Consider the following 72,089-nt stretch of genomic DNA (forward strand, 5'->3'; position numbering starts at 1 on the left):
TCATTTGACTGCTCATCTTCCCTCATCTCTGTCGCTCTCAGCCGTTGCTTTAATGTCTTCAGATGGTTCCAACCTTCACCAGATGTTTCGATCCTGTACCATTACATCCTCTGGTTGGTGGGTCAGTAGAGGTGGCCAAACCTCTACTCATCAGCACTCGGCTTCCAGCTCAGATCATCTCGGCGATGCCATATCCAGCAAGATGAACGTTCTGTTGCTTCCCCTAGCTTTCTTACTGCTGTCTTCCTTGCCTTTCCAACTATTCTCATTGACTGTATCATTCTCCATACTGACTGTGTAGGAAGTCCTCTGCAGCCTACTTCTACTGGGAACAGCCACGCTTTCCAACCTCTCTCTCTTCACGTTGTCATTAGCTCTGTATACTTCTCCTTCTTCCGCTGGTATGCCTCTTCACATCTCTCTTCCAAGGTAACTTTTAGTTTTACTGCTACTATCATCCTTGATTTTTGTGACCAAACTACAATGTCTGGTTGTCTGTACACATTCAGGAAATACAAGCTTCTTGCCATATTTGCCTAATCTTAATTCATTAAAGTGTACATTTCACTAATCTTCCTTTTTGTTTATATGAAGATCAGTGATTTATTGAACTACTCTCTTTACAGAGTTTTAAGAAGGAGCTTTTATATCCAGTAAATGTTGTTTTATCCACAACATACTGTAATTACAGAAGCAATATTGTTTACCGATACTTGACGGGGTTGCCTCCTTGAAAACAATTCTATACATTACGATAACTCTTGATAACTTTCATTTCAATTTCTGCTTGCATATTAGACTTTTTTCTAAAGTATAATTATCTTTATATTGCATAATGAAAATAAGAACATATTGTTAGTGTATTGAATGTAAAGTAGTGATTAAGATATGGCATTTCAGACAATATCTTCACAGACATTATCATTTTAACCGCTAACATTTCTCTGTAGGATTCAATTATGCTAAACTATTTTTATTTTCATCATATTCTAATTTGGATAAGTTTTTTCAATAATGGATAAAGGGGGAAACAAACAATCCAATAATAAGAGCTTTCAGAACATTATATTACTAAAAAACTCATTGTTACAACTTACGAGGACTATGCTCAGTCATGTACATGTATATTTAAGAATTACTCCCCTTGCATACGAAATATCAATTTTTATATGACTGTAACTCACATACGGTATTTCATTAAACCGATGCTATAAAAAGTTATATATTATTTGATTTTATACGTACGTATGTAATATACCACATGTGGAGAAGGATCTTCTTACCTCTCCAGGGCACCACATATCACCCCCGGTTTTTTTGTGTGGATCATGTTGCTCAGTCTTTAGATTTCTATGTTGTGTTTTGTATACTGATGTTTGTCTTTTGGTCGTTTTTTTGGCCATGACATTGTCAGTTCGTTTTCGACTTATGATTTTGCTTTCTCTTTTAATTCCAATGATTTCTTGGGTATATCAACCGTTTTATGAATCCTTGATCTGCCAGGAAGTAATTTAAAGGATGTTGTTTGATAGATTTATGATTTTAGAATTCAAAGGATCAAAAATATAGCTTTACCATCTACTTCTCATTTGGGACATTTGTTTTGTGTGAGTCATAAGGTAGTGTTGTAGTGAGTAATATTACCACGGTGTTGTTTTTATTATTATTTCTGGGATATTAATACCGCTTCCTCTTATGTATCTAGATATTCTTATACAGGTCCTTCCCTTTGTCCAGGGGAAGTGAATAAACATTTTCGGGGTCAGCAATAATACCAAAGAGAATATTTTTAATTACTTCTTGTGCCTTAGTACATATGATTTCTGCGAAGAAGTCTTTAGTAGCAAACACATTGAAAAAGTAAACTATATAAGATACAAAATTCAATCACCTCTCCTTTCAAAGGAGAACTAACACACTCGGCATAATACATGCTCACGCCAGTATTTACATTTTGACTTGTTCTGGGCAGTTTCTGCTGCTTGACCCCTTCATTTTACCTTTATCTAAATAATAGACAAACTGAAGGTTTATTTATTTTGTTTATTTCTACGAACGAGATATAATACCTCGTGTACAAAATACAATAAGAATCCACAAGTGTTAGATGTAGATCTGGAAAAGAATTGACATTTTATATAACACAATTTTGCTGTTTAGAATTTTCTTAAATCACACTTTTTTTTCTTGCACGCTAGCTAAAAATCTGAAACTCCCTTTTAACTTCTATGTCGTTGAGTAGCACTAGATAAGAACATTAGAACGCTATGGAGCTTACATATCAGTATCCAATGCTTCAAACTGTAGCGGCAAATACGTGTTCACAACGCCCTCTACTGAACCGTATCACTTAGAACCGATATCCTAACTAAGGCGCTTCCCGTTTCCTAATGTGGTATGTCGCACAATATATAAATAGCAGCACGGTCTAAATTGACGTTCACTTCGTATCTTACTTCCTCGTATGGTATACTGAACTGACCAGTGGTATCACATTGGTCAATAATTAAAAACAATAAAAACAAAAATACGTCACTGAATTTTGTTTTCTACACTGACATTACGTATTATTGATTTTATTCGTTGTGTGGTGTCTAGTGAACACGTTTTTTTAATATGATTGAAATTTATTCTGTTTCACTATTCAAGCAACTGATATATAAACCATGTGCGGTAGGGATAGACTATCGTTAATTCAGACTTGAAATTAACATACAACAGACACTTATAATTTAAGATAATACAATTTCCTAAATAATTGAAATAAGTTTTAAATGACTGAAACAACAAACCCGAACAAACAATTGCACTCTTTGATCGTACACAGCATATTGTTTATATAAAATTGAGAATGGAAACGGGGGAATGTGTCAAAGAAACAACAACCCGACCAAAGAACAGAAAACAGCCCAAGGCCACCAAAGGGTCTTCAACACAGCAAGTTTTGATAGCAATTGTACAATAACAATGCATTTGGTTTCAAATTGTGAGTTGCAAGGTTAATTTACTTATCTTGTATTCACTGACTCCAAGGTCATGCACTGACTCCAAGGTCATGCATGATATATAAATTTCTCTAATTCTAAGCCTGTTTATCCTTTTCCTGACCTGTTGATTATTTTATTTGCTTTTCCTGACCTGTTGATTATTTTATTTACTTTTCCTGACCTGTTGATTATTTTATTTACTTTTCCTGACCTGTTGATTATTTTATTTACTTTTCCTGACCTGTTGATTATTTTATTTAATCAACGTGTGGTTCGTTTGATCTCATTTCTTCATTGGGCAATTATGACGTCAAATTTTCATGCTTTCCTGTGAATTTCCTAGTGTGACGTCACGAAAAAAGGCGATCATGCCTGATAACATATATATAACACATCATTTGCAGATCTGTATATAAGTTTGTCTACATACCGTCTAAACATTGTTAGAGAAACAGATTCAACCACCGAATCCAGTGCAAGCCTCGTGTATTAAATTTGAAAAAAATTGAACTGTCTCGAGGGGAGAAATATCGTATCCTACTTGATGCTGTGGTAGAATCTATATACATATATATATATAAATTTGGTAAATGTTCATGTCATAAGATTTGGATCCCCTCTATTAAAAAAAAACCAAACAAACAACAAAACAAAACCTTGAATTTCAGCCACTTTAGTCGAAGCTGATGTAATTTAAAAGACAACTTTCGCTCTATACTTCCCGACCCCTCCTTAATATATTTAAGCATTTTTTGCTAACCTAGCTAAATTGGAGTGATCCATAATAGCACTTCTAACTCAGAAATATATGTTACATTTTGATTTACTCTTCTAACTTCTTCTATTATTTGCTGATTTCTGCTATTATAGGCTGAGTGAATAGAACAGTTGAAGTACGTCTTTTAGACCAGATCGTATCATGTTATTTCATTATAATGCCAGGAAAGTAATGGACAACTCAAATCACGATGGACATACAAACCTGTTAGCTATACCGACTTTAACACATTAAAGTCTTGTCTGTTAAAATGTTATTTACCCGAATTGAATTAATTCATCGCCAGTATTACATAAAACGTAGAGTCAATCTTGTTACTGGGAGATATAAGAAAATTATGGAATCCATTATTCCAGATAATAAAGACATGATACTGATATGAGAGTAGCATGCAAGGTGATCCTATTAGTTATCATATTTCTTTCATTATTCTGACAATAAGGAGTAAATCAGCGTTAAGGTGGTAATTATACAGTCATTCCAGGCTACAAATTAAACAGATAAGTGGCTTATTTTCTTTAATGACCATATAAAAAGAATTGATTTTCATAGACATGTAGAATTTTTGGAATTAATTATGAAATATAGATGCTGTATAGTCATGGACAAGATCGTTAATACGCTTAAATTAAAAAAAAGTCTTTCGTAGGAGGAGAATCGATGTTAAGATTTATTTCAAAATGATAAACAACCTTTCCAGGTCTATTTCTAGTGCATACGTAGTCGCTTTCATATTTAAAATTTATAACATATAGACTTTGCGGACTCTCTGGTACATTAGCTAATAATATAAAGCTTTTTAATACGTTTAAAGATTCCTTAAGGAGTGTTATTCACTTTAAATATATAACGAAAAGAATAATGGTCAAGATCAGAAATTAGATTAAAAGATTTACAAGAAATATATCTTCTACATAATTTTATGTATATTGTGGTTAACATTTTCATGATACTCCTTACAAATAGAAAAAGATACAATAAGTTTTTTTTTAGCATGCCGAATCATATAAATATAACGGAACAAATACAGTTAATAATTTACATCGACGCACCTTCATGAATAATTTTTCGAGATTTAATTCCAAGGCCAAAAACAAAATAAATTTCAGTGCTCACGGCACGTGAATTAACTTGATCAGATATTCCCTTTGATCGTGGCCAATAGTTTGGAATATGTTATTTAGGACTTTTAAGGGCAATTAAGTAGCGATTGTCCTCAAAATTTAACATAAGGTCCATTTGAAAATGAACTTTTCAAATATACAATAAGTACACCTTTATGACTTACTTTTTGAGATATTTAATTCCAAATTTTGCAAATAAAAAAAAGGATTTCATTTTCTATTCTTTTATGTCTCGTGGAAAATTACACATATTTTATTTAAAAAGGAATGAGATGAATTCTTATTCCTCTCTCTTTCTAAGTGTGCAAAATTTCTTAACTTTACAAGACTTTTAATGCAATTTAATGGCCCTTCCATAAAGACCCAAAGTTGAAACAAAACCCCAAGTCATAGATGTTTTCAACAATGCCTATAAAACAAAATACCGAGTTCAGTGTAAATATTTACACGGTGATATAAGGGGCTCAAGTAGGGTACGCCCCTAAGGTTACAAGGTCACGTCTAAAATTATTTCAGGCCACCAGGTCACTGTAAACTAACTATTCAGTTCTAAACTGATTTGAATCACGGTTTTGAACATTTTTAAAGTTCAAAGGCCCTTATAAATGAAACTTCCGGTTGCAAGGTCACTTGCCAAACCATAAAGGTCGCAATTCGGATTTGAACATATATATTCTCTAAATTTTTATAAATATACAGTACATCAAACCAAACTTACTATTTCTTAATTCAACGAAAATAATCATTTTGAAACTGCAAGGTCAATAAGAATCAAACTTGGCCGCAAACATTCTTAGGATATGAATATACCTGCCAACAAACACAACTACAAACGCCAAAATACAACATATGGGTAAGATACGAGTAATCGATAATAGCTTATTAAAACCCGTTATAGAGACATGGACAATCCGACAGAGCAAATACATGTATGTCACAATGTCAAGATCTACCGATTGTCCATTGACCAAGATCTACCAATTGTCCAGTGACCAAAATCTACCGATTGTCCATTGACCAAGATCTACCAATTGTCCATTGACCAAGATCTACCGATTGTCCATTGACCAAGATCTACCAATTGTCCATTGACCAAAATCTACCGATTGTCCATTGACCAAGATCTACGGATTGTCCATTGACCAAGATCTACCGATTGTCCATTGACCAAGATCTACCAATTGTCCATTGACCAAAGTTGTGAGACGACTCTTTATAGTAATTATTGACGAATACTACAATTTGAGGGAGTTTTTGTCTTTCATCTTGAAAACTATTATAATGATAGAAAATAAACCCACTTTAAACTTCAAAAAATGATCTGCATCACATCTAAAATAAGTCAATAGAACAAGTGTTGACGCATACTTGCCAACCTCTAAGGGGGAGATTTTGCGCAATCGATATTTTCAAGCCAAATGTATGGCCTGTACACTATATACATCTACTAAACACCAATAAGAGTTAATAATATACTTTATTTCTTCAATTCATTGTTATAATCTATACAAGCTGTTTTGACCTTTACTTGCTTTTTACTTGCTCATGCCTGTTGAAATAGCTCAATAGGTCAGGCCAGTGATGAAGTGTCCTGGGCATAGTATTTTGCAGAGACAACCATCTGGTAGATACATGTTTCAGTATTTTGATTGGTTCTACATCACAAAAGTCTAAGAATGTCTTGTAAATCTCTTTCCGCTTAGCACTGAAAAATAAATAATAGAACTATTCAGTCTATTGATATAAGAAACATCATTTATAACTAATTGAAAATTGGCAAATTTTGATGGAATTTTACTGTTAGGAAAAAATTAGAACACAACTTAGTTAATGACCAGCAACAACAAATGGCAAGTTGTGTTCTGCCACAAAATTACTAAATAAAGTTGCAGCCATGATAAGTTGACATATACAACTAAAGCAGCCATCACGTGACTTTGATGACGTATCGATTTGCCAAGTCAATGTGTTTGCAAAAATGTGTTTGCAAAATAAACTAATTAGTCCTACAAACATTTTGGTGTTGGTGCTTTCTACATAATTCTTATATTGTTATTTACGGTAAGATTGAGAAAATACTCGTTTAAACATGACAAATTAAGCAGTTAAACTTTATTAGGGAAAAATTTTGGTGCTATATGCATGTTCCTGAATATTTCAACTTTCTAAATATAATTAAATATTTCATAAGTTTAATTTTAGATCATACCCTTCCAAATTGATTTGAAAATGAGCTATTTTTCAGAAATCTTTAAAAAAAATTAAGATGGCGGATACAACGATGACACGATTGGGATGTGCTTTTCTTTGTTTATTCACTTCAACGCATTATCAAAAAACATGTATGTGCCTTAATAATTCTTATGATAAGACTTGTTTCATTCACACGTTGAAGATTTGTTTAGGAAGCAGTCTTAAGTATCGATCGTGCATTGTTTCCATTATCCAATTTTGGTTCTGGAAGAAACATCCCATCTATTTGTTTTTTTAGCCTCCAATACTTTATCGTGCATCTCACACTTAGCATGCTTTTGTGAAAGTCATATAGACCACCAGAAGCAATAGAAAAGTTAAACGGAAAAAAAATGTGCAAATTGAAGATTCATTGCCGAGTGAACTTACGCATAAAAATTAAAAATTTTTCATCCAATCTGCTTGAAATTTACAGTTATAGTTCTTCTTTTTTATACTGCCGCTTGGTCCAGAAAAATAACACTTTCTTGTTGGAGTTGACATTACAGAAATTCATTTGATAAATCCCTTTCACTTGATAAATCGAATTCGGATGTTTTTCGATTATTTATAAATCAAACATAAAAACTACTCTCTAAAATTTTCAAATGACCACTTAGATGGACAGAATATCCTACATGACAACCAACATGGTTTCCGTGCAAAGAGATCATGTGAAACGAGATTCTAGTAACAATAGACGATATAGCAAAATATCTAAACGGATATGGGGATATTAGACTTTTCGAAAACGTTTGATAAATTTCCTCACACAAGATTGTCAAACAAACTCATTCATTACGGAATCCAGGGTATTACATGTATATGGAAAGACAGTTTCCCGAAAGACCGACAACAAGAAGCTGAAGTAGACAACGCAACATCCTACACAGCATCAGTGACTCCAGACGTACCACAGGGGACTGTGCTTGGACCAACACTTTTCTTGATTTACTTCAACGACATTCCTGATGGTGTAACATCAATTATCAGACTGTTCGCGGATGACTGTGTCATCTATAGACCCATAGTGTCCAATGGTGAATATATATAGTACTTCAAAAAGACCTGGACACTAGTACAATGGCGCAAAACATTACAAATGCATGCAGTTTATATTATCAACTAAGTTTAGACTGTACCTGTACACCATGAAAGATGGGCCATTAGAAATTGTACACCACCATCCGTACCTAGGCGTTGTTCTCAGTGACACGCTAAAGTATCATCTGCACATTGACAACATCTGCAAGAAAGCTTCCGGTATATTGGAGTGTTTGAAGCGTAACCTAAGACATTGCCAACCAAAGGTAAAAGAAAGAGCAAACCAAAGTGTAGTCCGGGCGAAAGTTGAGAATGCAACATTTATTTGGATTCCACAACAAAAAACCCAGACCAAACAGATAAAGCAGGAACAGTGGAATGCTGCCAGATTTGTAATGAACCGACCATACAACCCACAGAAGCCAATCATTATAACATCAATGGTTCAAAACCTCAACTGGAACACACTGGAACAAAGAAGAACCATAGCAGATGTTACCTTCATGTACAAAGTAGTCCACCAACTAAAAGCTACATGTATACCAGTACTCTACATTCCAATACCAGCTGCTGTAATAAGTATTAGAAAGAGCCACAGTTTGAGATTCTTGCCATACTACTGCAGAATCAACATATACTAACATCCATTTTCCCCTAGAATAGTTACCGTCTAGAACACTCTATCAGAATCGGTTGTGCTCGCACCATCACTGGAGGCATTCAAATCATCCCTCCTGGGGCACCAACCAAGGAGAACCAACATCAACTAATGAGCTTGAACTTTTGTATAGTGTACATACTTGTTATATTTTAATCACCGTAGTTACATTTTTATTGAATTGTATGCGCACATTACACTGCGCACATACACACAAGTCCTCGTTATTTGACGAGTAATGAAGTTGCAGTTCAAGTTGAATTGTTTGTTTATTTCTATTGACAGTAATGATAAACATCGAGAAATAAATCGCGGGTCATTCCGGGTTAAAATATCCAAATTTGTTACCCTTTAATGACAAACAAGTCAACAAGACTAAATTGTCAATTAACTCCTTATAGAGAAATTGCCCTTTAAATACGATTTTGTATTCGTTTTGGCATTTTTATCAGAAACTATAGTGGGAAACGGAGAAACTGTTTCAGTCCGACTTGTAACATTAGTTAATGCGAATGACGTTAAACGATCCTTACTAACTAAAGTAAGCAGCAAAATAAGATTGAGAATGAATCCAATAACAGATATTATCAGTCGAAACCTTGTAAGAGTTATTGAGAAACATATGCGTTGCGCTGTATTATTTTATGACAGGTGAGCGATACATGCTCCTTATAGCCTCTAGTTATTGTATGTTCACGAAATGTAATTTTTCTGAACTTATTTCTAAATTGTGGTCTTATACGTTCAAATGTACCTTTCGCTATATATATATATCCTCTTGATTGATATAAAAAGAGAGGTTAAAGCTACTAAAAAACTAATCTAATCCTAGAACGTCTTTAGTTTTTTTTTTGTTGGTAGATTGCAGTCAATTTGAAGCATGACCCAATATCCTTTACTAGTATGGATCTGTCGTTCTTTATTTAAGCGCTTCATACAAAATTTGCTTCGGTCAACACTTTTACACCCCAATAAAATTACAAAAAGAAGCATTCATTTCTTATAATTACATTTTTATGCTAATAAGAACTTGAACAAAAAGTTTTATCAAGTTTTTCTTTTATTTACCTGACAGTGTGCACTCTTTGTGGAAGCACGTGTCATCACGAATGTAACATTTCATTTTGAAATGAAGGTTAATTTTTGAATGACGCGCGATTGTTGATAGCCAACCAAACTAACGGATTCTCGTGAAACATACATGTAATGTAATTATTGATTATTGATTATTGAATGCTTTTTTCATAATTTCATTGGAATGTAAAAGCGATGACCGAAACACATTTTGTATGAAGCGCATACTATTATATAAGTATTTATATGCTCACACACGATTTGGTGGGAAAATTCATCTTTTAAATCAGTTTGATTTAAAAAAAAATTGTATTGAATAATCCTATTGTTATGAAAAAATAATGTCAAACAGTATTGGAAAGGAATTTTTTTTTCAATTACAATGATCAAACACGCACAGTGTTAAATATAACATGAAATGGCACAGCAAATTTAGTTATAATGATTACAATGTGTGATTAAATTATCAACTTACACACAAGTCAATTCTTGAGATGATATTTAACAACATTTGCTGGAAGTGCTCTCGGAAATTAGAATAATAAACCATTTCATCCGATGAACCACATGGACTTTCGTCGTATTTAGAAATCTAAATTATCTACCTTTCAAATATTTCGAAACATCGATGCTGAAATTTCACTTTTTCAAATTTTGTTCTGTTGATTTCTCTAGTTTATAACATGGCGAAAACACAAGTTAAAGAGTTAATATTTCATTTGAGTATTATCTAGAGATACGAGCAATTGTATGTCTTTTGAAATATTTAATTTGTAAGCTACTTTAACATCCATGTTGTATATAGTTTTGGAAAGTTCAAGCAAAATTGTTACTTTTAATCCAGAAATATGTCATCAAGGAGTAACTTGCAATATTTTACAAATCGACGGTGTTACTATGTTACAAATGTCTAATTCTGTGTGGCGAGGATGGTATGAGGGAGGGGGGATTAACCAAATTACCCAATCGCATTAATAAATAAGTATACCAATCTAAAAACTAGTGTACTTTTTTACCCAACCTAAAGATGTAACTTCATAGTATAAAAATTTAAAGCATCGACCAAACATTTTACGGTTAAAAAAATCGGCAATTAGGTTCAATATACCACACATACAGGATATTTTTGATAAATCAACAGAATTTGAAATAAATAGCTTTTCCTTTCTTGGGTGTTTAGAGTGGGGATTTCAATGTGTCTGTTTATGAATACCCACCGATTTTGATGTAATTTGAATAATAAATGCATTTAAGCGCAATGTAATTTTTTTTGTAAAATCGGCAAGGATATTGTCCTCTTTTTTGTATTAGCATTTAGTGCCTGCTATAAAAAGAAATATCAATCATAAAAGGGAAGAAATTAAGTTGCCTGTAGCCTTGACTTGTATAGACATGACCAGAATTCTTACCTTACCTAAAAACATAATATAAAGTGCCACACGCGTTTATAGAGGTTCTAAATCATATATTGTACAAAAGAAATCATCTATGTGGAAACAGGAAAAAGAAACCAAGGCGTCAATCTAATCATTAGTCGAAAACTTTGAACAACATGACCACATGGAAAAAATGAAAAACCACAGTTAACTTAGTTTTGGCATTGATTTCAGGTCGTCGGTGAATTTTCATAACTTGTCGAGACCGCGAGTAAATTATATTTTGTCATAGACGTCTTACCCACATCATTTGTTTAAAAAAAAAAGATACGGCAACTTTTACATGCATATTCAGGAAACAATTTGATAATTTCTTAAAGTTGGTCGACCGCTATGAAAGACAGACAATTTTGACTGCCACTGTATGTTGGATATGGGAAAGGTATTTTGGTATAGAACCACTAATTCAGGCCCGGTCGGAAAGAACATACAAGAAAGTAGTACATATTTTAAACAAAATAGTTCCTACGCATAGCTGTATCTTTGTCAATAGTGGGGATATTTGGGTAGTTTTAGTATCAAATGAAAGCTTGGGGACTTGGGATCACTGTAGAACCCTTGTTGAAAGTTTTATTTGAATAATAAAGAAGTATATGAAATTTTATAGGAGGGCTCATTTGGCCTGTTGTTCAGATCAGAAGTTCCTGTTTTTGTACTATCAAACTTCCGGGAACCAGTACACTCTAATATGCAATTAAAGGTATGTTGATTTTTTCAGCACAAGTCAGCATAAGGTACAGTTTTGACATGAAATAACTGCCACTTTATTTGAACTTAAGACAAAGTAGCCATTTATGCTTGAAATTGCAGAATTTAACATAGAAAGCAATGGGGCTATGAATTAGTGGTTTTATACCTATTACTGACAGGCATGTGAAATTCTATTTTTAGAAATCATACCCTTTACAGTGAAAATTGGTCACATTTGTTGTCAGAAATCATGTTACATTATTTTTTTTATTTAACAATTATGTTAGTGTCAAATTACAGCCCTCAAATTGCTACAATAAGGTAGTTTAGCCTTTTTTGGTCATTTAGCATGCACACAGTTAAGATTTTACCTGAAATTTAAATTTTTGGATTATCTAACACTGAAACCAATGAAACTTGTATATTATGACTAGTTTATAGTATAAATATTGTTTTTGGTCAAATTATCTAGTGAGTGTTCAAGTTTTATTGTGTTTCTTGGTGAATTATTTATTTCAAGGAAAATTGGTGTATACTTATATAGGAATTCCAAAATCTCTCTTGAAATGCATTTTATAACCATTTTAGCAAGTTGTCTAGCTTAGAAATACATAAATTGCTCTTGTTGATCCATGTTTATACATAAAAGTATGTTTTTTTTACCAAATCACTCTCCTTTTCCAACATGTAGAAAAAAGGGGGGACAAAATTATCAATTATATTTTATGTTTGGACCACTGTATTTATATTCAAGGAAGAATCTCTGATAAAAATAAGACATATAGGTAAAAACACTGTTATTTGAGTAGATATTAACAAATCAGAACTGGTAAAAATTGAAAAAGTGTCATATCTGTCACTATTGGTATCCATATGTAGTTTTCTTTGTTTAACGCATACGTTACTACCAGTCCAATTTGAGCTTGAATTCAGTGATATAGTGTTTTGACAAAGCTTTATGTGTTTTTCTATGCTAGAAATAGATCATAGAAGGAAATTAAGTCAAGCAGAAGTCAATATAACAAGTTTGGTGCTGTTATAGGTATAGAACCACTAATTCAGGCCCGGTCGGAAAGAACATACAAGAAAGTAGTACATATTTTAAACAAAATAGTTCCTACGCATAGCTGTATCTTTGTCAATAGTGGGGATATTTGGGTAGTTTTAGTATCAAATGAAAGCTTGGGGACTTGGGATCACTGTAGAACCCTTGTTGAAAGTTTTATTTGAATAATAAAGAAGTATATGAAATTTTATAGGAGGGCTCATTTGGCCTGTTGTTCAGATCAGAAGTTCCTGTTTTTGTACTATCAAACTTCCGGGAACCAGTACACTCTAATATGCAATTAAAGGTATGTTGATTTTTTCAGCACAAGTCAGCATAAGGTACAGTTTTGACATGAAATAACTGCCACTTTATTTGAACTTAAGACAAAGTAGCCATTTATGCTTGAAATTGCAGAATTTAACATAGAAAGCAATGGGGCTATGAATTAGTGGTTTTATACCTTTTGTCTTGCAAATAGATCACCTACAGAAACCTACAAATGTTATCGCTAGGGTTCTTTTATGTTCTTTACGGTGTCAATCTGCAAAATCTAGGTGTCGGATTTAACATCTCATTCTGAATGGATGTGAATGCGTATTTATTCATCCTGTACAGCTATCAGCGCATATCTATCTCGACTAGATACAAGAAGTCGAAGTGACCATATAAGCCTTACATTTGATGTCACAGTATTGAAAGTCTTCTTTATAACGTTGAAATACATTTGTATACAAATCTAACCTAAACTTTTCGTGAGATTGACTATGCATGTTATACTTCAACTTAAAAAACTTATCAGTGATTTGTCTGAGATAAATGATAACACTGTCTCTGTTGGGTTCTCAGTTTATACATAATAAATACTCGTCTTCAATTTCTACAGATGCGTAATTGGTTCAATCAATCAAAGTTATGTCAGCTTTCGTAATCGTTCTTTTCAATCTATACTATTGCAGTATTTGTTCATAACGTAAACCGACTCCACCGGTATTACACACAACAAATGATGGATGTTCACTCGGAACATTTCATTCCTATCATTCAGTTTCAAAACTATTAATTAACACGACTAATATTTTTCTTTACAGCGATAATTCTTGCAATGGAGCATACTGGCATTGAATTAATTCTCCCAGAAATCAATAAATGGACAGAGAAAGAAAAACATTCCTTTTTTATCGTGTCACGTGATCCCTATAAGAGCATTGATTACATAATTTCTACGTTCATCAATTTGCCAAACGTCTCCAGAGTGCTAGAGAGCTGTTTTGTGATATTACCGATTGTGCCAAACATTTTCTTCGAGCAGACATTCACCAACTATAAAGAATCTTTTAGCGACATTTCGTCAATAATCGCACAAGGTTACAAGAAATCACTCCAATTGGGGAGCACAGGGTTTGACAGTGCCAGTATAACATATCACTCAAAAACAAGCACATTTCTAAACGAGAATCGAACGTTGAAATTCATGCCATTGGAAGGTGAAAGATATTTGGACTTTGGGTTGTTTGACTATGATCCAGTCACAAATACTTTCAAATTAGCACGATATTTGACGGTTAATAATGAGGGATCTTGGGAGCATATTTCCATAAAGGAAATATTGTGGCCAGGGAACAACGTTCTACAACCTGACAAATGTTTCCATGACGATTCTTGCTCCAGTGATTCTGGTAATATTCTTTTACTATCAGTATTTTCAATGAAAGTTACAAAAAAGGCTATTAAAATGTCAACATGGATACTAAAGGTAAGATGATGGAACTCTTTGAAGAACTCGTAGAATGCTGCGTCATATTAAGTGACTATAATCATTTCTTGTTCATAATGTGGCATTCCTTCAATGAAAAGTGAAAGTAAGAACAAGCAATCAATAATAGAATATGCAGTAGGCATTACATAGCCGAAACATTCAAACTAGGAAATATAAAGTAACAATACCAAACAAAAACTTCGAAAAACATTATCCCATAAACACTGAGTTATATCTTGCTATGATTAATTGTTGTTTTCTTAATGTCAAGTGGCAAATATTTCATGCATCTTCAGGACGATGACAAATTAACAATAAATGGGATAGGTGGGTCCTGTAATAGAGGGCGTCCGGGATGGAGGTTGGGGAAATTTGGACTACCATTGGAAAATGAGGGTATATTAGATAGGGACATAAATTACTACGGACTCCTCAAAGATTTGATTTGATTTGATTTTTTGTGTTTTTAATGCCACTTTTAAGCACCGCTTTTGGGCTATTTCGTGGCGGCCAGTTTTTATTGGTGGAAGAAGCCGGAGTGCCCGGAGAAAACCACCGACCTACGATAGGAAAACTGACAATCCTAGTCAATTAAGATTAGAGTCGAGTGCACCCGCACGAGCGGGGTTCGAACTCACAACCTCAGTGTTGACTGGCTAGTGATTACAGTAGTAACTACCTAGACCACTCGACCACCGAGGCCCCGACTCCTCAAAGAGTTGTTACACGGGTTCTTAATGTACAAAGAGTATGCACTCTCTTTACAAGAGTCATCGGATTTAACGTCCTCATTCTGGTCGGACATGGCTGCGTACTTGTACATCCCGCACAGCCAAACAGTTACTGTTCGGTTCAATTCACCCCAAAACAGCAAACATGAAAACAGTGATGTTTAAGAGTTACTGTTATGACCTTGTTTTGTGTTTAATTAACCTCTTCACAACAGACATGAAAATAGTGATATTTAAGTTGTGGAAATCGGCCCCTAGTTTTGTGTTTAATTCACCATTTAACTGTTATCTCACGACAGCAAATATGAATACAGTGGTATTTAATTGTTGCACCCAACCTCCCTACTCATTGTTTTAGGTCAACCATTGACATCGCAGTGAATGTCACATTGAATATTTCCTCTCGTTACAGTCATATCATTGATACAAGTCTTTGTACTTCATATAACAACCTGACGGAGACGCGGAAAATGGAACTTATTTAATATTGAAAAAAAAATCTGATCTTTTATACTTGGTATTAAGACCTCTTTTGGTACAATGCCAACAAATAGTAAGATATAAAAATGAGACATACGTGGTTGGTTTTGTTGTACCCAGTGGGTTAGATAGAGTTGCACAACTAAAAATAAAAAATCGACAATTTGTGTTTCTTCAGACTATAATAAACTTTTATGAAAGTATGTTCAGTTACGTACCGGAATGTACCCTTAATGTAGTGGTTGTCGTTGGTTGTTGTATGACCCTTGCTTGTTTTTCGGTTATTATTTTTAGCATAAATCAGGCCATTTATTTTCTCTTTTGTATTTTTTCACACTTTGTCATATTAGTACCTTTAATAGCTTACTATGCGGTATGGATTTTGCTCATTGTTGAAGGTTAAACTGTAACCTATAGTTATTTACATCCTTGTCGTTTGTAACATATACATGTAGTTAGTGTAGGGTACCGACACAACATGTAGTTAGTGTAGGGTACCGACACAACATGTAGTTAGTGTAGGGTACCGGCACAACATGTAGTTAGTGTAGGGTACCGGCACAACATGTAGTTAGTGTAGGGTACCGGCACAACATGTAGTTAGTGTAGGGTACCGGCACAACATGTAGTTAGTGTAGGGTACCGGCACAACATGTAGATAGTGTAGGGTACCGGCACAACATGTAGTTAGTGTAGGGTACCGACACAACATGTAGTTAGTGTAGGGTACCGGCACAAAATGTAGTGGGCTTCAAACTATTTTAAGTGTGCACAAACATTCCATTAACTTTTGTAGACCATTATTCGTTAGAAATAACACACAAAAAACCTACATATTCAAGCTTCCAGCAGGGTGACCACTAACTTCAAAAAGGATATACATTTGTAAATGATTGATTGGTTGATTGGTGATTGCTTTACGCTGCATCAGCACAAAAAGACTATATCGCGGCAAGATATATATGAAGGTATATAATTAGGAAACCAGGGTCATATATAGTTAAGATATATGTATATATAACCAAGTATGTTGAATACTACCACTCGGGAAAACAAATGAATATTGATAATAATAATCACATTTATTGTAAGCGAATACTGACAACATGTTTAGGTACCAATTAATTTTGTGGTTGTTCTATCATCAAATGTAATGATATTTTCGCAATTATTTCAAATAATTGTAGATTTTATTTGCTTATTCACTTTTCGTAGAACACGTTTGTTTTGGTAATTGTCAAACACATATTATTAAGCATAATATGAACCTAACTGCTTTAAGTCGGAGAAATTCAGAGCTTGCCTAATGACAATTGTCCTTGTTCAAGGCTAACAAAAATAATCTAAAAGGAGATACAACAAATATAAGACGGCAACTTAACAGAAGAACGAAAAATAACGTTCTTTTGTGAAAGCCAATTATACAAACAAAATACCCCAATTGTAGACAAGTCACAGTTTTATAATAGTGTTGGTTGATTGTCTTCCTTTCACCTTTACGTTCGCTGTCAAACAGCTTTATTTTTTGTAGGAATAAACTTGGTTTTAGCGGTTGCATCTCCACTAGGGGCTGTGGCTCTTGCAGTTATAATTGGACTAATCCTAGTCTACATATGGTAATATATTAATGTATATTTTCATCAATATATAACATACCAAACAACAATTTAGTAATTATAGTGAAGGCGGAATTATAGGTAATTACCGCTATTTTGTGTATTTTTCCTTTGATCTTTTTTTATGATAATTTTTTCATATCATGCTACTCGAATGAGATCTATAGGTTTCATAACGAGTGAGAATTGGATATCGCTTGATATCATATCGAGTTATTTGATTTCAATATAATAACAAACGAGCCTTATCGAGTTTATTATTATATTGAAATTAGTTAACTCGAGTTGATATCAAGCGATAGATCTATCCTATTCTCACGAGTTGTTAAACCTATTTCTCTTATGGTCAACACTCTCATTGAGTTAAATGAAAAATTCCGTGAATTCCAGTATGACGTCATATGTCCCGTTCCGGCGTCAAACTTTAACATCAGACATTTTAAAACTTTTTGTATGCCTTAGCATGTAATAAAATTTTACAAAAAAAAAAAGATTTTTAGGTGAAAAGTGTGAATGCTTTGTGTATTATTGAAAAAATCACATATGTTCGTTGCCATGGACGAAATGTACATCGTCTTAACCTTTGAATATCATCACTGACCTAACGAATAGCCAATAGAATTGTCGTAATATCGTCTCATGATGCTGGATAAGCCAATCAAATTAACGCAGTTTTCGTATCACACTTTATGCAGTGTGATACGAGAAATATTTCTTCATGCAAGAAATAGATAACAGGCCAACACCATAAGAATAGGTTTTAGCGATAATTTCTTTCATGCCGTTGTCAATGTAAATACCAACAATGTTATAGGCAAACTAGTGATAAACAGATTATCAATGGTCTTTCAAACTCAAGGATGTTTCTCGGCCACGTCTCATGTAGCAGAGAAACATCCTCTCGTTTAAAAGACCATCGATAGTCCATAAGTATACGGATAAGGCATATGAGTAGTAATATAGTAGTACATTGATAACAAATTCGTTGATTGTACATATACTTGTACAAAAAAGAGGCGGAAGATATACAAAGGGGACATTCAAAACTAAAATGTCTAAAGAGACTGATGACGCCATGGCTAAAAAATAAACCAAAAAACGACGAAAAGACGAACAAGTTCACAAAAGACTACATATAAAACTAAAGACTGATGTAACACGAGTCACTATTTTATTACCTATATGGTAAGAACAGGTCTAGTCGTTGAGGACGTCAGGGGTTATTTACTGATTTTCACTGCATGAAAGGCATATTTAAAATCGATTTAGAAGATTCAAATTAAGGTAACAAAAGGAATTTGAGGGAATCACATAAACCCCAAAAAAAGGAGCGAGGTCGGGTGTTTCACTGGTCTAGGGTAACACTGTCCAAACATTTACTTAACAATTCCTGAAAGATTTCTAGAGAGGTTAGAACTGATCCTAACTGTATGTATTATTGAGGTACTAGTAGAAAGTATGTGGTCAATAACGATGTGGAAGCGGAACATATCTTTATGTATTAGTGAGGTAACAGTAGAAAGTATGTGTGAAGAGGAACATATCTGTATGTTTTATTTAGGTAACAGTAGAAAGTATGTGGTCAATAACGATGTGGAAGCGGAACATATCTTTATGTATTATTGAGGTAACAGTAGAAAGTATGTGTGAAGAGGAACATATCTGTATGTTTTATTAAGGTAACAGTAGAAAGTATGTGTGAAGTGGAACATATCTGTATGTATTATTGAGATAACAATAGAAAGTATGTGTGAAGAGGGTCATATCTGTATGTATTATTGAGGTAACAGTAGAAAGTATGTGTGAAGAGGAACATATCTGTATGTATTATTGAGGTAACAGTAGAAAGTATGTGTGAAGAGGAACATATCTGTATGTATTATTGAGGTAACAGTAGAAAGTATGTGTTTAATAACGATGTGTGAAGAGGAACATTTCTGTATGTATTATTGAGGTAACAGTAGAAAGTATGTGTGAAGAGGAACATATCTGTATGTATTATTGAGGTAACAGTAGAAAGTATGTGTGAAGAGGAACATATCTGTATGTATTATTGAGGTAACAGTAGAAAGTATGTGTGAAGTGGAACATATCTGTATGTATTATTGAGATAACAGTAGAAAGTATGTGTGAAGAGGAACATATCTGTATGTATTATTGAGGAAACAGTAGAAAGTATGTGGTCAGTAACGATGTGAAAGAGGAACATATATATATGTATGTATTATTGAGATAACAGTAGAAAGTACGTGGTCAATAACGATGTGGAAGAGGAACATATCTGTATGTATTATTGAGGTAACAGTAGAAAGTATGTGTGAAGAGGAACATATCTGTATGTACTATTTAGGTAACAGTAGAAAGTATGTGGTCAATAACGATGTGGAAGAGGAACATATCTGTATGTATTATTGAGGTAACAGTAGAAAGTATGTGTGAAGAGGAACATATATGTATGTTTTATTGAGGTAACAGTAGAAAGTACGTAGTCAATAACGATGTAGAAGAGGAACATATCTGTATGTATTATTGAGATAACAGTAGAAAGTATGTGTGAAGAGGAACATATCTGTATGTATTATTGAGGTAACAGTAGAAAGTATGTGTGAAGAGGAACATATCTGTATGTATTATTGAGGTTACAGTAGAAAGTATGTGTGAAGAGGAACATATCTGTATGTATTATTGAGGTAACAGTAGAAAGTATGTGTGAAGAGGAACATATCTGTATGTATTATTGAGATAACAGCAGAAAGTATGTGTGAAGAGGAACATATCTGTATGTATTATTGAGATAACAGTAGAAAGTATGTGTGAAGAGGAACATATCTGTATGTATTATTGAGGAAACAGTAGAAAGTATGTGGTCAGTAACGATGTCAAAGAGGAACATATATGTATGTATTATTGAGATAACAGTAGAAAGTATGTGTGAAGAGGAACATATCTGTATGTATTATTGAGGTAACAGTAGAAAGTATGTGTGAAGAGGAACATATCTGTATGTATTATTGAGATAACAGTAGAAAGTATGTGTGAAGAGGAACATATCTGTATGTATTATTGAGGTAACAGTAGAAAGTATGTGTGAAGAGGAACATATCTGTATGTGTTATTGAGATAACAGTAGAAAGTACGTGGTCAATAACGATGTGGAAGAGGAACATATCTGTATGTATTATTGAGGTAACAGTAGAAAGTATGTGTGAAGAGGAACATATCTGTATGTATTATTGAGGTAACAGTAGAAAGTATGTGTGAAGAGGAACATATCTGTATGTATTATTGAGGTAACAGTAGAAAGTATGTGTGAAGAGGAACATATCTGTATGTATTATTGAGGTAACAGTAGAAAGTATGTGTTTAATAACGATGTGTGAAGAGGAACATATCTGTATGTATTATTGAGGTAACAGTAGAAAGTATGTGTGAAGAGGAACATATCTGTATGTATTATTGAGGTAACAGTAGAAAGTATGTGTGAAGAGGAACATATCTGTATGTATTATTGAGGTAACAGTAGAAAGTATGTGTGAAGAGGAACATATCTGTATGTATTATTGAGATAACAGTAGAAAGTATGTGTGAAGAGGAACATATCTGTATGTATTATTGAGGTAACAGTAGAAAGTATGTGGTCAGTAACGATGTGAAAGAGGAACATATATGTATGTATTATTGAGATAACAGTAGAAAGTAGGTGGTCAATAACGATGTGGAAGAGGAACATATCTGTATGTATTATTTAGGTAACAGTAGAAAGTATGTGTGAAGAGGAACATATCTGTATGTACTATTTAGGTAACAGTAGAAAGTATGTGGTCAATAACGATGTGGAAGAGGAACATATCTGTATGTATTATTGAGGTAACAGTAGAAAGTATGTGTGAAGAGGAACATATATGTATGTTTTATTGAGGTAACAGTAGAAAGTACGTAGTCAATAACGATGTAGAAGAGGAACATATCTGTATGTATTATTGAGATAACAGTAGAAAGTATGTGTGAAGAGGAACATATCTGTATGTATTATTGAGGTAACAGTAGAAAGTATGTGTGAAGAGGAACATATCTGTATGTATTATTGAGGTTACAGTAGAAAGTATGTGTGAAGAGGAACATATCTGTATGTATTATTGAGGTAACAGTAGAAAGTATGTGTGAAGAGGAACATATCTGTATGTATTATTGAGATAACAGCAGAAAGTATGTGTGAAGAGGAACATATCTGTATGTATTATTGAGATAACAGTAGAAAGTATGTGTGAAGAGGAACATATCTGTATGTATTATTGAGGAAACAGTAGAAAGTATGTGGTCAGTAACGATGTCAAAGAGGAACATATATGTATGTATTATTGAGATAACAGTAGAAAGTATGTGTGAAGAGGAACATATCTGTATGTATTATTGAGGTAACAGTAGAAAGTATGTGTGAAGAGGAACATATCTGTATGTATTATTGAGATAACAGTAGAAAGTATGTGTGAAGAGGAACATATCTGTATGTATTATTGAGGTAACAGTAGAAAGTATGTGTGAAGAGGAACATATCTGTATGTTTTATTGAGATAACAGTAGAAAGTACGTGGTCAATAACGATGTGGAAGAGGAACATATCTGTATGTATTATTGAGGTAACAGTAGAAAGTATGTGTGAAGAGGAACATATCTGTATGTATTATTGAGGTAACAGTAGAAAGTATGTGTGAAGAGGAACATATCTGTATGTATTATTGAGGTAACAGTAGAAAGTATATGGTCAATTACGATGTTGGAGAGGAACATATTTGTATGTATTATTGAGGTAACAGTAGAAAGTATGTGTTTAATAACGATGTGTGAAGAGGAACATATCTGTATGTATTATTGAGGTAACAGTAGAAAGTATGTGGTCAATAACGATGTAGAAGAGGAACATATCTTTATGTAGTAGCTCTTTGGTGAGTGTTTCTTTTTCAAATAATTTGAATTTGATTGATCATCTTCATTTCCAGGGAACCGTGAGTTCTAGATATTTATTTTTTAGGAGGAAGCATGCAGACAGATTGATGACAAAAGGTCCGAATAAAATTATTTTCCAGCTTTCAGATTTGACATTTTTACATAGAAAAAACATAAAATCAGCAAAACTTGATAATTTGGTAAGTCCCTTCTTATATTCTGTAGGTTTCCTTACTTAACATCAGTCAAGTATGTCTTATAAATTCTCTACAAATACAAAAATGGAAACAATGCACAACACTCATGTACCAAGAGAACACATTGTCATACATTCTTATTTAGTTTGTCACTTGGTATATCAAAAATTAAATCCTCAGGAAAACCGTCACCCATTTCTTCAGGTTCAAGAAAAGCTAATCCGAAAAAAAAAGATGAAACCATTTACATATGTCAGTTCTATTGTCAATAGTAACATAAAATCAATTGATATATTACACAAGAATCTTCTCAAGGCATCAACTATTTTATTCTCTAGGGAAAGGGAAAGCTTATGGTTAATATTGATTGTGATTTTTCGGGCAATCGGAAAAAGATTTTCTAGCAGCGTTCTGTGTGGTTTTTTTTTAAAACGATCATGATAAAACAAAATTTCCTTTGTTTTTGAACAGGAATCTATTTTCTTTCTAAATCCACTCTCATCTCATTACGGTTTAATTTTGCATTAGAATTTCAAAATAACAACGTTTAATCAATGGTTATCATGTTATTGATTTAGCACCGTATTACAATGAACGGAAGGATATAAGAAGCTCAATAACTTATTTTTGTTTGTTCATTCAGTAACATTTAAATAAGTGACCAGCTATTTGTTTTTGTTCATTGATAACAGTTTTGTAAGTGACTAGCTGTTTGTTTATGTTCATTGGTAACAGTTTATAAGTAGCTATAGCTGTTTTTTTTTAAAGTTGTATACTAGTAAGTGACTGTCTGTTGTTTTTGTTCATTGACGAACAGTTAGATAAATAACTAGTTGTTTTTGCTTTATGTTGTGAAATTTGGCTGTATCATAAAATGTATTGTTCTTATCATCTATATTGACTCCAACTGTCAATAATGGTATTGCATACTATAACTATACAAAACAAGTGTATACTATAACTATACAAAACAAGTGTATACTATAACTATACAAAACAAGTGCATACTATAACTATACAAAACAAGTGCATACTATAACTATACAAAACAAGTGCATACTATAACTATACAAAACAAGTGCATACTATAACTATACAAAACAAGTGCATACTATAACTATACAAAACAAGTGCATACTATAACTATACAAAACAAGTGTATACTATAACTATACAAAACAAGTGCATACTATAACTATACAAAACAAGTGTATACTATAACTATACAAAACAAGTGTATACTATAACTATACAAAACAAGTGTATACTATAACTATACAAAACAAGTGTATACTATAACTATACAAAACAAGTGCATACTATAACTATACAAAACAAGTGTATACTATAACTATACAAAACAAGTGTATACTATAACTATACAAAACAAGTGCATACTATAACTATACAAAACAAGTGTATACTATAACTATACAAAACAAGTCCTTGTGTATAGTATACAGCACTTCTAAATATGAATGAATACAATGAGAGCGTATAGATCAATTATTATATATGATGAATAAAAAGAGTTGCATCTTAAAATTATGTTTGAAAATAAAGTCTGAATTGTTTAATGAAGTGTTAATGTTTTTAAGACTAAAGGTCGCTCTAACATGATTTCATATGTGGAGACCTTTAATAGCAAAAACAAATTTGAAAAGTTTTATTCGCTAAGGAAGTGATATTCTTTTTTTTTTCTGAAATATTAATAAGAAATCATTTTAGTACTGATCACTGAACTGTCATTTCATTTTTAAAGAACTGTATACCTGTTCTCTTAGCTACGTATACTAAAGTTCAAAAACGTTCAGCTATTGTGCTTTCTTGAGACTCAATTTGACCATGTTTTCGTAAAATCATGTCTTTAATGAATAACTGAGTATGGATAAATACTATAATCCTTCACATATGACCAAAATTTGTTAGAAAAATTACTGATCGATCTCTGGATCCTTCATTTTGATAAATTGCTGGATGTTATGACAAAGAAAGGATCAATTTACAGCAATTTATGTGATAATGGAAAAAGTAACCACTACATATGTACAAATCCCATGATAAATAATCGTTACAGAGTCAGAGAGGAGGAGTATTCAGTGATAAGCCAGACATTGTTAAAGGTTCAGAGAAAGCCAACAACCGGTCAATGGTGTCTTTACATGAGTTATCAGAATTCTCAGAGATCGCCAGATATAAGGTAAATATGGACAATCACGGCTAACCATATAGAAGTATAAACATGTGCTTAGGGTATACATAAATAGTACGACAAGAGAACAATATAAAAACACTTGAAAGACATATTGACATTAGATAAATATAAATAAAAATAAACGATTATAGTTATTTCAGAACAAGCTTAGGTTGTAGATGGAATATAGGATCGGTTTGTTCATCCGCTATAAAGCTCTTGAAAGTACCATGTATAGAAGATAATCAAATCTTTATAAATCATATATCCAGCCTAGTGAAGTGTTTTTAAGTTCCTTCAAATTAAAAGTTCCAAGTGGAAGAAATATTCTGCAATATTATTTCCAATATAACAATATTTGTTCCTTACGGAATAAAGAGTATAGAATATTTAATCCAATAGGAACAGATATTATGGCATTGTTTGTAACAAAGTTATCATGGGAACTTCTGTTAGGTGGAACAAATATACGTTGACAACGCGTGTGATCCTATCGTCTGTTAGATCGACCATTCGCCCGTCGTTTGTCCGTTATATACTCGTAAAAGGGAAGGTTCGGGATGTTAAGTTATATTCTTTCTTCCGGTCTTCCGTCCGTTCATCTTCTCGTAACCATTGATTTGAGTTCAGAAAATCTTCAGTTCCAAAAGAAATTGTGCACTTTTTATTTCATAGTTTCAGCGTAATAAGTATAACCATGTGGAGATGCGGTATGATTCCCAATGAGATAACTACATGTATCCTTATAGACCAAAGGAAATATATGAACAATTGCAGGTCACGGTACAGCCTTCAACAAGAGAATAAACCATGCCGTAAAGCTGTAAAAAGCACCGCCATACACAAATGTAAAACAATTCAAAGATAAAACCTGAGTTATACTTCAACACTTACATTAACAGAACCAATTTCAATGCACAATATGGGCACTGTGACAATAATTATCCCATCAGTAATGCTAAATGCAAAAAATAAAATTAATTAAAAAGAGACCAAAAGTAAAGCCAAGCTCGGACAAGGAATCAGAACAAGAGGGATATACATTCCTCAATTTAGAATGATTTCCAAAATTTTATAGCAGCAAATTTCCATAAGAATATTCGTATTTCAACAATTACCGAAAACGGTTATAGGAGAGAGCAATTCAAATTGTTTAAACTTCAAATGTGCATTTAAACGAAAGACAAAAGACAAAATCTATACAAATCCTTTCCAAGTCAGCAATCATAAACAAGCACTGGATTACATGCTCCTCCTGACTTAGGACAGGCGCATACAGAATGTGACAGGGTCAAGCGTATTTGTAAGTGTTCAATCCCCTAACCTTGGACGGAGGTGTAACAATATATAACATAAGAATAAGCTGTAAACCAGTTGGAAAGGGTAGGACTCATCAGATCCGGTACCAAGCATAAATAAATAAAAAAAACTAACAAACAGACACGATTTTTAAAAACTTGAGAACAGCAGAACATGGAGTTTTGCCATACCTACAAAAAGAGTGAGACATCTGTATACGCTAACTGGTCATAAAGGTGGAATGGGTATAATCTAAAAAATGACAGATTTATTCATATTTTGCCCAAATGTTATTTATTTCGTGCTATTTTCATCAATATAATAAAATGATTGGTCATCAATAGAAAATAATGAGATGTGGTATGATTTCCAATAAGACAACAGAACAAGCTTGTCTTGTTTAAAGCTATATATTGTGAACAATTGACACATTTTGTAAGGATTTTACAGGGAAAAAGCAGCATAATTATTTGAAGAAGTTGCAAAACTTTGAATTATAGTAGGGGGAGATAGCTCTCATAGCTTTTTTTGTGTGTAAAAAAAAGGGAGAGGGGGTTAAAGTTAAAGAAAAAATGGAGTCACCGTACTTTGTGTCAAGCTCAAAAGACCGGAGTTATACATGTATCCCCTTGTGAGGCTAATTTCAATCAAAACATGTTCTGTTTTTGAAAAATAAAAAGTCATACACATGATATAGACCAAATGTTTTTCTGCTACATTTTGTATTTGACGATCCAAATGGACTGAAAACCTACGTTTGAAGACCCGTATACTACCTGTATGAGCCTTTTGCAGTATCTTTATCATATCCTTCTGTTGTTTAGTTTTATGGAGTCGTCTATCAATGACGTTACAACATGTTTTACGATATTATTATGTGAATATTTATGTATTGGACTTGTTATTGTTTCGAGGCTTGCTGTATTGGCCTGAGGCATAATTTTTGGTGTATAAATGAAACACGTCTTCCAAACGGCAGTTTATATTAAGTTTATATTCATCATAACTTTGGATCTAAAATCCATAAACATCCTGAAACCCTGTATCTCAGACGAGACAAATCAAATTGGCCGAGTTGACAAAGAGAGGTATCATAATATTAAGTCTAATAACAGAGATGTTAATAAATAATTCTAATTATGTGACGTTTGAGCACCACAAAAAATTGACCATAATATGAGCAACCCACGGTCAGATAAGAAATAATATTTACCCGTAACTCTGCTCGAGACCGTGCATAGTATTTCCTAACTGAATAAGGGTCTGAATGTGGTTTACAGAATAGAGAATAATGGCTAAAAAAATTAATGAATAGAGAAAAATGAGAAAAAAATAAAGAATAGAGAATAATAGGGTGCAGCAGAAAAAAAGAATAACTGAAAAATAAAAGAATTAGGTAATGAAATATTGATTACAGAAATGGACCATGTACAGAATAAAGAAATCATGTAATAACAAATAAATCTAATTGTAAAATGATGTTCATGCGACATGAAAATTTTACAGAATAAGCATTACTATTAAAGATAAAGAAAAATGCCCCTCAAAAATTAAAGAATACAAAAACGAAGGACCCTCCATCCAGACCCTCCTGAATTGTAATAGTGACATTTAGCAAATTAATCTCTACTTTCATGTTTGAAAATAATAATTATCTATAACTTATGAGCTTATTCAATTCTTAATTGTCGTCGGGAAGTTGTGTCTGTTCTAGAAGCACATTGATTTAATGTTAACTTGTTTCCCCGGAAATAATATTACGTAATGATTTGTTTACCTAATTCACTATTTGGTTTGCCTTGAATTATGTTTGTTCAAACTTGACAACTTGTGTTAGACACTTAGTATGACTAATCATGGACTTGTTAAAAAATATTGGCTATAGTAAATATAAAATTCATGATTAGTTTGCTTTGCAAATGTCAAATCTGAGTAAATATTAGCATTCCTGATATCCGGAATTGTTGATGAGATTTCAGTCGTTGTCAAGTACTAGTATTGTATTCAATGTCTTGTCGTATAACAACATAGGAGGGGGGCAATAGAATCGAGACCAAGAGCAAGTCATTCAAAATCACATAAAAAATCTTACAAGACAGACTTAATGTTTTGAATTCGCGATGAAAAAAACCAAAACATAACTTATATGTATGTGATTAACTTGCTGCAATGGTCATGTACACATTAACCCATATAGTTTGCTCTAGACTCATCCTTGTACCTTTATATAAATAAGGAATATTGTGTTTTTGTTGTTGTGGGATGTATAAATACCCTGCCACGCCCGGTCTGTGTTTTTGTTACTTCTTTTGCTTTGTATCGATCTGATGAGTTAAGCCCATTTCAACTTATTTTTATAGTTTGTTCATATGTTGTGCTGTTACACCACTGTCCAAAGTTAGGGGAGGGTTGAGCGCCCGCAAACATGTTTAATCCCGCCACATTCTATATGTGCCTGTCCGAAGTCAGGAGTCTTTAATTGAGCTGTTGTTGTTTATTACTGTTTCTCATATTTGTTTTTCGTTTATTGTTTTGTATAGTTTGTTCTTGTGTTGTGCTGTTGCACCATTGTCCCAGGTTAGGCGAGGGTTGGGGCCTTCAAATATGTTTCACCCAACAACATTCTGTATGTGCCTGTCCCAAGTCAGGAGCCTGTAATTCAGTAGTTGTCGTTTGTTGCTGTATATCATATATGTTTTTCGTTCATTGTTTTGTACATAAATCAGGCCGTTAGTTTTCTCGTTTGAATTGTTTTATATTTGTCATTTCGGGGCTTTTTATAGCTGACTTTGCGGTATGGGTTTTGCGCATTGTTAAAGGCCATACGGTGACCTATAGTTGTTAAGTTCTATGTCATTTGGTCTCTGGTGGAGTGCTGTCTCATTGGCAATTATACCACATCTTCTTATTTTTTATTCTGATGCACTCGGGCATTTCATTTATTCCATTTCATTTTTTTTTTCAATAAATCAATTTTCTATAAATATCCATTCATCAAAAGAATTATGTCCTCCAAAACACTGTTACAATAATACTTCAGTTTGTCAAATCTAGATTTTGTACTGGTTTTTTTTGCACTCTACAGTGTGATTGTCGGGCTAAATTATGACAGTAAATGTTTGATTTCGTTGCCAGATTTATTTTATTGATATTACTTCATGGCTTTGTACTTCAATTCACAGTTTTGGCGTGATCGTCAGTTTTCAAAGAATTCCATACACACTCTTGCTAGGGGCCGTCTTAAAATTGCAGTGAGGTGAGAGTTTGATTGCTCCGTGCTGCAGGCTTCACTGTGACTTTGAGATGAAGAACAGCAATAAAAGCACAGTTCCTTTGCTTTTTGTGTTTTTTTGCTGTGTATATACTGATTTTGTGTCATGGATCGATACCCCGTATCCTTTCTTTTCTATAATATTTATTATACATATACAGGTGTACTGCGTATACTACAAATATGTTTTCAAGTTGCAGCCAAATCAACAACAAAGTTGTAATTCTTCTTGAAATATTCAAACTAGTTCTAACAAAATATATGGTAAGATATATATATCGTTCTGAGGCACATCATTGAGTCACAATTTCGTCTGTAAAATGCCTTTCATCAAAGTACCATAACACCCTCAATGATAAATAATCTCAAGGGTTGACGTTCCCATCCAACATGCTAAAGGGAGTCGTCCGTTTGGCTGTTGGTGGATGTATAAATACACTGCCACGTCCGGTCGGAGTGCGTTTGGTTGTGAGGGATGTATAAATACGTAGCCACATCCGTTCGGAATGCGTTTGTCTTTAAAGGAACTCCAAACTGGAAAACTGTTATTTCTAAGGATTCAGTATGAACCTTGTCACCTTTTGGTTTCATAATTTTTTTGGATCGTATGCTGCAGCCAATGTTTTCATCAAGCTTACAGGTAAAACAAAAAGGCACAAAATCATCGTTTTTGACAACATCTCCAACTTCTTATTTTTATATTCGGAGGTTATATGGATAGTTACTTAGATGGCGTCTAGACTAAATACACACGAAATGCTGATACATATTAAAAATGTTTAATGTTTTCTAACTTTAGGGAGATATTGTATACGTCAAAGAAATATCTACAAAAGGGTTTGAAGTTTCAGGGAAGATGTTGGCGCAATTTAGAACTGTAAGTAGATACAGTGTGAAGAGAAGAATAACAGACTGTTTTCTTGGATAAGATTTACATTATGTATTTGTTAAATTTTGAAGTATGAGCCGTGTGGAGTCATTTATTATAATACAAGTATTTGGTCATCAATTTAATAAAAGCTTTGTGTAGCAACATAGGTTGCATCAAATGCTTTTAATTTCCATTCTGTAAAGTTGTTAAGTATTCAGTAGAAAAATATCTGAAACCATAAAGAAATCTCTTTTTTAAAGACAACAGCTAATGATAAAAATCATACATGTGTAATGAAATATAAAATGACATGCTTCAGTAAATTACGATTTATATTTACGATATGTTGCTTATGAAACAAAATGTGTGTTCATGATTTAATTAACAAGCCAATATATGTTATGTATTTATTTGTTAACGAAGCCTCCGTCCCAAACTCGCGTTTTCCAAAAAAATCAAATATTCACCGAGAATTTATTCCAATTACCGTTGATTACAAGTAAGTTTGTACTTTTTGGTTTAGTCTATAAAAAAGGCCTTTTAGATTACAATTTACAATAAAAAATAAGAAGATGTGGTATGACTGCCAATGAGACAACTCTCCACCAGAGACCAAATGACATAAAAGTAAGTCTAATTGAAATATATGATTGAAACATACAATGTTTGCATACAATTCTTGCAGAGGAAATTGAACTTAGTACATGTTATTTTAAATAATGTTTTTCAGCTTCGTGAAATAAGACACGAAAATGTGAATCCGATGTATGGCATTCTTATTGATCCAACATGTTATGCTGTTGTTTCAGAATATTGTAATAGGGGAAGCTTACAGGTACAGTTAGATCAAACTTCAAGATTTTATTAAAGAATAAGAAATACGCAGTTGCTTATTGCTAATTGAAAAAAGTTTATGACATTAATTTCCTGTACCAAGTCAGGAATATGACAGTTTCATTCGTTAGATATGTTTGAGCTTTTGATTTTGCCATTTGATAAGGGACTTTACGTTTTAGATTTTCCTTGGAGTTTGGTATTTTTGTTATTTTACATTTTCCTTTTTACTGCACACAAGTCGATTGTATTCTTTGAACAAGACTTAAAAAAATAATGAAATAAAAATTTTAAAAGACATATGATTATATATCTACTGCATCCGTCTCTAGTATATATACATATTTATGTTTCTTTCGATTGTTTGAATGGATAACTAACTTAAGTCACGTTTAAACAGGAATTATGTACTAAGATTCAGATTTATAAAAAAGCAACAACATACTTGTTAATCAAAATAATGAGTTCTTTTTATTTTTGTCATGAGAATGTTGGCAATTGTATTCAGATTTTAAATTAAACCATTTAATATATTGAATTAAAAAAATATCATTTAGATTATAAAATCTAAATGATATTTTTTTTTACAAAATACTCTTCAGCGATCTGGCATTATCGTAACATGACATCATTATTCGATTCCCACCAACAACGATAGCTGAAATTGAACTTAAACGAAGTAGCCATTACTCTTAGAAAGCAAGTTATAAAACTTACAGTTTTAAAGTCACCCAACTGAGTTATCGTATCAACGTTTATTTCCTGTAGAAATAAAGAAGCGTGCTGTGTGGACAAAAAAGTAGTGAAGTTATATCTTTGTTTAAACACTTCACTAAATACCTTTGAAAAGATTGTTTATTTATGCATTTCATATTTAGCAAAAAGCACGTCTTTGGTGGTATAATTTCAATCAGTAATTCTATTATTTATCATATAAACCAGCAGTCGTTATTCATTGCAAGTTTTTTTTTTACTTATAGGATGTGATCAAAAGTGCGAACATCAAACTGGACTGGGATTTTAAAGTGTCCTTATTAACAGACCTAGTAAGGGTAAGACTGGTTTAATTAATCCATAATAAGTAAGACAAATTCAATAATTGATACTATTTTTGTCCATATTGATTAACCCATTGATGTATAATCTCCAAGTCTAGATAAGTTACACAACACTACGTTCTCTGTCACATAACATTGCATATTCTCGATACTAGATTCTCAATGGCATGAAAATTCTCTATTAAGTAACTCATTCTCTACACTATTTCATGACACTGCATTTCCTTTAAATGACACTACATTCTCTATGACACGAAGATCCTCTATCACATAACACTACATTCTCCATAACATTTTTATCAATAGTTTCTCTATTAAATGACCCTGTATTATTACTTAATGCTACATTTATATCAATCGACACTACATTCTCTATCAATCGACGCTACATTCAAATGCACATGACATTACAGTGTGTACTAAACAACACTGCATTCTTTATGACATGACGCTGAATTCTCTGAAACATGATACCATATTTTCTGTTATATGACACTTAATTCTATATAAAATGACAATGCATTCTTTATTAAACGACACTGCATTAACTATGACATGATGCTGAATTTTCTAAAACATCACACTGTATTCTCTGTTATTTGACACTTAATTCTCTACTACATGAAATTGCATTCTCAATAACATGACCCTGCATTCACAATAATTTGACACTCATTCTCAATAATATGACCCTGCGTTCTTTATTATATAACAGGGTATTTTCTATGACATGACTGTACATTCTGTTTTACATGAATCTGCACTCTCTATTATATAACACTGCATTTTCTATTATATAACACTGCATTCACAATAATTTGACACTCATTCTCAATAATATGATCCTACATTCTTTATAATATTACAGTGCATTCTATATGAAATGTCACTGCATTCTGTTTTACATGAAACTGCAATCTCTATTTGATAACACTGCATTCTCTATGACTGCATTCTCTCTTATATAACACTGCAATGTCTATAATATAACACTGTATTCTCTATAAAACGACACTGCATTCTCTATTATATAACACTACATTCTCTATGACATGACACTGTATTCTCGGATATATAACACTGCCTTTTCTAAGACATGACACTGCACTCTCTTTTATATAACACTGCATTCTCTATGATATGACACTGCAGTCTCTTTCATAAGACACTGCATTCTATATTATATAACACTACATTCTCTATGACATGACACTGTATTCTCGATTATATAACACTGCCTTTTCTAAGACATGACACTGCACTCTCTTTTATATAACACTGCATTCTCTATGAAATGACACTGCAGTCTCTTTCATAAGACACTGCATTCTCTATTATGAGGGTTTCTTATCGTCGAGTTGCAAGTGTGAGTTGAAAAGGCCGAGGTGCGAGTTACAAAAGTCGAGTTGCAAGTTAAGAAAGTCGAGTTGGTAGTTACGAAAGTCGAGTTGCGAGTTACGAAAGTCGAGTTGCGAGTTACGAAGGTCGAGTTGCGAGGTACGAAGGTCGAGTTGCAATTTACGAAGGTTGAGTTGCAAGTTACAAAAATATTATGTTTCTCTAAATTCTTAAGAATTATATATATATAAACGGTCGTATATATAAACGGTCGTGTCGTCTGATTTTTTAAACAGAATTTTCAGGTTTACTTCGCATTTAATAAACAAAGCATAAATGTATCCGAACTTAGTTATACACTGCATGAGGAAGGGTCCCGGTATTTTGATTGCAGAATTTGAAAGAGTTACTAGTATGTGATACTTAATCATAAGAGTCTATATGTTGCAAAGTCACGCACGCTTAAATTATTTCTTTCATAAGAGCGACATTGTTCATTTTCTAAAATAAAACAGGATATACTGAAGATATAAGACAACATGTATACCGTACTGAACAAATCAAGCATAAGAAAATAAATCATATAGACAAATGAAATATACTTGCAAATTATCGACATCTCACAGAATATGGCACTGTGTTAGGCCTAAAGTAAATACTTATCAAAGGTACCAGGCTTATAATATTTTCTACGCCAGACGCGCGTTTCGTCTATACAAACTCATCAGTGACATTTGAATAAAGGACATTCATTAGCATACCAAGTGCTAACTCTTCGTATTTCGCAAAGGTTTAGGGTGATATAGGCACAATTGCACATTTAACTTAGGAAAATATCTCATGAATTAGTCAGAAATATGACATGCTATGTGTTTTTTGTGATTAATTAAATAGTTTTGAACTGTGTTAACTTTGTGATTCAACCCCAAGCGGAGGGTGCATATATATACCAAATAGTTAATGAATACTACAACGCAAAATATGCATGCTATAGATGTATTTCTATCGCATTATGGTAACTTCCTGGCATAGGAGATCATAATATGGATTTTTTTAATATGGAAAGACGTTATTCTACAATAAGCTATGCCGCTGTTACACAAAATAAAGGAACAGTTTAAAGGAATGTTATGGCGTGTTTTTTTACGGTATGAGCACGGAAGCCTTGTCTGTCACAAGTTTACTTTTTTACCTGCATGCAGCCTTGATACAAATGTTGTAGTTTCAGATATCAGCTGGGTATTGTACATTTTTCTAAAAACAAATGTGCTTCCTTTTCATTTTAATATCATGCATAGCCTATCACGGGAGCACCTGAAAAAAGGTTTACCTGGGTAAGTATGGCATCAAGTTGTACTTTTCAAATAACTACTGCACTTTTTTTCATATTGATGTAAAAATGTTTTGACGTTTTATACAGACAATTTAAACTTTATTTAATCAATTTCCCACCTACTGCACAATGAGTTTCGTGTCAAAAAAAGGTAAAAGAGTTATATTTGTCAGCATGTTATTCCTAAATTAACTTGATTGATTTTGGTATGATTAACCCGTTTTTTAGAAAGAAGTTACATATTCCAAAACTGCGTCTTTTGTCTCTTTTACAAAAGTATCTTTGACAGCTACATGTATAGAATAAAGAATGGAAACGGGGAATGTGTCAAAGAGACAAAAACCCAACCAAAATATACAAGTCAACCCAAGGCCACCAATGGGTCTTCAACACAGCGAGAAATCCCACACCCAGAGGCAGCCCCGAGCAGGCCCGACACACAGTGTACACTAGATGAAGAAAATGGACGCCATTCTATGCTCCGAAACATATAGATGAACCAAAATTAAAAAATATACAACATAACACTGCATTCTCTATTATATACCACTGCATTATCTATTATATAACACTTAATTCTCTATTATATAACACTGCATTCTCTATAATATGACACCACATTCTCTTTGACATGACAATGCATTCTGATTTACATGACACTGACTTCTCTATCATATGACACTGCTTTCTCTTTTGTATAACACTGCCTTTTCTATGATATGACACTGCATTTTCTCTTATATAACACTGTGTTCTCTTTGACATTACACTGCATTCTCTATGACATTACAATGTATTCTGTTTTACATGACACTGTATTTTCTCTTATATAACACTGTATTCTCTATGACATTACACTGCATTCTCTATGACATTACACTGCATTCTCTTTGACATGACAACGCATTCTGTTTTACATGACACTGTATTTTCTATTATAAACACTGCATTCTCTATGACATGACACTGCATTCTCTTTGACATGAAAACGCATTCTGTTTTGCATGACACTGCATTTTCTCTTATATAACTGCATTCTCTAAGACGTAACACTGCATTTTCTATTATGACACTGTATTTTGTATTATAATACTACATTTTCTATTATGACACTGCATTTTCTATTATGTCACTACATTTTCTGTGTCATTTTCTATTATGTCACTACATTTTCTATGTCATGACACTGCATTTTCCATGACATGACACTGCAATATTTATTAAATAATACTGCATTTTGTCTATGACATGACACTGCATTCTCTATTATATAACACTGCATATTCTACGACATGACACTGCATACTCTATTATATAACACTGTCTTTTCTATGACATGACACTGCATTCTGTTTTATATAACACTGCATTCTCTATGACAAGACACTGCATTCTCTATTATATAACACAGTCTTTTCTATGACATGACACTGCATTCTGTATTATATAACACTGCATTCTCTATGAAATGACACTGCATTCTCTTTCATATGATACTGCATTCTCTATTATATAACACTGCATTCTCTATGACATGACACTGCATTCTCTATTATATAACACTGCATTCTTTATAATATAACACCACATTCTCTTTGACATGACAATGCATTCTGATTTACATGACACTTTTATTTTCTATTATATAACTGCATTCTGTATGACATGACACTGCATTCTCTATCAGATGAGACTGCATTTTCTATTATTACACCACATTTTCTGTGTCATGACACTGTATTTTTTTTATTATATGACACGGTTTTCTGTATTACATAAAACTGAATTATCTATGACATGAAATTGCATTCTCTATTATATAACACTGCAATGTCTATGATATGACACTGCATTGTCTATTTTATGACACTGCATTCTATATGACATGATACTGCATTCTTTATTATACGACAGTGTATTCTATATGACATGACACTGCATTCTCTATAACATGACCCTGCATTCTCTTTTATAAAACACTTCATTCTCTGTGACATGAAACTGCATTTCCTATTAAATAACACTGCATTCTTTATGATACGACACTTCATTCTCTATTATATAACACTGCATTCTCTAATACGTGACACTGCATTTTTTATTATATAACACTGCATTCGCTATGACCTGCATTCTCTTTTATACAACACTGCATTCTCTATGACATGAAACTATATTTCCTATTATATAACACACTGCATTCTTTATGACATGACACTGTATTCTCTATTATATAAAACTGCATTTTTATGACATGACCCTGTATTCTTTATTATATAACATTGCATTTCATATGATATGACACTGCATTCTCTATTATATAACACTGCAATCTCTATTATATAACACTGCATCCTCTATTATATAACACTGCATTCTATATTATATAACACTGCAATATCTATGTTATAACACATCATCCTTTATTATAAAACACTGCATTCTCTATTGTATAACACTGCACTCTCTATGACATGACACTGCATTCTCTATTCATATACGTTACTAAAGCAACTACTAATAAAATAATTAAGATATAAGTTTGTTTTTCATCATGCGGACCTCGAGGAAAATAACCTTTCCTGCATTTAATAATTTGGGATATTCATTTTTCATGAATGCCATAGTTGTATATTATATGACACTGCATTCTATATTACACGACAATGCATTTTCTATGACAAATGTACATGACACTGCATTATCTATGACAAATGTACATGACATTACATTCTCTATTACATGACACTGCATTCGCTATTAAAAATGTACACGACTCTGCATTATCTATGACAAATGTACACGACGCTGCATTCTCTACTACATGACACTGCATTATCTAAGAAAAATGAACATGACACTGACTATCTATGGCAAATTTACACGACATTACATTCTCTATTACATGACACTTAATTCGCAATGAAAATGTGCACATGTACATGACATTATATACCAAATGTACACGACACTGCATTCTCTGTTATATGACAATACATTCTCTTACACCTGAAATTGCACTCTCTAATACACGACCCTGCATTTTCTTTGACGAATGTACCCGACACTAAATTTTCTATAACAAATGCATATGACACTACATTATCTATTAGATGCCACCATATTCTCTAATACATGACACTACATTCTTTATTACATGACACTGCATTCTCTTGTACATGAAACTGCACTCTCAAATACACGATTCTGCACTCTCTATGAAAATTGCACCTGGCACTACATTCTATATAACAAATGTACATGATACTACATTCTCTGTTGCCTAACATTACATTCTCTATCACATGACACTATACATTCTCTAATACATGACACTATACATTCTCTAATACATGACACTTTACATTCTCTAAGACATGACGCTACATTCCTTATTACATGACACCATACATTCTCTAGTACATGACACTATACATTCTCTAATATATGACGCTATACATTCTCTAATACATGACACTATACATTCTCTAAGACATGACGCTACATTCCTTTTTACAAAACACTATACATTCTCTAATACATGACGCTATACATTCTATAATACATGACACTAAACATTTTCTAAAACATGACGCTATACATTCCCTTATACATGACACTATACATTCTCTAATACATGACGCTACATTCTCTATTACATGACACTGCTTTCACAAGTAACACTATACATTCTCTAATACATGACACTATACATTCTCTACGACATGATACTATACATTCTCTAATACATGACACTATACATTATCTAATACATGACACTATACATTCTCTAAGACATGATACTATACATTCTCTTATACATGACACTATACATTATCTATTACATGAAACTATACATTCTCTAATACATGACACTATACATTCTCTAATACATGACGCTACATTCTCTATTACATGACACTGCTTTTTCTAGTAACAGAAGATTGAAAATGATTTGTATCATCTAAATATAAAATTTTCGGCCTATCGCGGATACCGAGTCGGATTGAAACTACAATTCGTCGGTTTTTTTCTCTATTGCAGATAACTGCTTACTTTTAGTATACGAGGAAAGTTGAATTATATATCAAGACAAAATATTCCTTGAAGTATTCACCAGAGAAAAATGTAAATTACAGAAATTGAAACGCCTTATAATAGTAATAACACCAAAAGTTCACAATGTTCATTCATCAAAGCAAGACTTAACAAACATATTATCAATCCAAATGCAGACAATAAGATGACATGATGATAAGATAAGACTTTGTAAAATCATCGCCGTGAGTTTGAAAACAAAGGTAGAGCATGCGTGATATTTATGATTCCTTACTTTGTATAGACATACAACTTTATACAACTTCAGATACAACCATGGAACTCACGTCATAAAACCAAAGATTTTTGTATCATCTACATGATACATGTAACATAATAAATTTTTGTAGAAATGTTTTTAAAATATTAAGCAAGTTTTCACAAATAATTTCACGAGGATATTATTGCAGGGATTACGATTTATTCAAAATAGTGCTGTACGATATCATGGTAACTTAAAATCCAGGAACTGTGTAATCGACAGTAGATGGGTGCTAAAATTAACAGATTTCGGCTTAAAGGAAAAGTTCAGAGCCAATATCGAGCCGGAATTGGCAGGTATTATTCTAATTACAAATATTATCTGAATAAATTACGCTCAATATTTCATGCTGTGTGTGTGAAAAGTTTTTAAAAAGTAGTTATACCTCCACTGAAAGAATGTGTATACTGGTTTACATCCGTCCATCTTTCAGTAACCGATGATATTTCTGTTGGATTTTTCTCAGCAACTTAGTAAGAGCTTATTATAGATATTTATAGATGGTTCAAAACTTCATTTTGACAGATTTTGGCCAATTTGTATAATTTTCAAAAATTCATAAAAACACTATATTACTTAACTAAAGCCATTTTATTTGCAGTATATCTATGTCTTACAGATATATATTGATTATTTTTTGTTAATGATATGCATAGATGCATAATTTGACCAAAATATGTCTATTTTTAAACATTGTCTTCAATGCAAAATATAGTGTGAATATCATTTTGATTTGAAGGAAATATGTAAAATGGTTTATCTTTTTATTATATTACTATTGTATTCCATCAAGTTTTAATAACTTTCTGATTTTGACACTGTTAGTCAAACAAATACAGGACAAGGTGCAATAAGTTATTCCTTCTTTGCACTACTTCTTTCTTGTTATAATTTATCCGTAAATGTGCCTAATTTATGGAAGTTACCATTTTGTTCATAACACCTTTAAATGCTAGAAAATTAGTACAAAACAGAATCCTCCTAGTGCAAATCTGGGCTCTCGGTCGTAAAACTTGACTCAGTATTCGGAGTAAATAATTTGTGATCGAAACTTAACAAAGTTTTTGGATATCTCAATTTCTACTAGTAGATATTTGAATTGAATTTCAATTTATACTAGGAGGATCCTGGATCCTGGATCCTACTAAATTCCAAGCGTGCTGTAACATATATACCGATTGCGGGGGATAACTAACCTGGCTTTTTTTTTGTTACTAGTTTTTCTGATACCTGTATATACCGAATGTTGGGATATAGTTAGTGAACACTTAGTTTTTATTAATGGTCAGACTATCTAACTATTTTTGTTAAGAATACTTTTGAACAGCGAGTTAATAGTTCTTTGTTCTATAATGCAGATCTTCTTTGGACAGCTCCGGAACATCTAAGAGAACCAGGTTATTGTATGAAAGGCTCTGAAAAAGGCGATATGTATAGTTTTGCTATAGTAACTCAGGAATTAATACTTAGAATGAGTCCATTTGGAATGATAGATTTAAAACGAGAAGGTATGCATGTATGTTAAATGTAATTCAATTGCTTATCATATTTCAATCTAAGAAGCAAAACGGGTCCTTGTATGAAATGGCCAAACCGCATGAGGAACTCTTTATTAGAGGAAAATCTTACATTTTACAAGCTAAGAAGCAAAACGGGTCCTTGTATGTATGAAATAGCCAAACCGCTTGAGGGCAGCTATGTTAGAGGAAAATCGTACATCAATACTTGCATGCATTGTCAAAAATCAGATGCGACACTTATTTGAATAAGAAGAACTAACGAAGCGTGAATGGGTGTATCGACAAGATATGCATCTTTTGTTTTGCATGCATAAATATTTCGATATTCGTTATTGTTGTGAACATATCTGTCAATAAATAAAAATGGTCTAAGCTGGTTTACATGGGTTTTCACAAAATAGTGCGTGTATTTTGCCTCTCACTTTTGTTTACCGCTGCAAAATGTAATCGTTTATTTATATATATATAACGTTACAGTACTAATACCCAAACTGCACCGAGTACCAAATTGGCATCTATTTTGCAACAAAAAGCAGACGTCACGATTATTTTTGCCTTTTGTTCCACACTGTACATAAGATTGAACTATTTATACTCAAAAAACGAATTCGGTGACCCCTATAAATTTAATATCAACAAAACCAAAAATTTCAGTAGCAATGATATATCATTTAAAAAAAAAATATCGTAAGACAGGATTTCGAGAAAAGTTAATTTTAAGTCAAAATTGATGAACTTTTCACGATATTTACGTGTATTTTATACATTTTGTACTTCTATTTTCCGAATATTTTATTTGCTATATCTCAGAAAGTATAAAAGTTAAATATATATATATAACTGTCTCGATGTTCATTTGCAGTTCCTCAGGCTCTAGTTGTATGCAAAATTTAATAAAATTCAGCAAGATCATCCATTTACTTACCTGTTACCTTAACAAGCAAAAGTGTGATACAGTGTGATACAGTGTTTTTTACCTTCTATGAAATTATAATATTACTTCCAGCTTCCATATAACTCTAAAAACAGCTTCAACGTCTTGAAACTTACAACACCTGGCCGTTCATTGTGTATATTAAACTATTCTCGGTTTTATGTTAAAACTTTTGCTGCAGTATCTGCTTATACTTGACAGAAATAATAAAGAAATTGAAGAAACCTCCACCGTTACTGCGACCATCCGTATCTCCACAGGCAGCGCCGCCACAATATATACAATTGATGAAGTCCTGCTGGGCAGAAAATCCAGACCTGCGGCCTTCCATTGAAGAAGTTTATCATCAATATAAAACAATCTCAGGGGGAAAGTCAGTATTTTTTGCAGATTTTATATATCAAAACTATGTACCAAATTAATCCATTTATAACCACTATCGAGCCAGAGACAGCCTATTAATTCAAAAAATAAAATTCATGCTATCATTTTTTAAAATTATTGAACAACAGGGATCCCACCAAAAACCAGGGGTTAACTCAGGTACTCCGGAAGTTGCTGCTTCATTAGTGATACCCGTTTGTTAAAATACATTGATCGAGTCATATCCAAATAATAGGCATTTTACAAATTTAGGATGGATAAAAATCTTTTGTCTTAACCCTAAGACATCACCAAATGCGAAACCCATACAATTAATTATTTCTGGTCACTTTTTTTGCAGTATCTCTCAAATCCAAAAAATCTAAACTTTTGAAACAAACGCTTACATTCCCCTTACAATATTTAAAACATCTCTTACATTTAAAATCTGGGCAAAAAACATTCATTACCAAAAAATGTATTCATCAGATCAAGCATATTGCTATTACCCTTCGCCACCGCGGTAAGGTATAAACATGATAAATTGTTTTTCAATGGGGAAAAAAAGGGAAACACAAAAGGAGTTAGTTTGGTAAGTACCATATTTGGCCCCGATTATTAAGTTCAATGTTTCAAGACAAAACATGTTTTAAGTTGATTTTAAGACATGTGAAAAAGTTAGATAAAACTATTTTTGTCAAAAAATTATTTTAAAGCGTTGATTTTTATATCCCAAATGGTCCAAAATTAGAAATGTTTGCAAAAGTCGTACGGATTTCAACCAAATTAAGGCCTAAGAAAAATAGAGCGCATGTGTCGTCAAACTAATAATTCAAATCAGATATATAAAATGTTAAAACAAACATTATATGAAAAGATCTTTTTTGTCGACGCATGCACTCTATGTTTCCTGTCCAAAAAAAATATGGAAATTTACCCGTTTTCATTGAATTGTCGTTGGAAAAATCAAAATGAGTGCTATTTGTGACGCCATAAAGTGAACGCAAGTACATAAATTTTCAACAAAAAGACATATTTTCTATCTAGACATTATATTAGCTAGGATTCATTGTGATACAGGTCAATAAATCCTAATTTGAAATTATAGCTAGAAATAGGGGCCTTTTTAGGACCTTATCGAACCTTCTCCTTTATAAATGAGAAAAATCATGACACTAAATTACGTAAGACATTTGTTGCATCTTATTTTATGTTCAGGCACTTTAAGTTTAAAATCACTTTTTATTCAGAAAGTTGATGTATCATATGGAAAGTCTCTTAATTGTCTTTGAAAATTAATTACATTGGTCATTTGAGAAAAACTAAAATATCTTCAGAAAGAAAAATTGTATGTAAATGGTACCGTTGAAATTAATTGTTATTCTATGTAATCACCAGAAATTAAACCTTTAGATAAAAGCTAAAGAGTACGATAATTTTTCCATTTGGAAAATTATTAAGTTAAATAACGACCTGTTTGTCCTGTCTACATACAATCAATTAATTACGACCAGGAAGTGAATTAGATTAAGGTAAAAGTTTTAGATCAGGTTATCCCACGCTATTTTCATCGTATGAATAAGTTAACAGTAATTTGTAAATTCGTTTTTTTTTTTTCATTTACGCTATTTGTGCTTATACAAGTTCACTTATTGGTTGCTTTTTTCGTGCTTTTCGTAAAAAGTTGTATAGTCAGCGTACACGTCTCATATGAAATAAATAGGTGTGGTATGAATACCAATGAGACAAGTTGAATTATCCAACAGAGTCCAAATGATATGGATTTAAGCAATTATAGGTCACCGAGTGCCTTCAACAATGAGCAAAACCATACCATAATATGTAGCTATAAAGGGCAATGATATGACAAAACGTGAAATATTTCAAACGAAAAACCAACGGGTCTGATTTATGACAAAACAATAAACGAAAAACAGATAAAGCAGACATCAACCAACGATATCGACTAAACTACAGATATAACAGACAGTAACCAACGATATCGACTAAACCACAGGGGAATTCTTTGTTCTAAATAGGAACTGTTCATTCCTAGTTATAAAAGCACACATTTTTGGTGATACTAGGGATACTGAAAGAAAATAATCTTACTTTACCTTGATAATAAAATTGAGAATAGAAATGGGGAATATGTCAAAGAGACAACAACCCGACCAAAGAGCAGACAACAGCCGAAGGCCACCAATGGGTCTTCAACGCAGCGAGAAAATCCCGCACCCGGAGGTGGTCCTCAGCTGGCCCCTAAATAAAATTGTGTACTAGTTCAGTGAAAATGGAAACCTGAATTTAGATATTCAAGGTAAAGAAGTTGAAATTGAGTCAAAATGTAGATGTCATACTTAATGGTTTCTCTTCCTCTTTCATTCTGGCTTTTCTCTTTCTATCATCATTCACCTTTCTCTTCCTCTTTCACTCTGGCTTTTCTCTATCTATCATCATCCAGCTTGTATCGTAAACTCACTATCCTTTATTCTGTAGAAAACTCAACATAGTGGATTCTATGTTCCGAATGCTAGAGAAGTATTCAAATGATTTGGAAGACATTGTGAAAGAAAGAACACTGGAACTTGAAGAAGAGAAAAAGAAAACAGACCTTCTTTTATTTAGAATGTTACCACCGTAAGTCAACAAACAGATCAAGGATAAAAACGGCATAAGTAATGAGTTAAAAAAATACTTTGTTCAAAGTTTGGCAACTGTATTCGTCAGCTGATTCGTATGCAAATATCCAATATAATATAAAACAGCAGAGAGTATTAAGATGAAGATATGTCAGAAATGATTTTAACTACAATTTATATCCATGATCACACCTGTTTCTTCTGTGTGTATTAAAATTGTCTTTACATGATCCTCTTAAAATAAAAAAGTAAATTAATGTAATATTGATTTATTTGTTCATTCCATTTACTCCGTTGCCATGAAATTCAAATTTTTGTACCTGTAATTATATTTATATCATGATTTGCTTCACATTTAGTCACTCTAGAGCGGTGAGAATAATATGTTGATACTTACAACTTCCAAAGATTTTTAAGAGAAAAGTCATAAAGGCCTTCTCTACGTCCAATATCATAAAACATTTGACAAGCATACACTTTACACTATATTTAGCATACCTCATTCTAAACTAAAGGCAGATTGACGATTGTTGTCCAGCTTTTGTTTCATAAAAGATACACACATGTTGTTTAAAGACAGGAAAAATTATACTTTGTAAAATACACGAAGTTTTAAACAAAAACTACTCTGAAATTGACTTCATCAAGATTATATTATTGAGAGATGTTTGTTTCATTCGGATGATATATTTTTCAACAGTAGACATTCCCAGGAAACCAACTAAGGTTCTTTTCTCGCCTATGTATTTGTTTTTTGTTTAAGTCAAACTTCATAAAGGGGCTATACAAGAAAAAGAAAAATAAGATAGTACTATCCTTAATATCACGTTTCGCTATGTAGATGTTGTCCTCTCACTGAATAATTCCAAGTTTGTCGACTATGTTGATCGCGTCTATCCCATCGCACTTGAAATAACGAATACTACAGAAATAGTTATGTCTGCTTCATAACTTGACGTACATCAACATTTTGACCATGAGTGTCAGTTGAGAACTATTCCATTGTTAACTTCCCATTTTCTTGGAGCAACATTCCATCAGCACATGCATATGGAGTATATGTCTCCCAATGTATGCACTGTCATTTCCTATCATGATTTCCTTTATAAAGAATTGCTTCTTATAGGGAACCCAGTGAATCAAGACTCCTTAATAGTAAGGTTGGAGTGATCCCTTAAAAAAAATTACTGAGTCCATTATGATTTGTATTTATTTCAAAGCTGACCACTGATGTGATACACTTACAAGAAGTGATTACAATCGTTTTTGACATCAGCGTTTGCGACATATCACCGGATATTTAGTTGCAATGAACAACAAAACAGATTGTCGAGATAGGAACTGTTTGCCCTTTCAAAATTTCTGAGTTCATCCCCGTTTTTTGTGGGGTTCATGTTGCTCCATCTTAAAGTTGATGTATTTTGTTTTATGGTCTGTTGTTTGTATATTCGTCTTTATCCAAATCACAATATAGTGACGATTTCGACAACATCGTACCTATATCGGTAGTCACTTTATTCTTATCTTAACCCTTTGTGGAGACATGATAGATACAGTGTTCACCTCGAAATTTCGTTTTCTATATTAGTCTTTCATCTGCTCTAAATGTCGATATCGATATTCAAAATTATCCTCAGCTGATTTTTTTTTTTTATAAAATGGACTTTACACTTTTCCCATCTACTGAATTTGTCGCTATTGACAAAATCGCTTCGATACCGACGATATTGATTCGATATCGACATTTTCCAAAGTTTCTTGATGATTTGTTTCTCTATTCATTTCATTTTGTTTAGTTTTTGTACCTTGATTAAATTATAAAATTTAGCAATAATTAAGATACGATTTCTGATGAGACAACTTACCACCAGAGGATGTAAACAACTATAAGTCACCGTAAATGTTTCAACAATGAGCAACCCTAATACCGGCATGACAAAATGTCACATTTTTAAATGTGAAAGTTAACCAAAAGCATGACATTCATCAACCCACTACGTTTGTATGACTTAAGTTTAAGATTATAAATGATCAATGATGACTGAAATAGACAGTTAGAGAACAGTTTTAATGTACATGTATGTTAAAGGGCAAAACAAGCTCTCATCCCGTCTTTTTTTTCAGAACTGTTGCTGAAAGTTTGAAGACAGGCAAATCAGTAGAAGCTGAAATGTTTACAGAAGTGACAATTTACTTTAGTGATATTGTTGGATTTACGACAATCTCTGCCATGAGTAATCCATTGCAAGTGGTTACACTTTTGAATGATTTATACACCATGTTTGATTCTACTATAGACAACTATGATGTGTATAAGGTAATTTGAAAGATTCTACAATAGACAACTATGATGTGTATAAGGTAATTTGCAAGATTCTACTATGATAGACAACTATGATGTGTATAAGGTAATTTGAAAGATTCTACTATAGACAACTATGATGTGTATAAGGTAATTCGAAAGATTTTACTAGACAACTATGATATGTATACAAAAATTTACGACAAAAGAGATAACTTTTCATTCCCTTTTATTAATTTTCCTTTCTTTGACGGCGATGTTCCTTTGGCTCCATCATACGGTGTTTATATATCCCAACTCGTTCGTTATGCCCGTGTGTGTAGTGATGTCATAGATTTTAACGAACGTAATCAATGCATCACTGGTAAATTATTAAGTCAGGGATTTTGTTACCATAAATTACGTAAAACTTTTACTAAATTCTTTCATAGATACAAAGATTTGATTAGTAAATTTGGCTGTACCTGTAGAAAACTGATTAAAAACGGTATTTCACATCCTAAATTTTACGGTAATATTGTACTTAAAGCGCGGAAATCACTATGTGATCCATGTAAACTCATCGAACCTTTAAACAAACTTATTAGTAAAGGTTATCTTACCAATGTTGTAATTAGATCTTTAAATATAGTTTACATTGGCACTAATATCGATTTTGTAATCAGCAAATTAAAACATAACTAAATTTGTATTCTTTTCAAACGAGATGTATAAAGACACACCCACGTTCATTTTGATCTATAAAGAGGTTAACTCCTAACTATCCTACTACCTGTCGATACGTTTATTTTTGGCATTGCACAAGTCATGTCTTCTTTGACGTTAAAATACTAAATCCATGGGATGTGTTTTAGTTGATTTTAGTCACTGATGCATGATTTTTTTATTATTAATTGTTTTTGGCTTTTAACTAGCTGTCAGTAACTGCAAGTACTCTCAAATCGTACTTTCTTGTTTATTTGACCTGTTGATACTAAATGTAATGCTTTTTTGTTATTTAATGTTTACTTATTGATGGTTATATCTGGTCTATATACTTTGATAAGTGTTTGGTATTACTATAAATTTTCACTTCTTCGTTCTATGAACATCAAAATTATTTATTTTGTAAGAATATTTCCTTTCCCAATTTGAACTGTACACGTATACCTAACAACAAAATTATTTTCATTTACCTGTGTTTATAGTAATTGCAAATGGCTGATTTTTTTGTTCAAGCATATTGTTTTTCTTAAATTGGTTAACATTTCACAGCGGTATAACATGCTACTTTAATTATTCTTCCCTTAGTTTATTTATTTTGTATTTACATTGTATCATAGATCAAATTTATTTGTTCAGTGTATGTTCACTGGTGTTAATATGTCTTTTGATTGAGTTAAGCCAATTGATATTTTATAGTGTGTCTTTCTATGTTGTGATGTTACACTATTGCTTGAGATAAGGGTGAAGGTTTGGTACCATTAAAACGTTAAAACCCGCTGCAATTGTTTGCACCTGTTCTAAGTCAGGTTTCTGATGTTCAGTAGTTGTCGTTTGTTGATGTGGTTCTTGAGTGTTTCTCGTTTTTTATATAGATTAGACCGTTGGTTTTCCCGTTTGAATGGTTTTACACTAGTAATTTTCGGGACCCTTTATAGCTTGCTGTTCGGTGTGAGCCAAAGCTCCGTGTTGAAAACCGTACTTTGACCTATGATGGTCTACTTTTATAAATTTGGACTTGGATGGAGAGTTGTCTCATTGGCACTCATACCACATCTTTTTATTTCTATATAAGATAATTTGAAACATTCTACAATAGATAACTATGATGTGTATAAGGTAATTTGAAAGATTCTACTATAGACAACTATGATGTGTATAAGGTAATTCGAAAGATTCTACTACACAACTATGATGTGTTTACGGTAATTTGAAAGATTCTACTATAGACAACTATGCTATGAATAAGGTAATTTTAAAGATTCGACAATAAACAACTTTGATGTGTATAAGGTAATTTGAAAGATTCGACAATAGACAACTATGATGTGTATAAGGTAATTTGAAAGATTCTACTATAGACAGCTATGATATGAATAAGGTAATTTGAAAGATTCGACAATTAACAACTTTGATGTGTATAAGGTAATTTGAAAGATTCTACTATAGACAACTATGGTGTGTATAAGGTAATTTGCAAGATTCGACAATAGACAACTATGATGTGTATTAGGTAATTTGCAAGATTCGACAATAGACAACTATGGTATGTATAATGTAATTTGAAAGATTCTACTATAGACAACTATGACGTGTATAAGGTAATTCGAAAGATTTTTCTAGACAACTATGATATGTATAAGGTAATTTGAAAGATTCGACAATAGACAACTATGATGTGTGTAAGGTAATTTGAAAGATTATACTATAGACAACTATGATGTGTATAAGGTAATTTGAAATACATTTCATAGAGGTGCCTGAAAAAATGCCATAAGTACAACATATTTTATTCATAATGTAATTGTAAGAAATACTTTTAATGTATTTGTCTTTGGCGATTGTATGTGTTTCAAATCAAGATTTTCTCCCATTTAAAAGAAATAACATCAGCGAGGTAAATAATACATATATGTCATCTATGTTGCGTCACCGATTACCGACGCATTATATGGCATATATATGTTTGATAAGTCGGTACCTACGTCAAGTTTAACCTCTGTTTCTTTCAAACGCTTTTAAAATTTTAATTTATTACTTTTAATTAGAATTTGTTATATCTATAAACTGTTTGATGTGTTCTATGTACATGTAAAGTTTTGTTGAGAAGAATGGTGCATGCTCATTCTGTCCATGAAACTAACATTTGTCTTTTCCTTTGCATCCAAATCAATACATATGCTACACAGGTTCTAGAAATAATCAGAGATATTTGATCTCTTACAAGCTCTATTGGTGTTTGCATTTTATCTTAAAAAATATAGTTATACATGCCTGAATGATAAATTTGCCGTACAGCATTAGTACTGTGTTATGACCATTACTGAGAGCAGCAGCTTGTGGAACCATTATAGAGTTATATCGATTAATATAGATTCATAATATTAGTCAATGAATTTTATTATATGTCAGGAAATTGGTACAATGTTTGTAGGAAAACATTAAGACTTGACGAAAGTCTCAATTCGTTCGTCTAAATCTCAGGAATCGATTAAGAGGACAAATCAAGGTAACAAATAAAAAAAACTGAGGGAATGTCATGAACTCCAAAATGAGTCGACAAGGTAAGAGATTCCTGCTATGCATGCATCAGCTGCCGCACGAATTCACATTATGTCACAATAGGACACAATCGGTAAGATTAGATAACTATTCTCATCTAAAGACTGCAACAACATGTCGCTAGTCAGTTTAGACAGACATATCGTATCGGTCAACAAATTTATGATGATGACCGTAACATGGCGTGTGGATTTCAGTCGTTCTTGCCCATAACTCTGAACAGATTTTGTGAAAGCAGCACAACCTTGTTAATGAAGTCCGTATAGTGATAGCATGCAATAACTTGTCCCTCCTTAATCAATCTAACACGTAATTAAAATACAGCTACTTTAATTGAATACATTTTTAAGGTTGAAACCATTGGTGATGCGTATATGGTTGCTAGCGGACTTCCGATTCCGAATGGTAACAGACATGCAGGGGAGGTTGGAACAATGGCGTTAGATCTTCTCAGCCAATGTGGAAAATTTACCATACGACATATGCCGGAAGTACCACTGAGACTTCGTATAGGATTGCATTCAGGTTAGTTGAATAGAATTGAGTAAAAAAGTCGACAAAATAAATGCAGACCCGACTCTATGTATTTTCTAACGCGTTTAGAAGATAAAATAATGATACATTATATTTGAACATATAAGTTAGAGATCACCCCCAGTTTTTGTTTTGGTGGGGTTCGTGTTGCTAAGTCTTTAGTTTTCTATGTTGTGTCATCTGCACCATTATTTATCTGTTTGTCTTTTTATTTTTGGCCATTGCGTTGTCAGTTTGTTTTCGATCTGCGAGTTTGACTGTCTCTCTGGTATCTTTCGTTCCTCTTTTAAAGCTGAGAAAGAATTCAAAGAGTATTTTTGTGTTTTAATTTAGGTTTGATACATTGTATATGAGAGTAAGCGCAAAAAGAGTTGTTTTACATTCAACTCACCAATAAGTACCCCTACGACACAACAATCAAAAGACATCTGTTGGTAACAATCAGGTTTTCAGCAGTGTGTCACAGTGTTAATCACCTCGAGTCGAGAATAAGGAGACCATACTTTAGGAGAATCAAAATCAAAATCAAAAGTCGAAGAAAAACAGACAAACATCATGTCCAAAAGAAAAAAAAAAGGCTGTGAACAATTTCAACAGCGACTATCAAAGAAACAACCCTGTCGAATGAACAAAATATGTGTCATTAAAGTTTGACGAATTTGTCTAACATTACATAAAATTTAGACGGTCTTTCATATAATTCCAAATGTTTTCTTCTATTCAATAGGGTCATGTGTAGCGGGAGTGGTAGGCCTTACCATGCCGAGGTATTGCCTTTTTGGTGATACAGTAAACACAGCATCTAGAATGGAGTCGACCGGTGCAGGTATGTTTATTGATACAAGAAACAAAACTACCAACTAGTGTACAAATAAGCGTCATATTCAATCGCATTTGAAAAATGTACGAACCCCAGCACTGAATGTTTTATGCCATGTTATCACAATATATACGAAACAAGACCAACATGCACAAAAAGTAATAAATTATGTTCGCCAAAATTTTGGATGGACATCTGTCTTATCTTCAATATTCATATTTTCAGCCTTTAAAGAGGACAATTTTGAAATTATTTACTTTAATCATTCTGTTAAGTTTTTTTTAATTCCACCCACCTCCAACAACAACAAAAAGATTTTCCCCAAAAATATCCTTTGAATCACTCCTGTCTAAGGATTTATCTTTTTTTTAATCTTGCAGCATCCATCAAAATATGATTATTTAGAAACGTCTTAATGGTGTTGTACAGTTGTGGGTTGCTGTCTTAATGAATTACACTACGCATCTTTTTGAATTCATAAATTATGACCATGCTTTCTATTTCAATAAGTTCAGTTCTTCGATTTGTTTTCAGTAACTGTGACCATTCTGTGACACACTATGATTTATTATTGTTTGACCTGTATGCGCATTTTTATTTAATATACCAGCACATATTTGTATGTAAATGTTTTAATCCTGTAGGCGTTCGGTGTTGGGGATAGATTTCTGTTAAATTGTTTCACTGCCTTTCTAGATTCTTGGCGATTGTATAGCCAGCAATATTGTTTCGATACTTGGCTATTGTTGATGGCCGTATGTTAACCAGTTGATGTTTTTTTTCTTCTTTTATGTGTCCTTGATATTCTGTCTCATTGACTTACACCTCCAGTTGACTTTAATTTATATGAGTTGTAATAAAAGCATAAAAAAATCAGTGCATGCCTGTAATTAGGTCTTGATTGAAAACCAAAGGCTAATGCATTCAGTTTAGGATGTATCTCAAACAGTAAGATCTTTTGAATTCAAAGAAGACACATGGATATATCTTTGAAATGAGAATACAAAAAATGCACGATTTTGTAAAAAAAATATTGCAACTTTAAAGATAGTTCGGATGATTTGAAGGTCAAGGAGAGGTAACAAAATTCTAAAGGATCAACAAGTTACGATATAATATGCTCATTTTTAAAATCAAACACTTACGCATTAGTTCGATTACCAAAACATTGGAAAGCTTTTGGTGATATATATATATTTTCGTCCCGTATATAACTTAATGTTTTTTTGTTACTTCAAATGAAGAATTTAATGTTTAAATGATGTTTGAATTATTTCTATGTGGAAAGAATATACTTTAAGGTTGTTCATATTGATTTCAGAAAAAAAACTTGTAGTTTAAAAAATCGACTACAATCTGTAAAACTCATGAGGATTGGACATTCAATTAATTATTCTAAAATTTCGCGAAAATTATTTTTTTATGTACTTGTTATAAATGTCTTTGATTATGTATTGCTTAAATGCAATTCCTTTATTTTATTGAAAATGCCTTCCGTTTTATGTTAGCTTTTAGGATCCATATTAGTCATACAACGAAAGTGAAACTTGATGAACTGGGTAGTTATAAAATGTCTTACAGAGGAGAAGTCGAATTAAAGGTGAGATTAGATATTTTTAACATTCAAAATATGTATGAATGGTCAGAAACCACAAAGTAAAATTTTCAACAAAAATAAACGGAAGGTAAAAGGAGTGTCAACTTAAAGACAACAAAGGCATAACCAGCTCCTGCTCTATAAATGGATATCGTCGTGTTTCTGATGATAAGTTAAATTATGTTCACAACTCGGTAGTATTTGTTAAAGAGTTAAATAAATGGAAATAGGATTTGATTGTGGATACTACAGTTTAACATACCCAATGGCATTTGATTAATTGCCTCTTTCCTAGACAATGTATTTATATATGCGTTTGTCAAATTTGTTTTAATTAATGAGACAACAACCCGACCAATGAGTAGAAATACGTCAAGGCCACCAATAGGTCTTCAACGCAGCGGTAAAATTCGACATATTGAGGCGGGCTTCAGCTGGACCCTAAACAATAATATATACTATTTCAGCCTAATGAACGCCACACTAAACTCTGAAACATACAAATGAACCAAAATTAAAAAAAAACACACTTGACTAACAAAGCTAAAGGTTCCTGACTTGGGACCGGCGCAAAAATTGCGGGGGTTAAACATGTTTTGTGAGATCTCAACCCTCCCCATATACCTCTTGCCAATGTAGAATAAACAAACACAAATAGTAAAACGAGTAAAACGCAGTTAAAAAGAAGACCGCGTCGGATGTTAGAATAAGTAACAGAAAAAACTAGGCAAACTGATAATGATCAATATAAATTAACAAAGGACACTAGCAGTTACTGACATGCCAGCTCCAGACCTCAATTAAATTGAAAGATTATGTCTTTATCATATGCAAATCAATCACAATCCCTTCTGTTAGGGGTTTAGTATCATGCCATCATAAAATATACGAGAAGATCATAACCCGTATCATGCCAACAACTGGTTTTAGAATAAATGTTTTTATTTCCGATGCAAAGACCCTATGAGTGAATCAATATCAATCTAATAAATGCCACCTTTAATCACTTGACAAAAGTATCGTAACCATATCCCGTGTGAATTAGTCTGTTAAAAGGTTTCGTTAGCTTTTGAGGTGAATGACGACTTTTTTGTGCTTTGTATACAATATTAAAATAAAAGATGGGATGTGAAATACCTCAACGTATGAGATGTATTCACGTTAATTTATATTTACGAATGATGTCCTTGTACCAATGATAAAATTTGGTAAAAGTTTTGACAAGTTCGTGATATAGAAAACACTGGTGTAATGATTTTTCAGTAATACAGAATGTCTTTCGTTAAAATCAATTACTATATGTTGTTACATACACGAGTTGAGATATATAAACACCATACGATGGTACCAAGGGAACGTCATCATCTAAAACCGGATAATTAACAGTAGGAAATGAAAAGTCGTACATTTTTGTATAAATTTTTCAGTTGAGATATAAATACCACTATCCAGGAAAGGACAGTGTTCAGTGTTAGTATTAGCTTTATTTAAAGTCGGTTCAATATGATAAATCTCTTTCGTGTACATACCGAAGTGGTCATTATTGAGAGCCAAAATATCATCTAAATATTTAAAAGTGTAAAACATAGTTTAAGTAGTAGTTTCATATTGCCTTGAGGTAAGAGTGGGTTCTTCCCTTTGTAAAACATGGACAAGTTAAATGTTTTGTACTACTGTATAAAGGAAAAACATGGCATTGCTTTTACTTTTATAGATTTTAGGATAATTCAAGATTCCACATCTTGTCAAGACCACCCAAGATTTGAAAGTTCGTATTCACACCACCTGTTTTGATTACGGATAAAATAAATATTAGTAATTTTGAAAAAGGTTACGGTTACCTTTAGTAGACCAAGCAATATAAAGTTGATTGTATTGACGATTACGGATTTTGGTGATCAGTAGAGTAAAGGAATATTTATTTCCTCAACTTTGGTTGGACTCCAAAGGAACATAAATTGTGCCTATGAAGGCCTTCTTTTTACTTTTTTATGTGTTGTTGCTTTATTTTTTGACTCCAAGGTTCAATATGCACGCCTTACATTGACGTGGCAGCTTACAATCAACGAAATATTGTAGCGGTACCAAATACTTTTACAACAGGGAAATATTTTATCAATTGGTTCTGTATACTTTTTCAACTCGTGAGCGTTATTGCCTGAAATAAAGAGCTTTCTATAACAAGCTTTCAAGTAAAATAAAAAAGGGAAAATCCATAACTGTCCGAAGTTATTAATCTGTTCATTGGTTGTCCATTTTATTTCATAGATTTTGGTATGATGGAATTTTGTGCTTGTTCGAGGTTTTTTTTAGTAATAGTTTATCATTATGAATTTATTCAAATTGTTTCGAATATGTGCAAAGAAGAGCTTGCTTTACTACAAATAAACACGTTTATTATCGCAACTTTATTTTGACCCAAGATGTGTTCTTTAATTAGTACCTTGTACTCATGCCTTGTCGTCTCATTGACATATCTTCTCAATAACATTACATAAAAAGACAATACCCCGGAACTTTATAAGTAAAAACGATTCACACATCACGTTATCGTACAAAAATTGACTTGATACTTTAAAGATATTTTACAAATAACTGACATTTTATAACATTTTCTCAATTATTCCGGTGAAAATAACAAAAAGTTCTCGATATACTTCCAAAAAGATGACGCCTTATTACATAAGATTCTTTTCCTACAATATTTTATAGATGTCATTAATCGCTTTTGAAGAAGATCTATTAGATGAGATTTTCATGTGCCTTGTATTGCTTTTAATTATTATTAATTTAACAATGTGTTTATTTACAAAGTTTCCCAAAAAATTCAATGGAGGCTTTATGCATCATTTGGAACCTGAGTCTCTCTTTACTTTGCAAATATTAGTCAACATATAAATCAATTTGATAAATCATGATATAAAATGCAAGGGTTTTTCTACTACATATCAATGTGTTTCAGGGAAAAGGACTGGCCAAGACATTTTGGTTGATAGGGAAAGATGACTTTAACAAACCTCTTCCAGAGCCGCCTCCCTTGGACAGGTAGTTCTTTGATACTTATACAGAAATAAACATTTGTAGATTTATTTAATTTATCGGATAGTTTTGACGAAGAGTTCACGTGTGGAGCAGGAACTGCTAACCCTTCTGCAGCACCTTAGTTCACCCCTGGTTTTTTGGTGATGTTCGTGTTGCTCAGTCTTTAGTTTTCTATGTTGTGTTTGATGGACTTGTTTGTCGATTTCCGCCATGACATAGTTAATTTTCTTCGACTTATGAGTGTCTCCTTGGTATCCTCCGTCTCTTTCGTTGTTCTCCTAATTTAATTTAAAATTTGTGATATGGCAGTAAATTTACACTTATTTCATACCAATCATTTGATTAGCAAATGATTCATAGCACAACACACAATAAGAATGAAAATCAGTTTAGGAAAAGATGTCAACACTGTAATATCGTAATAAAAATTAAAAGAAAATCATCCATAGTTATACTGGCCATTTTTAGCGCCAACTGAAGAACTTGTAGAAATGCTAAAAATTAGATTAATGCGCTTTATGCAGCACTTACATTAACAGTATTTTCACTCAGATGACTCAAATATAGCAAGGTATCCTCTGTATAAATTCTTCAGAATTTTTCTATATTACCTTCAATGTAGCAGTCATATATAAAAAAAAATATAACAAGTTTTAAGTTGTTGATATGTGTATATTATCGTTATGTACAGACATAGCGCATTATTGCGAAAAGTAACAATTTTATCACACATCATCTATGTATTCCAATTATTTTTCTTTCATGCTCTCAGTGCAAATAACCACGGGTAAGTTTGAAAGCTTTCTATCATTTTAGATGATTATTATTTAACATTATTCATTAAAAATATGTACAGAAAATGTTAAAAACTATGGTGAAAATATGTTTTGGGATATATCTTGCCCTCTTCATATAGTTTGTAACAAAAAAAGATTTCCTTGTCTATCAGTTGTTAAGCCAAATACGTTTTATTTCCAATATAATATCTGTATCGACTCTGTTGTTAATACATATACGTTGTAGTGGAATAACATGTCGATGGAAAAGTGGTAGGAAAAACGATGTTCTCACTCATATTTTGCCTAAATTATAATCGTTTTGTAACCGCTGCCCAACATAAAATAGACCTTAACTTCGGTCAAATACAAATTTATGTAAAAATCTCTAAATAGGTAATGCATGCATATCGTACGGTGACCTTTGGTTGTTTACAATCTCGTCCATTGGTCTCTGTTGGGTAGCTGTTTCATTGGCAATTATGCAACATCTTCTTATTCTAAACACTTACAGTATAGTTTTCTCTGAAGAAAATGCAGTAGATACAAGAAGACAAACAAAGTCATAATTCGAAGATGAACAGACCATTTGGATGAAGAGTTGTCTCATTTGCACTCATACCACATCTTCTTATTTTTACATACCTGTCTATTGCTTAAATGAAAAACGATGAGCAGACAAAATATTGGTCTACAAAGCACCACAAAGAAAAATAAAGTCTTTTTTTAAAATCCTGATGAATGAAATGTAGGAAAGACAAAAATCTAAAAATTGAAGATGTGGTATGATTGACAATGAGAAAATCTTTACCATCGACCAGATGATGTCAAAAGTTACATAGGTCATAGTACGGCCTTCAACAATGAGAAAACACATATCACACAGCAAGTTATAAAAGGCCCCAAAATTACAACTTAAAAATTATTAAAAAGAGTAAACTAACGGCCTGATTTATGTACACAACAACAAAGGAAAAACAAATATGATATACAGCAACAAACGATAACCACTGAATTACAGGCTTTTGACTTGGGATAGACACATACAAAAAGAGGCGGGGTTAAACATGTTTGCCGGCGTCAACCCCCACCCCAGTTGAGAAATTAGATATACCTTTTTAAGTCGGTTTTTGCTCTAACAATCAAAGATCGGAAGAGATGTTCAATAATTTTATTTTATTAGCTTTTTGTGAAGATACAAATAACTTGAAGCTGTTTTTATGTGCTAATACTGTAAAACCTTTTACGGGTCAAGATGCATGTAACTTGATGCTGCTTTTATGTGCTAATAATGTAAAACTTTTTACGGGTCAAGTGTTTCCAGAAATAAAATGAGAGTTTTACAATCTCCTTCGATATAGGTCAGATTTCATTAGTAACGTTTTCAGAGTTATGCCTCTTTGTATAAAAATGCCGAAAAATAGTCAGAATTTTGTTTTTTTGCCAGATAACTTGAGTATGCATGTTTCGAGTAAATGATTAAAATGAACAGAAAGCTAGTGAATGTTAAACACTGGACATTTTAAGGTTTTATGGCATTCTGAACGTTTGGACTTGGGGATAACTGTTGATGTTTATTTACAGATTAGAATCAGTGTTGTCAAAAGGTACACGTACCTCCACGAAGATAAAGACAGTGAAAGAGCAACGTCCTGTTAGATCTAATTTGGAAGAGGCAAACCATACCATAAAAGCCGAAGAAAACTCACATTTTACCAAACATACTGTGGAACAGTCGAATCATGAGTTAGAAGCCAAACACAATTCACTTGTGAAAAAAGAGGATGTTCAAATTAATAACAAAACCACTATACCTCCGGGTAATGGTATAATAAATGGTGCTATGGATACTACGTCTGACCAACTTAATGACGTAACTGTTTCAAACTTAAATTGTGACAACCTAATTTCACAGGAATCTATTGACTTGATACAAAACAATCGTGAAGATAAAGTAGTTCGTAACTGTTCCTCTGATTCGTCCATTACTACAAAAGTATCAGTTATGTCAGTCGATAGCATAGTGTCTTCTTCTGATTGCGAATTACGTTTGTTGAAAAGTTCAAGGTCATCAAAAGACGAATCTAACTCTCCGTTATCTCCAGTGTCGGAAGTATGAAATACTTTAAATAGAATTCCAATCATTTTCAGGACTCCTCACTTATCCATCCAAAAGAGGTTACTTTGTTATTTTTTTTTATTCTGTGATAAATAAGATGCAATCTATTTCCTGGGTATGTTAACATATGGTATATATTTTGTTTGTATGTTTTATCTATTCAATAAATGTGTTATATAAATCTTCACCTAATCATTAGACATGACTATTTTCGTGGAATATTAATTTTGAACCTGAGAGTGTGAAAATCAAATTCAATATAAAAAAGATAATTCATGCTACTGAAGGCCTTCTTAATCAGCGTCTTTGTCAATCTACCATCAACAACGATAAAAAAATTGTTGGCGTCTTTGTAAAAGGAGTAGGTTCGATAAGGCCCTAAAATGGCCCTTATTTTTAGCTAAAATTTCAAATTAGGATTTATTGACCAATATCACAATGAATCATAGCTAATACAGTGACTAGACAGGAAATAAGCCTTTTGTTGAAAATTAACGTACCTGCGTTTTATTCATGACGTCACAAATAGTACTCATTTTGATTTTCCTTGAAAAAATCAATGAAAATGGGTAAATTTCCATTGATTATTGGACAGGAAACATAGAGCGCATACGTCGACAAAAAAGATCTTTTAAAATAATGTTTGTAACTTGAATATTTACTTTGTCGACGCTTGCGCTCTATGTTTCCTAGTCCTAAGTTTGGTTGAAAAACGGCCGATTTTGTCAAATTTCGCCAAAATCTCTTATCTTGACCTATTTGGGATGTGAAAAACAACGCTTTAGAATAAAACTTTGACACAAATAGTTCTATTTAACTTTCTCATATGTCTTCAAGTCAACTTAAAACATTTTTTATCTTGTAACATTGAACTTTATAATCGGGTCCAAATATGGCCCTTACCGAATTTACTCCTTTACCATCAACTACAGCAACGTTTTTGTTGGCATCTTTGATAAATTTATTTATATGTTTTTTGAATTTTTAAGTCAGTTGTGTTGTATGTTGGAGATGTATGTTTACAAATTTTGGCTGCTGTGCATGATATAGAGACTGATCGTCTTTCTCATTGAATTCGGAGGCTGATTATTGTTGTTGGTTGCTGTCTGTCATATTTGTCTTTTGTTTATTGTTTTGCCACAAATTAGACCGTTACTTTTTCCGTTTGAATTGTTTCACATTTTGTCATTTATCTGACTTTACGGCATGAGTTTTACTCATGGTTGCAGCCCGACCGAAGACATATAGTTGCTTATATCTATAGAATGTCATTTGAACTCTTGTGGATAGTTGTCTAATTTGCAATTATTCTGCATCTCTGTATTTTATATGGATACCTATATAACACAATGAGTTTTTTATCAACTTATATACAAATAAGGAGATGTGGTAAGACTGCCAATGAGAAAACTATCCACCAAAGTTCAAATGAAGTTGATGTAAGCAATTATAGGCAATCTAAACATTTTTACACAAGGACCGTGTCTGTAACGATTTTTGCTTTGTAACGTCACTTTCTTACTTTACTTTAAGAATTTTCTAAATTGCGATCACGAAGCTTGTTCAACAAGACTCGTGGCACCTCGTGGTAATCAGAAAATTGATGTGTTTGATACTTCTTCTACCCAAAGTAGCTTAAATACAAGCAGAGACGTCATGTGGAGTTCGACCCAATGACTAATACCATTACTGGACAGGTGCCATTGCGAGATTCGATGTTGAGATCAGATTCTCAGCGCACGGAATTCCAAGACGTCACCACAGTGAATCGCAGTAGAGCGGTTGATAGCGATAAAAGAATAGTTACTCAAGACAAGATGGTCCCGCTGATTCAGTAAAATAATGGTATGTATACACATCCAGGGGATAAAAATTCACCGTCCCCCATCCCCCCTTTAACCAAAGTATAAGAGGTTAGAGTTGCCAAATACAGTCTCGAACATGGACTGTGGGAAAATATATCTAGTTAGTCACGTTCCAGAAAGCATCCTTAGAATATTTGATCCAATTGGGGCTCATATCCCGGGAGAGATTGGGAAAACGTTTGGCGTGGTGAGTTTATTCATTTAGGAGTATTGTTAAAATCTGCTAAAGATTTGGCGTCGGAGTCGAAAGCCAAAGAGTATTTAAAAGATATGCAAAGCATTCGATTGGCGGCTTCTAGAGGTACTTATAATGGTTGGGCGGTGTATGATGAACAGAACCGACTCAAAAAAGAGCGCTATCCAATATCTCCCTGGGGTGTCATAGATCAGGAGTTGTGGGTTTTGTGTGTAGTCACAGGAAACGTCAATTAGTCATCGTCTGTAGTCATTAGCAACAATTTTTGCCCCTCCTTGAATTATTAAGATTGTCAGGTCTCGGATTTCGATCCTAGCAAAATTAAAGCGGACGGTCCTCCTAACGGCCTCTAGAGTTGAGTCAGATGGTTTTTTTTTAGGGACATCACGTTTTTTTTAATTTTTCCAGTCGTCGTTGCTATTTAACAGAATGAGGGTTTCGGATACAGAAATCAAAATGGGGATAGTGATTGTCTGGTGCATTCACGAGCTACATTCGTACTTGGAAGATTGTTATAATAGATATGAGCTGGGAAGATATATATATATAAACTGAACTTTTTACATTTTCTGTTATTGTAGAACCCTGTCATGTTTTTGTTATTGTTTTTTTGGGCGGCCCAAGATTAAGGGGGGGGGGGGGGGGGGGGGTGTCAAAACTTGGATTACAGTCCAAAGGTTATTTTTTTCTTTGGAATGGTCAGCAAGTCATAGAATGGAAAAAAAAATAATTCTAAGATATTATTCGCTTCCTGCAATCTTGATTATACATTTTGGTTCAAACGATTTGGGTTTAATCAAAGGAAAGAAGCTTATAAAGCAAAAAAGTTGGATATTATTCTTTTATACGTGTTAGTGCCAAATCTCTCCTCAGTTTGTAGTGACATTTTCCCCTGTAGATATTGGCACTTGGCAGATAATCAGGTGGCCATCAATTCGACTCATAAAAAGTTACTTTAGCTGTTCGTAATATATTCAAAGACGAAATAAATCATAGCCTTGTAATTTGCCATCTAATATAACAGCTCAAGAAAGGAATTTGTACAGGAACTATAGAGTGCACTCTTCAGACGTAGGTAATGGTGCTTTCTTAAACAATGTACAAGGAGCTTAACAGTAGAGTTGTTTGCAAATTCTGGTCGTCGAGAACTTCCTAGTTAATCGGCTTTGTTGTATTTCAGTACCTTGTAGTAACCTTGCTTTATTTGGGATTATAGTGTATAGAGTGTCTACTCCTTTTGGCGGGATCTGGCAAGAGGAAAGGGGGTCATGACCCTATAATTCTACGTTAGACCATATGCTATATTGTCCTGTGGTACCACAGCGAAGTTGGTTTTTTTATTTATCAATAGTTTTCCCTTGTTTACCAGAGCGGCTGGTCATTACTTGTACTACTTTTGAATTATTTCATCCTCCGAATACCGGGGAAGCTTTATTCAGGTTATGGCCTAGCGTCCGTGTGGGGTCGTGCTCCTTGTTCTCTCTTATTTCATTAGAAGAACTTTTGTTACCCCTGTAACTCAAAGAGCACCTACTTGTCAATATTACAAATGCCTGCGGTTTGTATCGTCTCGCAAGACCTCGTTTACTGTTTTTCCTTATGGACGATTTTATTCCACACAGTATTTCTTGAAATATTTAAATCTTTAATTAAACAGATATATCCTGATTACATCGATTATTAGAATTTGTGGAACACTCCTTGACGACAAACAGTCATTTAACAAGCATTGAAATAATGTAAAGTAATATTATCTATTCCCATTTGGGGTAAATTAAAGAAACATCACAGAATAACAAATAATCAAGAAAAATGTGTTCAAAGTTTGGAACCATATTAATGTATGAGATTTACAATGCACCAAGTCTAAATACCATAGCGGTCGGACACGTTCTAGTTTTGGCCCTTAAAACACAAGTTTATTTTACCCCTCCCCCTCCCTCTCTTTCCCTAAGAACTTGAGACTTATATCTCCTTTACAAATGTAACTATTATTACAGTAAAATGCAGTTTACAAGATAGTTTTGGCTTAGAATTTTGTTTCGAGTATACACCATGATTATTAAGTTGATAATAGTTAATGATCATACCATATTGCAGTGTTCAGATTAAAATAAAAGGTTGTCTTCATTATAAAGTAATAAGGAAATCGGAATATAACTTTTGTATTTCAAAAACAAGCTTACTTTGAACTAGCTGTCAGTAACTGCAAGTAGTCTTATGTCTGTCTGTTGTTTCTATTGTTTTTATGTTACTTGTTTTTTGTACTTCGCACCGATCAAACTGAATGAAGCCTTTAACAGTTTGTTTTTACGTTGTGTTGTTACACAACTGTCCAAAGTTAGGGGGAAATTGAGCGCTTACATGTCTAACCCTGCCACATTCGTTATGTGCATGCACCAAGTCAGGAGCGTGCAACTCGGTTGCTGTTGTTGGTTCAAGCCGATATTTTTCTCGTGTGAATATTTTCTTATTTTTCATGTGAGGTAATTTTATAGCTGACATTACGGTTTAGGTTATTCTCATTGAAGAAAGCCGTACGGTAACCTATAACTGCTTATATCTTCGTCATTTGAACTCTGGTGGATAGTTGTCTCATTCGTACCGAATCTTTGATATTTACCCCGTGACATGTTCATTCGCCTGTCCCATGTCAGGAACATCATTAGTGATTGCCTTTCGTAAAATCATAATGTATTGAGAATTCGATGTTGATAGCAGATTTCTGTCATCCCAGGGTTAATTCGATGTTGATAACAGATATTTGTCATCCCAGAGTTAATTAGATGTTGATAGAAGATCTATGTCATACCAGAGTTAATTCGATGTTGATAGCAGATCTCTGTCATCCCAGAGTTTATTTTGTATATTTCGAGCAAGAATATATTGTGCATACACCAGTCCTGTCTATGGCTGAAGACCGTATGCCGACCTTTTGATGCCTTGTGTTTGTGGGTTACTATTTCACTGAATACCCATTGACTATATGAGACAAAAAATCAAACAATTAAAAAGAGAATATATAAAGAGATCAACATACAGTCGTCAATAACAGACATGTGTCGATGCAAAATGTTTACCTCTTAATCGTTCTCAGTCTATAAAAGTTGTATACACTAAATCATTTATGAAATGTGTTTTATTGTATCAGCTTACCAAAGCAGTATGCGCGTGGTATCTTTACATATCATGTTGTTATTTGAGAAGATTTTGAAAACATATGACCCGGTTAATAGTTTATTTTTTAAGATACAAATAATCTTGGTATAAGTTAACCTTTTCTATGTGTTATTTACCTTATTAATGCCATGGTGACAGATATGTCGTTTCAGTGTTAATTCCAAAGCGACATTTATGTCGCTTGGGGGTTTAATGCCAAAGCGACATATGTGTCGTTTCATAAATTGCAATTGGTGAACCTTAATATAAATCATAACATTACAACTTAATACACTAGGCTATAATTGATGCTATACAACTATGATCAGATCAGACTATCTTAACAATCGGTCATCCAAGTTTATATTGAAGCAATGACGTAATATCCATTATGTCAGTATGACGTTATATTTCGGCAAAAGTAAATTGACTGTTCTGTCTCTGGAAATATCGTCTATGGCAAGCGACAACAGTGGTTTCGATATTTTCATTCACGAAAATGACACATGTGCTGAATATTAAAACATTGAATTTGAACCCTCTTGCTGCCGCTAATTTAATATGGTACATTTCATGTGCCAGAAAATACAGCAATTGGACGTCTGTAACGTCACAAGCCCAAAAGAGGGGCGAAAGATTACAGAGGGACATTCAAACTCATACATCGAAAATAAACTGACAACACCATGGCTAAAAAAGACAAACAGACATACAAAAGTACACAAAACACAACATAGAAAACAACAGACTAAGCAACTCTAACACTATTCGAGAAATGACGTTACGACCCATTGAAGAAAAACACCACACAGTATAATCTTCAATGTTTTATTTAAAAGTAGGGATGTCAACTCGGTTAACAATTACTAATCGAGTACTCGTTGGTTTTATCGAGCGATGTTCACGCTCGGAAATATATTTACAACAAGGAAACAACAAAAATACGTACTTTATATTTATATTTTATATTTGCTGTTCAACGGACGAAAAACCATCTAAAAAAGGACAAGGAATTAAACACCATAATTAATAGCTCATTATCTACAAGTAGTAATTAAGTAAAAACAATAATCTAATCAATATGATTTAATGAAAACCTATTTAAAAATTATAACAAGGAAAACCCATATCAAGCAATAGTATTTGGTAATCGTTAAGAACACACATTTAATGTTTACACTTTTGAGTGTTCCGAATGGACGTTGAATAGCAGCAGAAAGTTTTTGTACAGAGCACAGATACAAAACTTGAGAGTTTCTAAGTCTTTATTTGCACTCGCATCCTCACAATTTAATATTATACGTCACTTTACCTTGATTCAACTAATAATTTCACGCATTTATGTGATTTTAACGGCTATTTCAGCAAATTTTCCTGCAAGGCCATTTTTGAATTTTGACTAATTAAAATAATTGGGTTTTTTTCAGACTAATTTTAAGTTCCATTGTGACTCATACATGTATATATACAAATAATCATTCCGAATAATTAAATATTTTTTCTATTCTTGTTCAATTTAAACTTTTCCCCTTAACGTTTTTAGACCCTGCTACTTTTATTACATTTTTTATAGCTCTATTCTAGTTTACTAAAACTTTTACATAACAAACTGTACTTGTGTTTCAACCAAGATCCTGTGTTGGAATAGCAATAACCGAACTGATAAAAGAAAACTGAGTATTCTGTTCCCACAAAGCTTGATATATGTCTGAGACTAAAGTTGTAAAATCAAGCAGATATTTCATAGTAAATAAGAGAGATATTCAAGATAAAACAGCTCAAAGCCAATCCATAATTATATCTTGTAGTAAAGGCAACTACATAAAGAGAGCTATTACAACTGAAGACTTCCTAAATATAGAATTTATAACAAGGCCATCATTACCAAAATTAATCCAAAATCAGAAATCATCTTTTTAGAAGTACCGCCATACTCCAGTTATTGGCGGAACACAAAAACCCGGACATTTCCAGTGAAGACGATCAAACATTCCAAAACCAGCTGTACCAATTAAATACCTACATTCAAGAAATAAATCAATCTGCAGAAAAATCCCCAAATTTGATCTAGACATCCGAAAAACATCTTAAGAGAAAATGCAGTACTGACGAATACTACAACTTTAATCTATACAAAACTGACGGTGTGCTCCAAAACTAATTATTTGCAAAGCTCTGGATGAGAAGAATAGCGACCAAAGTTCTCCACCAATGTTATAGATAGATATCCTCAATACAGTGTACTAGAATAGATCCCTCTACCAAGAAATTTGTTTTGCATGATCTGTTGTTCGACCTGTTAGTCAAATGCGTTTTGTTTAAATATACTTTTTAACTTTTTTGGTCTTTTGGAAAATGTTGTTTGTGCTGTATTTAGACTCCTCTACCAAGAAATTTGTTTTGCATGCACACGTATAAAATTGCGGTTTTTATCCAACGCAATCATAGGCTTGAACGTTGTTTTCAATTTAGACTTATTTATATTTTTTCGTTTGGGCTTGTATTATATTTGCCTTCGGGTTTATATGATCCGTTCATCCTATTTCGACTGTTCAAAATTCAAGAGTCTATCCTAAATTGAGGTAAATTATATGACCTTCCAAATACCGTTTCGATTCCTAACATCACTGCAGAGACATTCATTGTCGAAATCCGGATATGGTGTACAAATTTTTGCACCTCATGTTTGCGGTATACCATCTTTTCCGCAAGGTTATTGTTTTCTGTTTGGTATTAAATTAATAATAAAGATCCATTTTGTTACATCTTGTGATATGTTTTATTTGACAATCGCCAATGACAGTCAGCAGGGTTTAAGAACATCAGTTGTTCGACCTGCTAGTCAAATGCGTTTTGTTAAAATATACTTTTTCATTTTTTTTGTCTTTTGGAAAATGTTGTTTGTGCTGTATTTAGACCCCTCTACCAAGAAATTTGTTTTGCATGCACACGTATAAAAATTGCAACTTTTATCCAACGCAATCATAGGTTTGAACGTTGTTTTCAATTTTGACTTGTTTATATATATGTATATCATAAACTTTATGCCAACCATATTTATCCATATACATTTATAGAAATATGATAGCTTTTATATAATCCTTGTCTATATGGTATAGCCAGCAAATACAGAGATAATAATCAACATACTCATTAAACCCTGACATCAGAAGGTATAATAGTTAACTGGAAAATTCTTCTGTGAGTTAACTTTTAGTAGGGACGCCCCGCTGAATGCACATTAATCTACGTAGAACTTTCTCGTTAAAACTATCTAAAGTGAAAAATGTGTATCCAGACTAGAACATCAGCAAGAACTAAGAGCAAACCTCAGCCCTATACACCAGCTAAATAATAAAACTTTAATATCAATTAAACCTAAAACCTAAAATGCCAAAACACCAGTATGATAATCAGGGATTATGCATCAGAACATCACATTCGGTCAGAAATAGAAGTGGTAACAGACAATATTATCGTATCAATTTGTTTCACACTACATCAAAGGTAGAGGTAAATGGCCAAGGTATGGTACTCTTCCTGTCACACATTAAAGATATAAGAGAAAGAATGAAATCTAGAGGGAATTTTAAGATATATAACAAACAGATAGAGGAACAGGTAAACCTAATCAAGAGAAATGAAGCCGGTATAGAAATAAAAGCAAAAAATGATGAGCCACTTGTAAAAATAAAGGTCATCAGCCTAAAACCAACCACAGTAATAAAATACTAGTATCCAAAGGGGCAGAATGTATACAAAATACAGACGAAGACCTTCAAATGAATTGAGAAATAAACTACAAATAATGGAACTACAGAAAGAACTAGGAATGTGGCAAAGACCAGGAAATAAAAGTCAAGAATATTATCCTAACCAGAATATGAATAATAATACTAGGAACACAATCCAACAACACATGAGTGATCAGCATAATCGCATACAGCTAACAAATCAGCAATCCAATTCCTAATCAAGCCAATCCACTATACATGAATCCCCTGATACCTCCACATTATAGCCAAATCCAAACAGAGCAGAGTAGAATAAATCATGGCCTTATACTAGCGCCAATGTACCACAACAGCAGAATACAGACTATTCCTGCAAATGGCCAAAGCAGCCACTATTTCACTGGCTATAGAAATATACCAACTGACAGTATCAACACTAACATGATGTAAAATGCACATTTATACAGACAGCAATATAGGATAGCTCCCCAACCTATACCACAAAATATATATTACCACCAAGGATATAGTCAACAACAGACAAATAGAAATGAGCAAAGTCAAAGAAACAGGAATAAAAGATTCCAAGACTAAAGACCAAACAAGCCAGTAATAGTTAAACAAAGTCAGGCAGAAGAAATTGAAAGACAAAACCAATTACAAGACCAAACAAAATAGGCTGATAATAACAATGTAGACAAAGAACCAACAGAAGAAGCTAGAATGAACATCAATCTAACTAATTCGGCTGCTTTGATTACCGCAAAAAAATGATGAAAACAAAACGCATAGAGAAGTAAACCATCAATTAGAAGTTTAGTCCAGAACGGGTCTTATCACAACGGTTTTTAGTAGGGACGCCCCGCTGGAAGCGGACTACCATCAGAAGTTTCCCTTTCAAAGGGGGACCAATGTTGATTTTCCTAAGCATCTAAAGGGACTAGTTCAGACTGACAATCTAGAAACCAAAGAAGTTGGGAATAGAAAGAAACCAAATAATTTTTTTAGCCAGCGGCCGGTCAAACAAGATAAAAGGGAGGAGATCATTATAGGTACACTCAATGTACAAAATGTGAAATCAAACGCTCTCTATATCAAAAACTTGCTAAGGGATGTACATGTGTTATACCTTCAAGAACATTGGCTCTTTAATATGGAAAAGAAAATCATAGGTAAAATTACCGAAAATAGCGGATATATAGCTAAAAGCGTTGATGATAATGACGACCCTAATTTCAACGTATCAATGAAAAGAGGATATGGTGAAGTAGCCATAGTCTGGAAAAAAGTAATTAATAAAAATATAAAGGAACTGATAGACGGTGGAAATAGAATACAAGCCGTACATATTCAACAAGGACATAAACCAATATGTCTTATAAATGTATATATGCCATCAGATAACAAAAATGCAGATATAGAATACAAAGACACTTTGGCTCAAATTGATGAAATGATAGAGAAATATAGTAATTCACATGAAATCAAAGTCTGTGGAGGCATGAACGGATCACTTTACAGAAGCTCTACACCTCATGATAAAATCATACAGACTTTCTGCAAGGACAAATGTATAGGAAATACTGACAAATTTCCAAAAAAAGAAACTTTTTATCACCAGAATGGTAAATCTAAAGGACAAATTGATTACTTCCTTTTCAAAAGTAACACGGAAAACACAAATAAAATCAAACAAATTGATGTCCTTGATGCTGACCTACAGAATACCTCGTACCATGTACCTGTTATTCTGACACCGAATTGTCAACTGAAAGAAATAAGGGGAAAAACAACAACTATCATAGCAAAACCTACATGGGCTGACTGTGACCACCAAATCTACAAGGAAATCATCAATAAAGATCTACCGAACCTCATCCAGAAATCAAAAGGAATCATTGAGCAAGATATAAGAAATCTTAAAAAAATTGCTCCATAAAGCCGAAGAAGAGGTAATCCCAAAGTATAGAAGAAAAATCAAAATTAAACCCAAGGGAAAAGCCATATGGAACAAACGAATAGAAAAGACATCAAAACAATAAAAAAAGATGCATATAAAGTATGGAGGCAAATGGAACACCTCCAAAAAGAAGTAACAAGCTCAAAATAAAAATGACAGCTGCGAATAGAATACTTAGAAAAGCACAAAGACAAGCTTATGCCTCTCAGAGAGAATCAACAGCTGCAAAAATTATGAAAGCTTCAAATGCAGATACAAAACTTTTCTACAAGCTTATCAACATGCGAAGAAAAACCCCACTTTCTAATACCAAGATACTTAAACTGAATGATAAGACAGCAGAAGATGGACCAGGCAAGAACATTTCCAACAACTAGCTACTCCAACATTAAAGCAAAACTTTGACACTGAAAAGCTAGAGCTTGCAGAAATACAAAACAATATCATAGAAAGAATAGAAAGGGTAAAAGGTCAAGGCATTGATTAAGTCAATGTAAAGGAGGGTAATATGGCAATAGAAAAACTTAAAGCAGGAAAAGCACCAGATGAGGACGTCAGAAAACTACAAATATGGGACGGATGAGTTAACTTCCTTTATAGTGCATTTGCTAAATTTAATTATTACATATTACGACGTACCAATCTTCCTAAAGACAGGGATTTTTACACCAATCCCAAATAAAAAAAAGAAGAAAAAAACATTACCATCTAGCTGTAGAGGAATAACTCTAACTAAAACCTTTGCAAAAATACTACAAAGTATACTGAAGGATAGAGTTGACTTTGTGTTTAATAAAAAATAAAACTCCTTGCAAAGAGGTTTTACAGAGGGAGTGTCATCACTATGCGCAGCTTTCCTCACTTCAGAAGTAATTGAAGAAAGTAAGAAATTAAAGATACTGATGATTTTAATTACTCTTGATGCAGAAAAAGCATTGGACAAACTGAACCATGAAATCCTTTTCAATAAACTGTACCATTATGGAATAAAAGGAAAACTCTGGATACTGCTGAGAAACTTGTGTAAAGACATGAGCATCAAGGTGAAATCGAAAGGTCAATGCACAGAAGATGTTATGGTGCTACAAGGAATACAACAAGGTGCAAATTTATCCACGACCCTATATGAATGCTACAACAATGTCATACTAGATAGCATTTTCAAAAAGTGGACTTGGAGCAAATATTGGTGATATACAAGTCCCTGCACTTACATGTGCCGATGACATTGTTGTCCTGGCAAATAGTGCTGCAGATGCACAAGGAATACTAGACATAGTACAGCACCACACAAACAGAAGCTGTTTTCTACAATGCTAATGGCTTGAATTCATCAACATTGCAATTCGAAGATGATGATATCAATATAACTCATGAAACCAAACACCTAGGTATCAAAAGATACGAGCAAAACCGGACAAATATCTCAGAAAGAATAAGAACTGGCAGGGCAACAATATACAGCCTTCTGTGGACTGGTTTACATTTCATAAGGGGATTCTCAACCATGGTAGCATACAAGCTATGGAGAACATATGTAGTACAAAGAAGTATCTACGGGCTTGAGGTGATGAACTTACTTGCAAAAGAAAAGGATATGCTAGAACTGGCAGAGAGGAAAATTCTCCGACAAATACAAGGGCTTACAAATAATACAGCAATATGGCTGTCTATACCCTGGTAGGAGCAGAACCTATTGCCATCACCTAAGAAAAAATCTACTTACCTTTTGCATGAATATTGCTAGAAATTCAGGAACCATAGAAATTCTGAGCCGACAAATAGCATTTTCAGAAATATAGAGGAAAAGACTTTTTCAACAGAGTGGAAAAAACTATATCAAAATACAATCTGGAATCAAGTAGTTACTATATAGAAAAACCACTTACGAAAATCGAATGGAAAAGGC

The 72,089-nt window shown here is 33.0% G+C and overlaps 1 protein-coding gene across 1 annotated transcript; it reads left to right on the plus strand.

Moving 5' to 3' along the window:
• The first annotated feature begins 14,165 nt into the window (after positions 1-14,165).
• On the plus strand, positions 14,166-59,402 carry LOC127699092 (retinal guanylyl cyclase 2-like). Its single transcript, XM_052202828.1, has 18 exons — positions 14,166-14,824; positions 21,404-21,468; positions 22,684-22,798; positions 24,873-24,995; positions 30,359-30,436; positions 31,161-31,265; positions 32,245-32,316; positions 39,502-39,649; positions 40,712-40,861; positions 42,009-42,180; positions 44,670-44,810; positions 46,937-47,129; positions 50,729-50,903; positions 51,640-51,738; positions 53,241-53,332; positions 56,292-56,374; positions 57,144-57,158; positions 58,732-59,402. The coding sequence occupies exons 1-18, from the start codon at positions 14,174-14,176 to the stop codon at positions 59,264-59,266; spliced, it is 3,012 nt and encodes a 1,003-aa protein (XP_052058788.1). The 5' UTR covers positions 14,166-14,173; the 3' UTR covers positions 59,267-59,402.
• Positions 59,403-72,089: the final 12,687 nt, after the last annotated feature.

The sequence above is a fragment of the Mytilus californianus genome, unplaced genomic scaffold, assembly GCF_021869535.1.
Source record: "Mytilus californianus isolate M0D057914Y unplaced genomic scaffold, xbMytCali1.0.p SCAF_4, whole genome shotgun sequence".
NCBI lineage: Eukaryota > Metazoa > Mollusca > Bivalvia > Mytilida > Mytilidae > Mytilus > Mytilus californianus.

Excerpts from the sequence above, each read along its gene's own strand:
- LOC127699092 (XM_052202828.1), top strand. The coding sequence starts at position 14,174 with ATGGAGCATACTGGCATTGAATTAATTCTCCCAGAAATCAATAAATGG. Across the intron at positions 44,811-46,936 it reads TTATTTAGAATGTTACCACC|AACTGTTGCTGAAAGTTTGA; the intron begins GTAAGTCAACAA and ends CTTTTTTTTCAG. Across the intron at positions 50,904-51,639 it reads TCGTATAGGATTGCATTCAG|GGTCATGTGTAGCGGGAGTG; the intron begins GTTAGTTGAATA and ends TCTATTCAATAG.